This window comes from Mytilus galloprovincialis, chromosome 14 (genome assembly GCF_965363235.1).
Source record: "Mytilus galloprovincialis chromosome 14, xbMytGall1.hap1.1, whole genome shotgun sequence".
NCBI classification, from domain to species: Eukaryota; Metazoa; Mollusca; class Bivalvia; order Mytilida; family Mytilidae; genus Mytilus; species Mytilus galloprovincialis.
The window spans coordinates 56316717-56377664 of NC_134851.1; the positions used below are offsets into that span (position 1 = coordinate 56316717).

The window sequence follows — 60948 nt, forward strand, 5'->3', positions numbered from 1 at the left end:
AGATTGTGAGTTCTTAACTGAAGTTGCCTGCTTATTCAAAGCATTCTCAAATTCATCTAGCACTAGATCCATTTCCTTACGCATGCGTCCAAAATCAATGCACAGTTTCGACGACTGCTTCTCTATTCGATCAATATTCTCCCTCCGATTTTTAATTAATTTCAGCAGTCCTTCCAATCTTTTTCCCAATTGTTGCGTAACTGTTGAAACCATGGCGGAAGACTTGATGTTTTCAATGACTTTATTGAGTAGCGTTACCCCGGTACAATGTGCGTGTTTTTCTTTTACGCACTGTACACAACAGTGAATTTCATGGTTTGGGCAGTAGAGTTCAAACTTTTCATCATGTTCGAAGCATTTATTCAACTCTTCAATCAGTTTTCTCGGCATTTCCTTATAGTGGTGTCTATCTATGAGTTGATGACTTCTTGTGGCCTTCAATGCGTTATGATGGCCGCTGCATTCGTCGCAGAGTCCTTCATCACAAGTCGGACACCATACGACTGCTAATTTTGCTATTTCTCGAAAGTCGCACGGCCCACATATGATTTCTGGTGTTTCTGTTGCTATTATACCCACTAGAATGATTAAAAAATATATATATATTTTAAAAATATTTAGATGAAAAGTGAAAATAACTAAAATATTAAAAAATATTTTTACTTAAGACGGTACTTATCCGTGTATTTGTTTAAAACGAAATATAGAAATATGAGTTTCCTGTATAGAACTTTCACAATTAAGAGATATGGAGTAATTAGATCTACGAATGAGTCAAAGATATTTTTTTGTTTTTTTTTTTATATAAAAAATAAAATTTATGCATAAATGGGGGATGATCCACCCACAAAGTTGTCTCAGTAGATTTAATAAAAATACAACAATATGTACAAAGGGGATTAGTAGCTCTTCTTACCCCATATCTCTTTATTGCCCATGACCGCAGTTATTTCAGGCACCTTTAATTAACTGTTATTTCGTAGAAGTGCATTTTTTTAGGACAATAAATGAAAATTAAAAAAAATCCCACATGCAATATTTTTACAGTGTGTTGTACTACTATTTAAAAGACAAATTATATTAAAATTATAGAAAACTTCATCAGCTCTAACTCAAAATATCGACAATTTTATTAAGGGGGGTCTTGTGCAATGACATTCAGTTTGACAGCTTCCGAAATAAAATTTGGCCAGTAACACACTGTTCACACTAGGGACTTATATGAAAATTAAAGGACGATAACTGTGGTCTCGGACCTTATGGTGAAAGTTCGCCAAGAAACTAATATTTCTATCGTTTGATTTTTAGCTCACCTGGCCCGAAGGGCCAAGTGAGCTATTCCCATCACTTTGCGTCCGGCGTCCGTCGTCGTCGTCCGTCGTCGTCGTCCGTCGTCGTCGTCCGTCGTCGTCCGTCGTCCGTCGTCGTCGTCCGTCGTCCGTCGTCGTCGTCCGTCGTCGTCCGTCGTCCGTCGTCGTTAACTTTTACAAAAATCTTCTCCTCTGAAACTACTGGGCCAAATTTAACCAAACTTGACCAAAATCATCATTGGGGTATCTAGTTTAAAAAATGTGTGGCGTGACCCGGCCAACCAACCAAGATGGCCGCCATGGCTAAAAATAGAACATAGGGGTAAAATGCAGTTTTTGGGTTATAACTCAAAAACCAAAGCATTTAGAGCAAATCTGACATGGGGTAAAATTGGTTATCAGGTCAAGATCTATCTGCCCTGAAATTTTCAGATGAATCGGACAACCCGTTGTTGGGTTGCTGCCCCTGAATTGATAATTTTAAGGAAATTTTGCTGTTTTTGGTTATTATCTTGAATATTATTATAGATAGAGTTTAACTGTTAACAGCAATAATGTTCAGCAAAGTAAGATTTACAAATAAGTCAACGGGACCGAAATGGTCAGTTGACCCCTTTAGGAGTTATTGCCCTTTTTAGTCCATTTTTAACCATTTTTCGTAAATCTTAGTTATCTTTTACAAAAATCTTCTCCTCTGAAACTACTGGGACAAATTAATCCAAACTTGGCCACAATCATCATTGGGGTATCTAGTTTAAAAAATGTGTGGCGTGACCCATCCAACCAACTAAGATGGCCGCCATGGCTAAAAATAGAACATAGGGGTAAAATGCAGTTTTTGGCTTATAACTAAAACACCAGAGCATTTAGAGCAAATCTGACATGGAGTAAAATTGTTCATCAGGTCAAGATCTATCTGCCCTGAAATTTTCAGATGAATCGAACAACCCGTTGTTGGGTTGCTGCCCCTGAATTGATAATTTTAAGGAAATTTTGCTGTTTTTGGTTATTATCTTGAATATTATTATAGATAGAGATAAACTGTAAACAGCAATAATGTTCAGCAAAGTAAGATCTACAAATAAGTCAACATGACCAAAATGGTCAGTTGACCACTTTAGGAGTTATTGCCCTTTATAGTCAATTTTTAACAATTTTTCTTAAATCTTAGTAATCTTTTAGAAAAATCTTCTTCTCTGAAACTACTGGGCCAAATTTAACCAAACTTGGCCATAATCATTATTGGCCTATCTAGTTAAAAAAATGTGTCCGGTGACCCGGCCAACCAACCAAGATGGCCGCCATGGCTAAAAATAGAACATAGGGGTAAAATGCAGTTTTTGGCTTATAACTCAAAAACCAAAGCATTTAGAGCAAATCTTAGTAATCTTTTAGAAAAATCTTCTCCTCTGAAACTACTGGGCCAAATTTAACCAAACTTAGCCATAATTGGGGTATCTAGTTAAAAAAATGTGTCCGGTAACTCGGCCAACAAACCAAGATGGCCGCCATGGCTAAAAATAGAACATGGGGGTAAAATGCAGTTTTTGGCTTATAACTCAAAAAACAAAGCATTTGGCAGGAAGTAAAATTGTTGATCAGGTCACGATCTATCTGCCCTGGAATTTTCAGATGAACTGGATAATCGGTTGTTAGGTTGCTGCCCCTGAATTGGTAATTTTGAGGAAATTTTGCTGTTTTTTTTGTTATCTTGAATATTATTATAGATAGAGATAAACTGTAAACAGCAATACTGTACAGCAAAGTAAGAACTAAAAATAAGTCACTATGACCAAAATAGTCAATTGACCCCCTAAGGAGTTATTGCCCTTCATAGTCAATTTTTAACAATTTTCTTAAAATTTGAAGATTTTCAATAACATTTTCCACAGAAAGTACTGTTATAGATAGAGATAATTGTCAGCAGCAAGAATGTTTAGTAAAGTAAGATCTACAAACACATCACCATCACCAAAACACAATTTTTTCATGAATCCATCTGTGTCCATTGTTTAATATTCACATTGACCAAGGTGAGCGACACAGGCTCTTTAGAGCCTCTAGTTATTCAAATACACGGATAAATATAGGCTTAATTGTTGTTATTTATTAATCGTATGGTATACTTTTGGAGTGGACAGATTGTTTAATTTGTGTTATCTCAACCAGGAAGTAAATACCTCGATACAAGACCAATTTAAAACCGACCCCCTCAACTCACACAACAATATCTATCTTTGAGATTGCATATTTAAAAAAAAAGATGAATTCACTTCGTTTAATTTCAGCTTAGTGGCCTTTTGATAAATTATATATTCATTGAAAGTTTGCTATTACATTTACACTTTGTTCTTCAAAATACGTATATCTTGACAAATTGGTAAAAGTATTAAAATATTGAAAAAATAAAGTTATCATAAAGATAAAAAAAAAAGTGTCTGTGTTATTATCGTGTGAAGCTTACATAATAAATTCAATTTACCTGATTCTTCCATGTTCACCTAAATTCTAGTCATAAAATCAATGAGGCCTTAAAATCCAGGTGATTGTTTAATAGTTTACTTAAGTAAATCGATGGTAGTTGTGTCCCTTTTAAATTTCTAATAAATACTTTTGTTCGTTTGGGGGTCTAGTTGGGTTTTATTAAAAAAATCAAGTAAGTGTTTTAAGTGGAGAATAAAGCTTAAAAAAATAAAACGAATAGAGAATTGTGAGGTAGTAAGATATAAAAAAAAAACAAAAACAACGGTATTTCCTTCCCCATCCAGACCATTATATTGTCTCATATGAAAACTATTAAAGATAAATAAAATCGTCTCAAAGCTTACGGAAACGTCAATTTCTGAGGTAGCTTGAGGGGGCAGCGGGTACTAGATCCGTCTCACGAAGCTACATTTATGGTTAATTCAGACTTTTTAAGCCAACCCCAAGATTGTTTATAACTTATATGTAATTTGTATTGTTTGTTTTTGTAGCAGTTCAATGTTTCTGTTGTTCCTCTTATAGTTGATGTGTTTCCTTCAGGTTTGATTTTTGACCCGGATTTGTTTTAGGATTTATGACTATTGATCAGCGGTACTCTATACTATTGCTTTCATTTATCCTCGGCTATAGATATTTATTATACCACAAAGAGTTGAAGGTGAAACATACAATAAAATACACAATGCAAAATTCGACATGTACACCCTATACAACCCCGATACAGATGAAACCGAATCGAACACACCGTGTAACACTGAGTTCAGACAGTAAGAATATTAATACTTTTAAAGGAAGTCCAATATCTATTCTTCGGATATTTTGCTCCAATATATTCTTTGCCATAATACTCATTAGTTACTAAAAGGTTTTTCAAATATGTGGAATTTTTAAATACAAACATCAAATAACGCACGACGAGTATCAATGATAAAACGTGCTTGATATTTTTTGATATTCAAAACTTAATGTTTCTTGTACCTCATAGTTTTAATAACATACATTTTTGAAAATTTCATAGTTAAAATTAATAAACTTATAAAGATCGTATGTTTGTGTTGTGTCTAGAAACCAAAATATACACGTTTTAAAGTGTCTTTATTTTCATGTTGTGTACGCTTCGTTGTCATTACACCTTTTAATACTGTACGCTTCTTTGACACAATATTGCGTTTGTCAATGAATTTTGCGTGTATGAAATAATGCTTTGAGATGATTATAACCAATATGCATGTTTAAAAATAAATAATTTACCAGCATAACATGCAGACAGCAACCCATAATATCCGTTGTATTGTCGAAACACTCTTGGAGGTATTTTGTACATGTAAAAAAAATCCTTATGTATGCGAAAGTTGAATTGGTAGAAATACATTAACTCGACAGATGCAAATATGACTAAGCATACAGATGCACACGTCCGAATATCTAATTTGATAGCATTTTAGAAAATGTTTACCATACGACAGTCAATGTACGGTTAGGGGTGGGTTAGGTGCCCGCAAACATGTTTAATCCCGCCATATTCTGTATCTGCCTGTCTAAAGCCAGGAGCTTGTAATCAGTGGTTATATATATTTTTGTTGCACCATTTTGTGCAAAAATTAGACTGTTAGTTTTCTCTGATGAATTGCTGTACATTTGTCATTTCGGTGTGATTTTTTGGCTGACTATGCGGTATGGGCTTTGTTCATTATTGAAGGCCGTACGGGGACCTATGTGTCGTCTGGTTTCTTGCGAAGAGTTGTTTCAATACCACATCTTCTTTTTGATGTAGACAGCAATTAAAAACAATTAATGGATTATAGGCTTTTGGCCTGAATCTCAGAGGCGGGTCCAAGGGGGTCATAGATTACAAAAGAGTTACATTAAGGCTAGAGAATATGTGTCCTGATTATCGCTTCGAACGCGTCAACGTCCGGATTCATTTGTATCGGGGTTGTACGGGTTGATGTAGACATAGTACGACAAAAATATACCTAATATATCTACTGTCTTTCTTACTCGTAATAAGTGAGAAACGCACACGATAAACAAACAAGAAACGACGCCGGATTATAATTCCCGTGTTTCACATTCCGTGATGTTTTGCAATTCAATAGCAATGGTACGATTAAATGTGTAAAATTCACCATTTATTTAACATCATTTCGATAAGATCGATTGCTAATTGAAAATAAAAGAGAAAATTAAAGAGGGCATTGGCTTAATTTTAGAATACTGGACAATCAAAAAAGCTGGTTGTTTTCTTATGCTTGTCACTGGACGTTTTGGGGACTTCCATCACATATCAATACGTTACCATAAATAACTTCAATAGATCATATATGATATCAATCAATAAAACTCCACTATTCATACACTTCATTCCACAAATATTCACTTAAATACATTGATGTTGCTCATAGTTGTCTAAATGTTTGTATCATTTCCGTATTTGCAATGATATAATGCAGGCGCGTAGCAACCCGTACGCAAAAACGCAGTTGGGTACACATCGAAAATCTCAAAGTAAAAATATGGTAAATCTAGTAAGAATTTAACTAAGGCAGCAACCATTTGATTTTCTGGGGGGGGGCTATGGTTTTTTTTTCTGGACAAATTTTTTTTTTCGCCTGCGGCGAAAAACAATCTACTTTTTTCGCGACAAGTCGAAAACAATTTTTTTCTTTCAATTTTAGCATTACATATAGTGGCAGCTGAGGGTGAAACAAACAATTTTTTTTTCTCAGAATCAAAAACAAATTATTTTTTTCTCCAAAAACTGGAAACAAACTTTTTTTTCCAAAAAAAACCATAGCCCCCCCCAGAAAATCAAATGGTTGCTGCCTAAAGTAATGAAGTTAATAAAAAAAAAAAATTATACAAATATGTTAATGATCACTTTGTAGCTATATTCCGTTCCGAAAACTAGTCTTCCCTGTTCATTTACGAAATCAGCATCGTGATTCTGTTGCTGATACAAACAATTTAAAATGGCTGAGTCCTCCGGGTGTCAAAACACAATTGTCACGTCTTCTATGCCTCCTTACCCTGACATCTTTTTGAAGATTTCAAAATAACTGATGAAATAAAATATGACATTCTTTTAAGAGACCATGGACATCAATTCATTCTTTTGAAACTGAACATGTATCTACCTTTCGTCGATTATTTGATAGCAGAGTTGAATACAACACTTCTGACAGCAGAGCCACGCTATGTAGCACAAAAGTTAATCCAAAAAAACATTGACCAACTTACTTTAGCTGTTGGGGACATAATCTTTAATGAAATGCAGATGATTCCCATGTTACAAAAGACGAACTTCAAGATCGAAATTCGGAGATGGTAAGCAAAATGCCGGTCTCGACGGCAACGCGGGCAGAACGGTTCTTTAGTACCATGAGAAGAGTGAAGACCTAGTTGAGAAATACAATGAAAACGAATCGTTTATCTGGACTCGGTCTTTTGAACATATACTAAGAAAAAAAATTAAAACAGACACGGCTTTTGGAATCTTTAGTAGAAAAAAAGAAAGGAAATGGGCATTGATTTTTCAGAATTAACTTTGAGAGAAACAAGAATGTGTCCACAGTACACGGATGCCCCACTCGCACTATCATTTTCTATGTTTAGAGGACCGTGAAATTGGAATAAATTCTCTAATTTGGTATTAAAATTAGAATGATCTTATCAAAGGGAACATGTATACTAAGTTTCAAGTTGATTGGACTTCTACTTTATCAAAAACTACCTTGACCAAAAACTTTAACCTGAAATTTGCACTATCATCTTCTATGTTCAGTGAACCGTAAAATTGGGGTCAAAACTATAATTTGGCATTTAAATTAGAAAGATCATATCATAGGGCACATGTATACTAAGTTTCAAGTTGATTGGACTTCAACTTCATCAAAAACTACCTTGACCAAAAACTTTAACCTGAAGCGGGACAGACGGACGAACGAACGAACGAACGAACAGACGGACGGACGAACGGACGCACAGACCAGAAAACATAATGCCCCTCTACTATCGTAGGTGGGGCATAAAAAAAACACTGTTTGTTCACTCATAAAATAAAACATAAAGATATGTGTCTGGTTCGAATTTTATTTATGTATTTTCTCAATAAAAAAAAACATACCATTTAAGTTGCACAGTGTTGGTTTAGAAATTAGTTTATTTTCTAATGTAAAGTGGGTTCAGCATGATTAGGTAATAAATAAAATATACCTAATCAAGCCATTTTAACCCACTACACATAAGAGAAAAAAAAACAAATTGTCAAACCAATAGTACGGGTTTCTTTGTTTTTCTCTGATTATTTATTTCCAAAGTTGACTTGTTTCTCCTGGAAGTAAGATTTCTGTGGTAAGATTTCTGTGAGGTCATTTTAAGTCCTCGGAAATTGCGAGAATGCAGGATTTTGCACCATTTACCCCAGAACTTATGGGGGCCTTAAGCGGCCCCCAAACCCCCGGCCTTATGACTACCTTCTCCGGCATTGCGTACACATCAAAATTGCCTAGCTACGCCCCTGTAATGATGTCATTTTGTTAATCTTATCTCGATAGTTATCCCACTGACATTGAAGAAAACACACCTTATCATCATTTAGGGACAGTTGAAGACTTGGCGGGAAATAATTCTCTCTAGATTGGTTTATACAAATAACATTGACACTTTTTTTCGTATAATAAAAACTACGAAAAAATTTAGACGATAGAGGAAAGTTCTCCAAGCAAAATCATGTCCACGAATTTTGTAGAAACCCAAAATTTAACCTGAAAACTGCATATTATTTAGCCACATTTTACTATCATTCTGTACATTATAAATTATAGACCTATTTTGAACAATAATTAATTAAAATGAGATTCAACGAGTTCTTAATGCAGACAAAATTACATCAAAATTGGAATATTCTTCCAATTATTTATACTTAAGTCTTGCTTTCAGGTTCTAGGATCACACCCTTTCACTAAGTAATAGCACACTTTGATAGTATTCTAAGAATTGCTTAACACAATCATTGTGTTGCTTTCGAAAGAGACACAGTTTTTTTTTATTATTGTTATACATGTTGTTGAAGGAAGAGAATTGTTCGATTGTTTGATGTGGCCTTATGCTGGTCCTCTCCCTTGCAACATACGGGTATCTGTCAAAGCCAAACAGATAAAGGACAGAGAACCAGTCTAGATGTGGCCTGGACTTCAAAAACGGATGACTACATGACGAATTGATGACCAGGATACAATGATAAGATACTTTCCGATGAGACCAGTCGTGTCAACTATGACAACTATCAACCAGAGTCCAAATGGCGTTAATGTAAACAACAATAGGTCACCACATTGACATGGCTTTCAACAATGAGCAAACACCACATTATGAAGTCATCCATAAAAGGCACGGCATGACATAATATGAAGCAATTCAAACGAGAAAACTAATTTATTTTAAAACTATAAACGAAAAGAGTTATGACAGACAATGACCACAATCACTAAATTTCAGAATACATGCTCTTGGCTTGGGACAGACACATACAGGCTATATCAATGTTAGACATGTTTTAATTGCTATATCCTTCCATAACCTTAGTCCATGGTGTAACAGCACAATATAAGAATAGGGTGTAAAAATCAGTGGGAAGTTACATGCCTCAACACATGGGTACGGAGAAGAACACAGTGGCATAAAAACAAAAGACATAAGATCTATAAGAGTACTCGCAGCTATTGAAATCTAGTCCAAAGCCGTTCACAATATTTTGAAGAAAGAAAAAAAGATTACAAAAGACAGATCACGTTTCAAAATTTCAACGACACATAAAGTGGTTACAAATCTTTTGTTTTGAAATAAAAGGATTGACATAATTTCTTTTCTTAAAACAAAGTTCTATATATTACTTTTTCATGAATGGCTACTAAAATTGTATTTGCATTGGCTTTTTATCAATGATTGCAAAACCCGGATTATTAATAGGAAGATATTTCTGATCGTAAAATATCAGGTACTTCTTTGAAATTATATACTTATCTAATTAACTTGATTTGATTTCATATTGTAATTTTCAATAAAATAAAAAATATAATGTTATCAATGCAATGCAAACAAATTAAATATTAATTTAAATGTGTGCATGCTTTATTATTTGATGTAAAATTGAGAATGGAAATGGGGAATGTGTCGAAGAGACAACAACCCGACCATAGAAAAAACAACAGCAGAAGGTCACCAACACATACTTATAACATGTGCATGTACAATTGATTGTTTGTATTTGCCTCAGTTATAAAAAATGTCGTAAATTGCTGAAAATAGCCCATCTTTACCCGCAACTGCAATTGTGTTATTTTTCTCGTCATAAGCTATTGCTTTTGGAATATGAAGTCTATCTTCAGGTTCTAAAACATCAACTCTAATGTTACCCTCGTTTGCAATTACTGTTACCCTTTCTGTGTGCAATGCGCACACAAATATATTACCGTGTTTGTCAACGCATATATTTCTTGTATCTGGTTCCCAATCGAAAGTATGTGTTTTTACTTTCTTTCCTTCAGGATCAAAGACCAAAATTTCAGTGGACTCAAATTCGGTTACGATTATTTTGTCTCTGTAGCAATGAACATTTTCTGATCATTGGTAAATTCATATTTATACGTTTTAAAATTTGTCCGTTCAACCCCACGACAATGATACCGTTATCGGGTACTGCGCTAGCTGCTACTATGTTCCCGTCCGAATTAATTGATAATCCATAACATGCTTGGTTTATTTTTAAAAGTTTCTTTATTGAGTATGTTGATTCGAGTATTTCTAGTAACTTTATATTTTCATTATTAGGAAACGATACAGCAAGAACAGAATCACTAATCAAGCACGCCCCATACGGAATGCCAAGATTTTTAAATCTGGTGCCGAAACTCCCATTACTGTGAAAAAGCATAACACCTTGGTTACTTCCATTATCTGTTATGACCGTTTGTCCAGAGGGCAATGGGACAATGCTCGAAATGTTTGTTTTACTACTATCTAAGGATAAAGAAAGGTGTGCTTGGAATGTTTGCACATACGTTTTGGTTTTCAATTTTGACACTGTAGTTCCCGTGTTCGCTGATGATATTTGTGCTTCTTGGCCGTGTGGTATTTTAAAATCGAATTCTAAAGGTGAACATGATGTATTAACCATTCCGAGTTGAACGTCTTTAGTAAGCAGCGAAGATAATTGTTCGCTACAATTGAAAACAACATTTATTTCTTGTAAACCACTTGAGGTTTTTATAAGCGATTCCAGTTCACCATCTCTTTTAACCAGTGCTTCTTCGATAGTTTTAACCGCTGAGTATACTTGAAAATTATTTCCGTATGCTATCACCTTTTGAAGATCCGAATGCAGGTCCTTGTATACAGACTCGTGCGACCCAATTTTATAAATCGTATTATTTACTATTGAGGATTGAGTGTTCTTGACTGTTATTGCTTGCTCGTTCAGCGCATTCTCAAATTCATCAAGCACGCTTTCAATTTCCTTGCGCATGCGCCGAAATTCAGTGCACAACTCAGATGATTGTTTGTTTATTCGATCAACATTCTTTTTTCGGTTTTCTGTAAGTTTAACTAACCCTTCCATTCTGTTCTCTAACTCTTGATTGATTTCGGTAACCATAGCGGAAGTTTTGATATTTTCAATTACTTTACGGAGTAGTGTTACACCGGTGCATTTTGCATGTTTTTCTTTCACACATTGAACACAGCAATGAGTTTTGTGGTTTGGGCAATACAATTCGTAAATTTCGTCATGTTTCAAACATTTCTTAACCTCTTCAATCATTTGCATAGGCATTTCTTTATAGTGATCAATATTTATAGGTTTGTGATCTCTAGATAATTTTCCAGCAGTATGGTGGACGCTGCAGTCGTGGCATAGTCCTTCTTCGCATGTCGGGCACCATACAACAGCTGTCTTTGGTGTATGTAGATAATCGCACGGACCACATATGAATTCTTTGTCTTCTGTTGTCATTTTACCAACTGTAAAGAAGAAAATATGAAGTTTGTATTTGTTGTAAAGATGAAAGTTATTTCATTTAGTAACTGCGATTACTTTTAAATCGGTTTGTCATTTCATAAACATGATATATTTTATTTACACAAAGTATAATGGATTTGGCTCAAGAAAATCACTACATTTTCCCGCGTTCTGCAGTATGGCGGAAAATACTTTCTGAATAAAAGTGTGTTAAATGCAAATAAAAGAAATAAAAGAAATGTAAGACCCTTTCCTCATCCTCATAAAGGGAGAAAGCTCATTATATGATGACAGTTATTCAAGTTAGTATAAATAAGAAGATGTGAAATGAGTGCCAATGCGACTCTCTCCATCCATTTCAAAATGTATAAAAAGTTAACATTTATAGGTAAAAATAAAGCCTTCAACACGGAGCAGCAAGCTAGAAAGTGTCCAAATATGACTAGTCTAAAACAATTCAAACAAGAAAATCAACGAAAGAATATAAGGAAAAGAAAAATGAGAAACACATACAAATGTATGAACCTAAACAACATACGACAACCACCGAACAACAGGCTCCTGACTTGAGACAGGTGCATATAAATGCAGATGGTTCTAGCGTTATAACATGCGCCAACCTTTACCCTAACATGGAACAGTAGTTTAACATTACAACATAAAAAGACACATTTATAGATTATGAATTGAAATTTCTGAACTCGATCAAAAAGACATTTCAACAAAAACAAGTTTTAACATACACTGAATAATTCATATCTGATATAGTTGAAATTAGAATATTTTCTTACATACACAATGTTGAGTACTTAGACCTTTGTGATGTTGACCTTAAAATCACAAGGGAACTAGGAATCTTCTTCTCATTATATACATGTATGAACAGACCCAGGTAGGACAACCGTTGCAACTTCCATTGAAATTAAATATTTTGGAATAAAACACGTCAAAATTACCTTCTTTTCTTCAAATATTAGAGCCGCGCCTGGAAACAACATAACACGTTGGTGAACATGAAGTTGAAATGTGTGGTATTCGATACAATGGAAAACGACTTCCACAAAAAAAATATAGAGAGTCGGAGAACATTTAGTAAAAGCACCGACCCATTGCAGTATTCTTGTGAGGTCTTTCACGTGCTAGGCATTTTGCAGACTTTGGTCGCCTGACGTAGTCAGCACAAAAAGCATAAAATTCAATATGAAGCTTAAGTTTTTACCTTATACTAACCGGATGGCTGTCTTCATTAGTTATACATGTTACAGATAAGCTCGCAAGAGGTTATAAATCAAACAGATAACCTTTGATAAAACAGGGGTTTTCCATCCTATTACGTTTATTACAGGTGGATTGTCTTGTTTAGTAAATATAATTATGTTATATAGATGTCATTATCAATAAAGCCGATAAACTTTTGATAAAGTACATACTGGTATGTACCTTCTCAACTTGAAAAACAACTTAAAATATATGGATTAGAATAAATAAATTGGTGTTTAACGGCACTTTCCGCACTATTTGATATTACATGGTTGTCAATTTATTGATAGGCGGAGGAAGCCAGGGAACTCGGCGACATGAAAACTGGCAATCCTAGTTAATTAAGATTCCAACGCACCTGGCATGTTCGAGACCTCGGTTTTGACCTGCTAATGATACTAAGACTATTCGACCAGCTTCGCCGGATTTAAACACTACAAACTGCTTCACTAAAAGGTCTAAAACTTTCAAATGTCGGTTACATTGTTATCGACTCCTAGGAGTTGAACGATGGACAGTTAGTGCGTTGAATTTTTCTTGCTACCTGATTGGAAGATATTACGAGACGTGAATAATCAAAGTTTATTGATTGGTTAGGACAATCCAAACCTAGTAAATGTCCTTCAATCCCGTAGAGTATCGGATTTGTCCTCTCTATTCTAGCAATTATATTTTACACAGGTAACTTTTATCTTTCCATTTTCATCAGCTAAGAGTCGAATAGCCTTTTTGAAAGGCAAACGCTTGTGTTTATTGCTTTCGATTAACGATATCTTTTAACAAGCATTAGCCTTTCAAAAAGGGCTAGTCGACTCTTAGCTGATGAAAATGGAAAGTGCTCTCGCTTTGTAGATTAATTCATTTACTAGAATAGCCACGTGCATCAATCAACAAATTTTACCACACACGTGATGTCACACGTTATGAAGTAGTATATATATCGTTTAACGTTGTTGTTTACGAAACTCCAGAAGATTCGACTATTTATAGATAAAAGTTACCTGTGTACCAATATCATGAATATGCATGATTAATGACCAGGCAAAATCTAATTGCTAAAATAGAGAGGACAAATCCGATACTCTACGGGATTGAAGGACATTTACTAGGTCTGGATTGTCCTAACCAATCAATAAACTTTGATTATTCACGTCTCGTATTTTCTTCCAATCAGGTAGCAAGAAAAATTCACGCACTAATTGTCCATCGTTCAATTCTTAATATCTAGGAGTCGATAATAATTCATATCTGGTATAACAGAAATTAGAATATTTTCTTACATACACAATGTTGGGCCAAAACCAGAACACATACTTTACTTATATTGTACTTTACATGTACATCAATTGAGAAGTCCTATTGATAATTCACTTTTTTCTAAATGTGTGGATCCCCATCCCCTCCCCGAAAAAAAATATAATAGGGGATACAGCTAGAATACATTTAGTCGATTTGTGAGTGATATATTTTATTAAAACTAGAGGCTCTAAAGAGCCCGTGTCGCTCACCTTGGTGTTTGTCCATATTAAACAAAGGACACAGATGGATTAAAAAAAAAAATGGTTAAAATTGACTATAAAGGACAATAACTCCTAAAGGGGTCAACTGACCATTTCGATCATGTTGACTTATTTGTAAATCTTACTTTGCTGAACATTATTGCTGATTACAGTCTATCTCTATCTATAATAATATTCAAGGTAATAAGCAAAAACTGAAAAATTTCCTTAAAATTACTAATTCAGGGGCAGCAACCAAACAACGGGTTGTCCGATTCATCTGAAAATTTCAGGGCAGATAGATCTTTACATGATTAACAATTTTACCCCCTCTCAGATATTCCCCTAAATGCTTTGGTTTTGGAGTAATAAGCCAAAAACTGCATTTTACCCCTATGTTCTATTTTTAGCAATGGCGGCCATCTTGGTTAGTTGGCAGGGTCACGCCACACATTTTTTAAACTAAATACCCCAATGATGATTGTGGCCAAGTTTGGATTTATTTGGCCCAGTAGTTTCAGAGGAGAAGATTTTTGTAAAAGATTACTAAAATTTACGAAAAATGGTTAAAAATTGACTATAAAGGGCAATAACTCCTAAAAGGGTCAACTGACCATTTCGGTCATGTTGACTTATTTGTAAATCTTACTTTGCTAAACATTATTGCTGTTTACAGTTTATCTCTATCTATAATAGTATACAAGATAATAACCAAAAACAGTAAAATTTCCTTAAAATTACCAATTTAGGGGCAGCAACCCAACAACGGGTTGTCCGATTCATCTGAAAATTTCAGGGCAGATAGATCTTTACCTGATTAACAATTTTACCCCCATGTCAGATTTGCTCTAAATGCTTTAGTTTTGGAGTTATAAGCCAAAAACTGCATTTTACCCCTAGGTTCTATTTTTAGCCATGGCGGCAATCTTGGTTGGTTGGCCGGGTCACCGGACACATTTTTTAAACTAGATACCCCAATGATAATTGTGGCCAAGTTTGGTTTAATTTGGCCAAGTAATTTCAGAGGTGAAGATTTTTGTAAAAGTTAACGACGACGGACGACGGACGCAAAGTGACCCTTTGGGCCAGGTGAGCTAAAAATGGAAGAAAGGTAATCCTCACACCCCTCAACCCGGTACCCCTATTTTATATCTTCTTATGATGTTACATATTGTACTTTAACGTATATTTGATTTGTAATATTGCATAAGGTACAAAATCGTTGGCTTATGAGTACGTTAATAAACCTTGTAACAACTCTTTGAGGTGCTCGTAGGTGGTCTGATGTAATGATTGTTCCTATCCAATATACGCTTATTTTCCAGTCCCAGTCCACATATTCCCGACCTTCATTCCGGACAGCCTCTAGTACATGACCTACCTGTTGTTTATAATGTTAATTACTTATCGTCATGAACACGCACGATATAAAAAATTATTTGCCACTGGTCAATAAATCAATAAAATACTTGTTCATTTAATGATAAAATGATTATGCTTACTTTCTCCCTAGCCAAAAAAAAAAAAAATGAAACGGCCGAATGTGAAGCCCGTAAAATATGAAAGTTCATTTTGAAATATGATTGCAAATAGTGCATGAATATTAAAAATCCAATAGACACTTTGATATATCATAACAGTAGACATAATAGAATAATATTCTTGTCCGAAACAAAAGCAGGTACAAATTTAAATCACTATACAGATTGTTTAAATCCTAATGCATGTAACGTGTAAAAAGTTTGAAAAAAAAGATAGAATACAAAATCGTGACCCTAACTTCAATTTGTCAATATTATCGATTTCTTAATCAATACACCTTTAGAATTTAAAAGTAAACTATCCGATCAATACACAGTAGTGATTTAAATAGAAAATTAAAATGGACGCCAATTCCTGATGATCAGGTATGTTTACTTTTTCTTACTCCTTCTGGCTAGAAATTAGTATACAATTTTAAAATTTGAGGAATTCCTGGGGAACATTGTTACTGTCGGGAATGTAAACAACAACAAAGTTGACTGAGAGGCTTGAAAATGTCGAAGCATTATCCGGTCTGCGAAAGCAATTTGTATATACTTACATAAACATGTTTTATTATTCGGGTCGTGATTCTCTGTTCCAGCATTTCGACCAGTTCGACCATTTAAAAATGAATTCAATTCAATTCAATTCAAATATTTATTGTCATATAAACTCTGAACAATAAGTTTGTGACAAATAATATAAGCATATTACACAAAATACATTTCACAAAACACGCACAAGTGGATAAATAGGCAAAATTATTAATAAAATTTGCAATGAATATCAAGAAGAAAAAAGATATAATAAAAATTACGTTTAAAAATATATATAAATGAATTTATGAATCTAAATAAATACACACGTTATTGGACAAATAAATTCGTGTAATAATTCCTTTCGGTGGTTTTAACTTTAAAGCGTACATTATAAACTAGAAACGACGTTAAAAGTGATATAACAATTTGAAATTAACGCTGAAGTTGAATTAACAGATCAAAATGAAACGATCACGACAAAGCATTGTGATTTCATAGTTTAAAAAATTTTAGAATATTTTGTAGTATTATGATATTCATTTTTTTAATTATTCTGTAGTTTGAGAGATACACGAAAGACATTCAAACCCATAAGTCGAATATAAATGACTACACCATGTCAAAAAAAAAGACAAACAACAGTGTACACAAAACAAAACCTAGAAAACTAAAGACCTATACGAAAACCCCAACAAAAACCGTGGTAGTGCTCAGGAACTGGAAACAGATGCTACTGCACATGCGGCACCCTACGTGCATGTTGCTCATAAATTACAAACCTGGTGATCAGTCTAATTCGGTTTGTCACATTCGGAGAAAGCTTACTTTCAATACATATATACATCGCGTTCAAATGATTTGATTTTAGCATTTATTCAACTTTATAACGTGTTTTAAAACACCATAAAAGGTTAAGATTAACCCTACAATTTTACTATTTTTTACCAGACCAATATACTGTACCTTTCCCATATGCCCTACGTGGTTTGCATATTGTTGAAGGACATGCTGCGACCTATGACTATAGTTGCTACATGTAACTCTTTGTCATTCGATCTCTTAGACTGGTAAAAAGTTGTCTAATTTGCAATCATAGCTCATCGTTTTATTAGACCACACCAAATATTTTGAAAAAAACGGAGGAGGACTAAGCAACTTTAAACTATCTTTTATGCAGTAACCATATATGTAGCTCAATAAAAGGGTCCTCGTCTGCTATCCTCATTTAACCAGCAAGATGTGTAATAAGAACACGTATTTTGTACTATTCCAAAAAGTCCCTGTGCAAAAGTTTACAAGCTTCCTTGATAGTGTCCCGAGGTTGTCTAACAAAAACGATGTTAAAAGGGTTCTCTTTGAGGTTTTGAAAAAGGGGGGCCTTTATTTCTTTTATTTTTTGTAAGTTTTTAAACTTACAAATTAATACTTACTCTAAATTTCTCATGGTAAATGATTGTACTATTATTTCTTTCTATAATTATCTGTATATGATTTATCTATTCTGTCAGACTTTCATTTCTGTTTTACTTAAATCTTTTTGTTTGACTTGATTCTTTTATCTTCCCAAATTACTCTAACACTCTTGCCCCCCCCCCCCCCCGGGCCCCAACCATTCTCGACCCGGGCCCCAACCATTCTCGATTCTTCAATTGTTTGCTGATTATTCTCTATTCCGTTAACTCCGTCCAGAAAATATTATTCGTTTCGATGGCGATTCCAGAATAACCCGCAATTCTGCTACTAAAGTTCAATTAGCTATATAGTAGCATTTGAGAAAAAAATATACATCATGTATAATAGCCAAAGTGACAGCTGTATTAAGACCACACGGAAAAGAGGTAATATGGTCTAAATATGCTAAATACAAAGGTTTGAACTATTCAAGGTTTTTTTTTTCTCTAAAATACACATTTATTTTCAGCTGATTCCCAAGACAACCAAAATGGCTGACCCAGTAATACAAACAGCAGAACAACAAATCACATGCACAATTTGCTTCGACATTTTTGATGAACCGAAATCTTTGCCATGCCTGCACACGTTTTGCAAGAAATGTATCGGTGATCATATTCTTCACCACTCTGAGTTTGCGCGCAGGATGGGATATCATTGTCCAATTTGCCGAGGATTCGTACTAGCTCCAACGGGGAAGGAATTTTCTCCACATCTATGGGTTGAAAGTTTACCAAACAATCACAACATTGTATCAATGATTTCTGCATATACTACGCCAAGACCTTATTACCTAAACCCATGTGCCGTCCATCCGAACAAAGAACTTGAATTTTACTGTGTTGATCATGAACTTTACATATGCTCGTTATGCTCGTTGCAGCACCGGAAATGTGACGAAGTTCTATCACGTGAAGAAGCGGAAGATCTTCCACGCAAAGTAACTCCTTCAACAGATAGCACTGAGGAGCGTTATATATCCTACCTATTTGATCAGTGCAACGACATAGAACATATAATGGACAGTAGAAAGGGAATTTTAAGCCGAATTGACCAATCAGAGGAGGAAATTAAGAGTCGAATAACTACAACGAGTCGCAAGGCAACCGATCTCATAAAATCACAAGAAGAAAAGGTTATCAGCCAGCTTTCGAAACTTAAATCAAAGGAGGTGCACAAAATTGAATCCGATATTCGCAAATGCCAAAAAGCCAATGAAAAATGTAAAAGATCACTTCAAAGTCTGCAGGAAGCGAGAGATAAGGAAGATGCAGACGACATGACAAATACATTGGAAAACGTGAAAAAAGAATACGAAGCTAACAGCAGAAAAATCAGAGAACTCTCCAGGAAATCGTTTAGAAGCACGATTGACTTCCAAATGAATTCATCAATTGAAAACTTCATTACTGATTTCCAGTCCTTTGGGAGTGTTGACTTTATCCGAGACGATGGAATACCACAGACACCATGTTCTACATCATCAGGCTCTGCTTCTCTGCCTACACCAAGCCAACGTTGTCCAAGACCATCGAAGTCGGCAACAAGCAGACGACGAGATTTTTCACCAAATTCATCTTGCCCATCTTTTGGCGTTGGAGGCGATCGGGATGACCGCCCTCGTACGGTGCAATCCCAACGCATTCGGTCTGCTTCGTCAGTTGATTATGCTGAGGCACGTGGGAATAGCGGTTTTTATATAAATGAGGGGGCACACATTGAAGTATCGCAACACAGTAAACAGCCATCTTGGATTACTGGAATAGCCATATTAGATAACGGCAATGTGGTAGTTGTTGATCATGCCAACGAAACAGTGTCACTTTATGATACAACTTATGTCAAAGTTTCAGAAATTGTTGTGACACCGGCCCCTTACGACACGACGACTATCTCAAATACCGAGTTACTTGTCACACGGCCGGATATCGACACTCTTCTAGCCATCAACGTGTATGGCCAAGGAGAATTAAAATACGGAGCCTCGTTCCAAACAGGTCTAAAAGCCAAATCAATCAGCCATGACAATAGTCATCTAGCCGTTTGCAGCAGCACCAAACTCCAAATCTACGTCAAACACAATGGACGATGGCGAAAGCACGAGGAACATTCATTTGATCGCACTAAATTCACATATGTTGCAATCGACGGCGTAAAGGAACGAATATTCATTACGGACCAAAAATATCCGGAACCTGAACTTCTCTGTCTAACTTACGATGGAGACATCCGTTGGCGGTTTATGCATTCGGATCTAGGATTTCCATCAGGCGTTGCATTATGTAGTGGTCATATTTATGTTGCATCATGGGATCGGGCAACTGTACTCCGAGTAGCATATAATGGTTCCTACGAAGGGACTGGAATACAGCGAGGTATCCAGTTTCCATGGAAACTTACAGTTACATCGAGACACAACAAACTTTTACTATCACAACATAAAAACACGCTAGCCACGGAGGCGAGACGAATCATTCGATTTTTCTCCCTAGATGCAGAAATGTAAATTCTATACTTAAAGTTTATTTATTTGTGTGTTTTTTTTTTCTCTTTTTTAAATAAAAGAGCGCTATTTGTAAATATTGACCATTTTATTTTATTGTTTGCATGTTGGAGCTTCACGTAGAAAAAAGTGCTTAGAACAACATTTTGTCACGGCTAGACTTAAATAATTTTTTTTATAATTTATCATCTTATATATAATAATGAAAGGATTCAATATCACTTACTCCTTGGCCTGAAAGCGAGGGGTATGTCAAATGAAAACTTTAAAAGGGATTGTGACCGTAGTTTTAAATCAAATCCTTATTTTCTTTTAGCTTTTAAATTAAAAGATTTATCTTTGTTGTTAATGGCATTGGTATTTATATGAAATCTGTGGTAAATAATCAATTTTTTATATGGATATAATTGTTTTTTTTGTAGTCTTTGAAGAACATTTAATTAGATTTTCAAAAATTCTTTTATGGCAGCCTTTTGAGTACATTTATTTAGATTTTTAAAAATACTTTTATTGCAGTTTTCGACGCACATTTATTTAGAATTTCGAAAATTCTTTTCGTGTAGAATAGTCAAATGTTTTTTTTTCTTTAAAGACGACAGAATATTTTCCTGATAATTGTTATTTTTCATGTTTACAACCGTATTACCATGGTTATGTCTAGTAAAATTGTAAAGAGTCTATGATATTTGTTTTCATAAAAGATAATGAACATTTTGTTTTGTGTCGAAATGTTACGAATTTTAAAAAAAATAGAGAATTTATCAGATGCTATACATTGTACCAGTCTGCATGAAAACATTTTTTAATGCCTTTTGAAATGTATTGTCTCCAAACTCATAGAACGTAAATGCCAGAAAAAAACAAAACGTACAACTTACAGTAAACCAGACATCTAAGTCTGTGATAAAAACAAATAAAAAATATTGAAAATTTTATTTTGTGTTATAAACATCACGAAATCATAAACAAAAAATACGAAAATAATCTGACATGGTACAAGCATTTGCGATATCGTTCAAGAGTACTTAATTTTTGTCTTTAGAATTTAATGTCTTGAACTTCGGTCCAGGAAGAACATAAGGTGACCTATAGTTGTTAATGTCTGTGTCATTTTGGTCTCTTCTGGACAGTTGTCTCATTGGCAATCATACCACATCTTCTTTTTTTATAAAACATACAATAATATTAACGGTACCAGTTGTGCTGTACCAGAATACTCTTTTCGACTGTTAATGTTAATAAGTGAGACTCGAGACCAAAATATTTGAAAAAATATATCATATACAACTGTTGAAGAGCTATTCAAACTGGCCATACAAGGACCTCATGTATAGCCAAATTGGGGAAAAAAACTTGAATCAGACATCAAAACAAAATATCACAAATATAATGAAATTAAAATTGAGAAAGGAAATGGGGAATGTGTCAAAGCGACAACAACCCGACCATAGAGCAGACAACATGTGAATATGTTTGTATTTCTAAAACGTTAACGCAATAAAGTACTCATTTGAAACATCGTGTGTCTATTCTATACAGTGATTAATATATAAGATATAAGATATCTTTATTCTCACAAAGCCAATGCATGACACCATTACAGAAATAACAACAATAACTATTTACAATATACAAATATAGGTCAGGAACCTGATGTTCATAAATGTCTATGTTTCTCTTTTATTTTTTATATAGATTAGACCGTTGGTTCTCCCGTTTGAATGTTTTTACATTTGTAATTTTTGGGGTCCTTTATAGTCTGCTTTTCGGTGTGAGCTTATGCTCCGAGTCATAGACCGTACTTTGACCTATAATGGTTTACATATGATGGTATTTCTTTTACAAATTGAGACTTGAATGGAGAGTTCGGTTGTTGATGACACTTTGACAAAGGCATGACAAAAAAAAAACCAAAAAAATAATAAAAGACAGACAGCACTAAATAAAACACAAAATGCTGAGCAACATAACCTCACAAAAAATTAGGGGGAGTCGCAGGTGCTACTGCAGGGTGACTGATCCTTCTCCATATGTGATATTAGTCAGGGATTTCAAAAGTATGAAGTAGCTTTTACAAAATGTTAATGTTAGGTTTACATACGAAAATATAAAAACCGTTATACTTTTTAATTTAATTTGATTTAAAACACATATAGGTTCAACAAGTCTTTTTCGTTTGAAAAACGAGCATTCTCAATGTCAAAAGGTCGTCCACAAACTTGCATACCAATCTGAAAAAAAAAAATCAAATATGTAGACAGAAAATAATGGATCCGCAATTTTAGTTCTTCATTTAAATACGTTGAGGGGCCTCGGTAGCAAAGTGGTTTTAAATTTTATATAAATAAGGCATTAGTTTTCTCGCTTGAATTGTTTTGCATTGTCATTTCGGGGCCTTTTATAGCTGACTATGCGGATTGTTGAAGGCCGTACGGTGACCTATAGTTGTTAATCTATGTGTCATTTTGGTCTTTTGTGGGCGGTTGTCTCATTGGCAATCATACCACATCTTCGTTTTTACAATTAGTAGTCAAACTACTTTATCACTAGCATGCAACTCAACACTGAGATTGTGAGTTCGAATTCTGCACGCGGCAGGTGCGCTCGACTCCAGTCTTAATATACTAGGATTGCCGTTTTCCCTACCGATGGTCTGTCGGTTCTCTCCATCTTCATTCGTAAATTGAATTCGACCGTCACAGAACAACAATCAATCAGTCATCAGTATGAATCAGTATGAATACTGTGAACCAATTTATTTTCGCGGATACATTATTTCGCTTTTAGCCCTTTCCAGTCAATTTGGCGGCTATTTAATTTCGCGATTCTCAAATTTACTTGATGTAGTAAAGTAAGAAATAATAAAAGTTTTACATATTCACGACGTTTAATATTCGCGATATTTTCTACTCGCGAAAGTCGCGAATATAAATCGGTCGCGAAAATAAGTTGGTATACAGTATGCTCGACAGTGAAAGGTCGGTTAATACAGCATTTATTTCAAGCGCACATGGTTCCAACAATTACAGGTTATCTTTCTGCCAATTTAAGCACATCATGAAAGCATCAAGATAAATAAAAGCTGCATTTTGATATATCGTGATCAAGTGGAGTAGTAATCTTAAATAAAATCAATACCAAAACATCAAATTGAAGAATTATGTTGTGTTTTTTGTATTGTCACTAGGATTTTTGCTTCTTTGGTTTTTTTCTCATCACTAGATTTTAATAGATGAATACTATTTTCCTGATGAAATTTCTACTTAATTTGGTTATGGTTGTCTGCCAGCGCAAACACATGAAAATACATTTAAAAGTTTGTGTTTATTATATTAACATTAGAACCAGGTTTATTATATTAACATTAGAACCAGGTTCAATCCACCATTTTCTACATTTGAAAATGCCTGTACCAAGTCAGGAACATGACAGTTCTTGTCCATTCGTTTTTGATACGTTTTGTTATTTGATTTTGCCATGTGATTATGGACTTTCCGAATTGATTTTCTTCTAAGTTCAGTATTTTTGTGATTTTACTTTTTATTGCTTAAACAGCAACATGTTCTTTACTAGAGAAAAAAAGAAATTATTATCCCTTTTCCCAGGACAGATTTAAAAATAAACAACAATGAGACATGCACATGTATGCTGCACTCACCTTCACTCCTACCACCTTTGAACCTGATTTCAAACATCCCAGGAAAACACCACATTTACGAATGGAAGTGTCGTAGCCATATAAACCCTGGTTGCTGAACACACCAATACGTGCGTACATTGGAATCCTCTCACAGTTATCAATCACCTGCCATTATAATTGGTAAAACTACTTATGTACAGTTTAACTCTTGTTGGGGATAGTTTTTTTTCTTGTGATAAACATGATAAACAATGTTGTTTTATTTTTTACTTTATTCAAAGTGAAAAAATATGTTGTCATCAGACACATTTTGTTTTTGTATTTTGCAACTCAATTTGTGTTCAGGCGTTTGATGTACTTGTCCTCTGAAACATTCGGTATCATTCTTATTTTGCGTGACATGCGCACTACAATCATTATCATACATGATGTAAAATCCAATTTTAATAGTATTGCAAATGGAAACAACTTAGAGGTAATGCAAAATTGGATCCCAGCTTTTAAAAAATCACTGGAAAAGAGCATGGTTAAATTTTAATGTACGTAGATTAATCTGAACTTTGTAGTAATCAACTTATAGTTTAGTGCAATATTAGTTTTTACCATCAATGTATACATTTGTATTTATACGAAGTCCAAATATTTCGGACATTTTTTTATTTTTTTAGTAAAGTCGGCACCTAGAAAAGAAACGATATATAAGATCATATAACGATTAAGATACTACAAGTTCCTAATTTACTCGGTGAATGTTACTTTCAATCGGATATTTATACGCAGTGTTATCTAGAGGGAGAAAAATCTGGTTCATGTTCTACTTCCAACCATCACATTGCATGTGTTATACTTACCCTTCCTTTTGGTTTCCAGTAGCTCGTATCTGTCGGTGCGCTACAGAATGATCTCGGAATAGCTTCCTGTGTTATATGTTTATACTTACCCTTCCTTTTGGTTTGCAGTAGCTCGTATCTGTCGGTGCGCTACAGAATAATCTCGGAATAGCTTCCGGTGATATATGTTTATACTTACCCTTCCTTTTGGTTTCCAGTAGCTCGTATCTGTCGGTGCGCTACAGAATGATATCGGAATAACTTCCGGTGTAGCTTCAGCTCGAGACGAAGTGTTCGGACATTCAGGCGTAGATGGATGAGTGAAGTACGTGAACTGTAGAAGGGCCTTGACGGTATCAAACTTCCTGCATATCGCTAGGTCTAGTAAGTAAAATGTTATTTATATAAGTTACAATGTGCCAATCACCTATTTAAGAAATGTTGCCCATTTTTTTACATTAAAATAATTGTCTACTAATCCATACTTGTCTTTCAAAATTTTTATTACATTCAGTTCGATATGCCATATTTGAAAATAGTATAGAATCCTTGTTATTTTTTTCCATACATTTTAAAAGAGCAAAGCGACCAATGTTAAAAGTATGAAAAAGAAAGAGAGAATCATTTCCCGCCAAATTTTCAATAGTTTTTATCTTGAGAACAAGCGCACGCGTACGGACCCTTCATTTTTTTTAGCATATTTAGTTCCTATATTGATTTACTATAATTTTATAACAGTCTTTTAAAAATCTGTATATTTTGAAACAGAGAAGCGAAAAAACTTAAACAAACAACAAAGTAACAGCGTAGTGGTATCCTTAAGGTGGTAGACCTTGGTTCAGGGAGATAACTCTTTAAATCAATAATGTGTTTGTTAAAGTCAAGTTTCATCAATATTTTTCAAGCATTTACCTGAAACAGATTGGAAATAATCTATGTCACCTAGAAGCTAAGAATATATTTATGAAAACGGTTGACACAAACGTACTGATGATTTTAAGAGTTATTTCCCTTAACCTAGGTCTACCTCCTTAACATTATATAAATAACACATAGCTGAGAGGGTGATAATGCAGATTGTTACCCTGAGAAAACATTGTAAACCGCGGCGAAGCCATGGTTGACAATGATTTTTCGAGGGGTACCAATCTGCTCTTTCAGCTATGTTTTATTTAATTTATTATACTGAATGTTCTATCATTTATTTCTTTTACAGATTAATTTTATTATAAAAGTATTTTCTATGAAGTCACGAACATAACAACGTTACAGGTATTTTACGCAAAAGTGAAGCAAGATGTTGTTTAATTATTTTATTTTGACAGTCAAATACTAAAATCTGAACCGAAACGTAGAAGTTATGCATTGCATTTAATAACTTGATGTAAACTCAATTCATTGTCCTTTAAATTGTCGATTTTTGATTGGGTTAGACGATAGGGGAACATTAAAAAAATAGTCACCCTTTCAGCCATGTGATAGAGTAAATTAACACATGGCATTTTAGCGTGAAGTATAATATATAAATGTATTCAATAAAATATTGTAATTATATTTGCATGATATAATAATTACATTAGATGTATGTTTCATTATAATACGTTATTCTGATTGGCTAACTACACACCACGTGCTATTCATGAAACAATTGTATTAGACAATAACATTTATCACTCATGATGACACGAGGTCCCACAATAAAGTGCACAGGTAAATTAAATGAAAACTTGATAAAAATCGTGTTTTCATGATTCTAGCTAAAAAAAATGTAATTATAAGTATTGAATGCTTCTTTTTGTAACTTTATAGGGTTGTAAAAGCGTTGACCGTGCGCACATTTTTAGTATGATTCCGCGCTTCATACAAAATGAACTTCGGTCAACGCTTTTACACCCCAATAAATTTACAAAAAGCAGCATTCAATTCTTAAATGGTTGTTATCGTAAGAGGTTTTTTTTCTATTCATGTTTATTATTATTTTTACTTTTTCTATTTTGTTTTGCTTTGTTTGATTTTTGTTTGTAGTGTTGTTCTGTGTTTATCCATGTGTTTTCTATGTTCTGATTGTATCGTTTTTGTTGATAGGTGAACATTTTTACATCTGAATTCATTCAGACGATCAACGATTAGCATCAACACATTTCTACGTAGAATAATAAAGACATCGTTTTTAAATCTTTTTTTTATATATGTTGATTCAATGATATAAAGTTGCTTACACAGGCTTTGTGATAACATTCATCAATGATTGAAGCTTTGCGATGATTTATGTTGTGGACATTACATCGCGTTTAAAATACCATTGAAATATTTGTTTGGATCTCCTGTTTAAAAGACAACAATAAATGCTTTCTATTGAAAAAAAAATTTAGTCACATGAAACAAGTGACTGTAATAGGATCATGTATTTCATTGGTATTTTTCAAAGCGATGCATTTAATAAATTGTAAAACTCACTACTTGTATCGTTTGAAAACGAAACAAACGGTGGAGGTAGTGTACTGACAAATTGTGTTGTCGTAGCAGGTGTTACTGTCGTGGTAAAAACCGGTGGCGCTGTAGTAACAGGAAGTGACGTTGAACTTACAGGAGGTCCATTTGGTATCTGAAGACAGGAGCGCGTCACTACAAAACAATTGTCTGATAATGCCTTTTATAACTATCTAATTCTTATAATATTTATTGATATTAACGAAACAATTATCCGCATAACATGACGATTTAAATTTATAATATGAACCTAAAAACGGCATAAGTTAATACGTACGTTATATATGCTTTATTTTTTTCTGTTCACATTCATAGAACTAGAGCAGAAAATCTCTCTTTTGGTTCATTAAATACACTCTATAACTAAGCCACAGTTGTTGTTCGTTCGTTTGATGTGTTTTGTCATTCGAATTTTGCCATTTGATTACGGACTTTCCGATTGAATTTTCCTCAGAGTTCAGTATTTTTATGATTTTACTTTCTTTTTTTTTCAGATGAGTTTTGTTGTTTTCTTTATACATGTTTGGTTTATGGGCACTCGAACAATTTTGGAATCATCATTTAGTCCTATATAGGGGGTCTCATTGGGGGGTTCCGATCCCGGATCCCGCTTACTGTTTTGTCAGATTCCCGTATCCCGCTTACACTATTTACGTAAGCAATTCTAATTTTTTTGTTAATTCCCGGGTCCCGCTAGACCTCATTTCCCGATTTCACGACACAATAATTTGACTTTCACGTGTCACGCTTACAAAAAATCGGCAATCCCGTGTCACGCTTAGACCCCAATGAGACCCACTATATATCTCAGAAAGAGCTGTGCAGAACAATCTTTACGTGCTTCGTATGATGGTTTTGTCTGTAGTCATCGATTTCATAAATTTGGTATTACATTGTTCTAATCACGTTAAGGACATTTGCAACAATTATAATGTTTTTTTTTTCTATAATCATTAACGCGAATAATTCTGCGCCCTCTAGCGGCATGTAGCCTATCGAGACATTGTTAATGTAGCAATCGGAGATTAAACAGAGATCGGCTGAATATAACGACTGACATTATTCGGGTTATATAATCACGTGATATTTAGACCGTCCATTTTCTTTACTTCTCATTACACAAAAAGTTATGATGACGTTGATCAGTTCTTATGCAATCTTATGATCATTGTTTTCCTTGGTTTGTCTTATAGTGGTTCTTGGTCGAGTTATATTACAGTCTAATTATAAACTATATCTGATGACCATAATCGAAACCAGAGGAAAATGACCTTAGATACAAGTGAGGTAGTAATGGAATCAAGGTTCCGAAAGTAAAGGTATTCTGCATCGCGAAAAGATGGTCCATCAAGACAGGTTATAGTTTAATCGAGTTGCCCTTTATTGGAGGATTAACTGCACATACCCTGATGCCACGTTCGTGGATTGGTTGATACTTTAGGAAGTGTCCATGTCTGTAGTGTTGACGTCGGTGCAAAAGTTGGATTTATTGTACTAGAAACCACAACCTATCAATTAATATATATCATGTTATATTTATTTCTTTCATTATAAAAACAAACCCGTCATATATAGCTTGAACACAGATGAAACGTGTTATGTAAAATAGACCTGAAATACAAATATAAAGTGTTAAACTTGTTTTCAATACGTTATCTGTTAATATAACTTTTCTGTAGTTTTAGGGCAATAAAGATTTGAATTGAAAAATAATAAAGGAACGACTGGAATACTTTTTCTGTCTTTTGTGGTAGCGTAGCGGGTTATATCAAAGTCTGCACCACATTTTTTTTATGTTATTTCGAATAGACAGTCATTCCTTATAATTTAATTTTAAATTCCATTTTAAGCCGGAGTAAATCATGAAAAAACGTTGATGACGCCACGGGCATATGACAATAATGTCTATGAGCTGATAGACAAAAGACTGTCAGACAATCAGAAGACATGTTACATTCAAAATTAAATTATAAAAAAAAGGAATATTTGGCGGCATTACTCGCCTTCTGTTCTTGTAATAAAATAAAAACAATGATAAAAATATAGATTCGAAATGTCTTGCATCTTAAATTCAACAGAAAATGCTCTACAAAATACAGGACTGGTGCAGATCTTTTGCAGAATAGGAGAACATCAATTTTCATTGTTTTTCTGATCTGTTAATTTTACATTCAAACCACAGTTATTGTTATCAACTTTAAGGAAATAAAAGTAAATTTCCGGTTTATCAGACACACCAATGATATTACCAATAAACTTTACCTGAAAAGACCCTACGCTGTTCAGTCCGTTAACTGGGACTAACTTTGAGTTTGCCAACACTACAAAGTAATCTGTGTTATCGCCGAGATTTGGCTCCGAAATCTTCAAGTATACCTATGTTTAAATAAAGAAGATGTCTCTAATGTACTGATGTGAAATATCATTTTGCCGTTTCGGAATCTAATGCATTCTGGGTATTATTTTCAAAAGCGTGCATCAGAACGTTGTTATTGGTCAAAAACGTTCTAAACCATTGTCGTAACGTCATTTTCATTTTTTATATATTACACATGATAATCCTTTAGATTCTAAAAAGTCATTTATACAGTGAAACCTGTTCAAACCGAACCCCTTTGGGAACTGAGATTTTGTTCTGTTTTGGCTGATACATGTTTTCGGTTTATGCAGGTTTCGGTGTTGCCAGGTTTTGCTGCATCATACAACTTATTTTGACCCCTGCATAATGACTGCTGCACATAGGACATATAGAAGGGAACTATGTTATAAATTAAGGCGAATAAATAGCGATGAGATTCTCTCTTGACTAATTTAGTAAATTCCAAAAAGGATCGCACGTGGACAAATGTTTCAATTTAAAGGTTTGAGAGCATGCGCAATCCTCGAAAACCAGTCAAAGAACATACAAAACATAAAACAGTCAAATCAATAGTTTGTCTCAAAATTCCCAGTCTATCAAAACAAAATTACGTCAGAGGCGAACAAAAAAGTTATATTATAAAAACGCACCTTGTAAGTTGTTCCAGTTTGAGTGTTAGTTGGGAGGTTAAAGGTTGTTTCCAAATGTATATCACTTCCTGGTAGCCATCTTGTCGTATCTGTTAGAATGGCAGCTTCGTATACAATGCTGTACGATTAAAGAGAAAAGATCAAACAACAAATATTGGCATAATTTCTTATGAATAACCATGATGTGAAAATCATTACCTCTTGAATAACTTTATTTATTGTTTCGTCTATTCTCTTTAATTTTAATGAAGCAACATGCACATAATTTTTTTTCTTTATATAAAAAGGAAGATGTGATATGATTGCCATTGAGACAACTTTCCACAATAGACCAAATGGCACAGAAATTATAGTAACTGTTTAGCACCATGTTAGTCACTATGCGATATTTCTTTGGCTTATATCAATCTATTCTTTTTTGGTCCTGTATTTTCTATTTTGCATTAGAATTCTCTATTCTGTGAAAATCTAACAGACCCTTAAACAACGCTGTTACTTAAATACCTTTTATTGACTGTATTTTGTAGAACAATCGATACATTGTATTGACGATCCTCATACAACTCTGCTGATTAAATACCTGTTATTGACTGTATTTTGTAGAACAATCGATACATTGTATTGACGATCCTCATACAACTCTGCTGATTAAATACCTGTTATTGACTGTATTTTGAAGAACAATCGATACATTGTATTGACGATCCTCATACAACTCTGCTGATTAAATACCTGTTATTGACTGTATTTTGAAGAACAATCGATACATTGTATTGACGATCTTCATACAACTCTGCTGATTAAATACCTGTTATTGACTGTATTTTGAAGAACAATCGATACATTGTATTGACGATCCTCATACAACTCTGCTGATTAAATACCTGTTATTGACTGTATTTTGAAGAACAATCGATACATTGTATTGACGATCCTCTGATTAAATACCTGTTATTGACTGTATTTTGAAGAACAATCGATACATTGTATTGACGATCCTCATACAACTCTGCTGATTAAATACCTGTTATTGACTGTATTTTGAAGAACAATCGATACATTGTATTGACGATCCTCTGATTAAATACCTGTTATTGACTGTATTTTGTAGAACAATCGATACATTGTATTGACGATCCTCATACAACTCTGCTGATTAAATACCTGTTATTGACTGTATTTTGAAGAACAATCGATACATTGTATTGACGATCCTCATACAACTCTGCTGATTAAATACCTGTTATTGACTGTATTTTGTAGAACAATCGATATATTGTATTGACGATCCTCATACAACTCTGCTGATTAAATACCTGTTATTGACTGTATTTTGAAGAGCAATCGATACATTGTATTGACGATCCTCATACAACTCTGCTGATTAAATACCTGTTATTGACTGTATTTTGAAAAACAATCGATACCTCGTATTGACGATCCTCATACAACTCTGCTGTTTAAATACCTGTTATTGACTGTATTTTGTAGAACAATCGATATATTGTATTGACGATCCTACAACTCTGCTGATTAAATACCTGTTATTGACTGTATTTTGAAGAACAATCGATATATTGTATTGACGATCCTCATACAACTCTGCTGATTAAATACCTGTTATATATTGACTGTATTTTGAAGAACAATCGATACATTGTATTGACGATCCTCATACAACTCTGCTGATTAAATACCTGTTATTGACTGTATTTTGAAGAACAATCGATACATTGTATTGACGATCCTCATACAACTCTGCTGATTAAATACCTGTTATTGACTGTATTTTGAGAACAATCGATACATTGTATTGACGATCCTCATACAACTCTGCTGATTAAATACCTGTTATTGACTGTATTTTGTAGAACAATCGATACATTGCATTGACGATCCTCATACAACTCTGCTGATTAAATACCTGTTATTGACTGTATTTTGAAGAACAATCGATACATTGTATTGACGATCCTCATACAACTCTGCTGATTAAATACCTGTTATTGACTGTATTTTGAAGAACAATCGATACATTGTATTGACGATCCTCATACAACTCTGCTGATTAAATACCTGTTATTGACTGTATTTTGAAGAACAATCGATACATTGTATTGACGATCCTCATACAACTCTACTGATTAAATACCTGTTATTGACTGTATTTTGAAGAAGAATCGATACATTGTATTGACGAAATGGTGAAGCATATCCTCTGTTTGATAGTGTTATACCAACACATACTGGAGTATTTACATTAACGTTGTCTGGAATTGTCACCTAAAACATAGAAATTAAAACATCATTATAACTATCGTCATCGTTTACCTCATCATCATCGTCGTTGTCCTCATCCTCCTCCTCGAAATCATCAATCATCATAGTCATTGTCGTCATCATAATCATCGTCATAGTCATCATGGTAATCGAAGTCATCATCGTTGTCGTCATCCTCAATATCGGTGTAGTCGGACGGTCATCATCATCATCAATCATTGCGTCGTCATACACGTCGTCGTTTATCATCGTTGTAATCATGATCGTTATTGTTGTAGCCAAAAATGCTCAAATTTATGTTAAACAGTCAATTAATCAAAGAGGTCACGCCTCCGAATATCTATATCATACGTGGAAGGTCATACTTACTGATTCAAGTGCCAGTCGGTACCCCATGACGTCAGACAGTGTTTTAAAACAACCATATTTTTTGTAGTTTTTTATAGTCTCATCCGGGTCATTTATATTAAGATAGGTTAAGTGCAGACTTTTGAACAACTTCTCTGAGTCGATACATAAATTTCTGCAACAGATAAAAAAAACTGTTACCAGCAGATAAAGTAGCTTGATTTTACTTGTTCAAATTTGCAGACAAGGTTCTATTCATAGAACAAAATATTTAGCAACAAATAATTGATAAATGGAACAATTATCATCTAAAAAATGAATGAAAAGTTACGAGATATTTGGTTTAACTCAAATACATTTTAATCTTTGGAAATCAAATCATTCATTAATAAGTAAAATCAAAAATAAAAATTTGCTACCGCAAAAATTATCATAGATTGTCCAAACATAAATATCGAATGCTCGAAATTTGTACCTAGGTGGTTTTGTAGTGTCCCCTGGGTGACAGGTTTTCCCACCAATGACACTGGTTTCCGTATCGTTCGTCAAATAAGACAAGGCACCAGTATCGGTAGAGAGATCCGGAAAGGCATGTTTAAGATCATTGGCGTCACCTTCTAACAGACATTCGTGGAAGTGACCTGTCGTTAAAATAAATAATGAGACAGATGTGAAAAAGAAACTTTTATGTGATGTTCAAAAGAGGATGTTTGTCCTTGCTTCTGATTGTAAGGATTGATTGATTGGTTTATGATTTATTGTTGTTTACCGCAACTTGACGTTCAGCACTATTATGATATTTCTTGGCGGTCAAATGGTATTGGTGTAGAATGCAGGATTACCCAGTGAGAACCACCACCCTTCGGAAGGAAAACGTACAATCCAAAACAATTAAGATTTGAGCCAGGCACACCTGCCATGTGCGGGGTTCGAACTCACAACCTCACTGAGTGTTGACAGGCTAGTAATATAGTAGTACTTCTTAGACCGACTGAGTTAGCTTTGTTCTTGTTTCTGATAGTAACGACACTAACATTCTAATAATTATTTTTATTTTTTACAAAACTTTGAAGATTATAAGACCTCCAATACCTTTAAAGAAACATGTTGATGAGAATAGAGGAGCATTTTTGTATTCGTAAAAAATGTATCATAAAGCATAGGATGTATGCATTTAAGAATTAAATGCTTCTTTTTATAACTTCATTGGGGTGTAAAAGTGTTGACCGAAGTACAGTTTGTATGAAGCGCGGAAGCGCTTCATTCTAAAAATGTGGGCACGGTCAAGGCTTTTACAACCCTATGGAGTTACAAAAAGAAGCATTCAATACTTATATTTACATTTTTTTAGCTACGATCATGAAAACAGGAATTTTATCAATTTTTTATTTAATTCACCTGTGTACTTTATTGTGGGACCTCGTGTTATCGTGAATAAGTTTTATTGTGTAATGCAATTGCTTAAGGATTAACACGTGATGTGCAGTTAGCCAATCAGGATAATGTATTATAATGAAACATACATCTAATGTAATTATTAACAAATAATATGGATATCAAAATGATAAAATATTATCAGTAGTAGATGAAACAACATCCTATGTAATATTTTGAAACTTTTCTTTTTAAAAATAAACGACGTCTACATAATATTCAACCTCGTTATTATCTTTTGATGAAAGCCTAACGAAGTTAAACAGAATACACTCAGTCTAGTATCTGAGGGTTGACAAAATATTGTTGAAAAGTTGAAATAATTTCATGTACCTATCCTCTCTATTGTCATCTTTCCTGTCTTGTAGTCTGGGTGAGCAACTTGCACTGGCCTGGAAAAGTTATGAAAATTGTGGCACTTTGTTTTTGTATAACTTTCGGAACAGATTATGCATTTCCTATCATGATTGTCTTGAAAGAGGGTTGCTGCTCACAAGGATTCTATTAAACCAAGAGTTCCAAAATCATCTCTTCGTAAATTTTACGGACGCCATCACGAGTTGGTTGACCGCAGAGGCGGATTTAGGGGGCCCAGGGGACCGGGTCACACCTTTTTGGGAAAAAAATTGTTTGCTTATATAGGGAATCACTAAAGTGTGACTGGAGCGGGTCCCCTATTAGGCAGTCAGTGGGCCCCCACTTATGAAAATTTCTGGATCCGCCACTGGATCGTTATGGAATAACCGTTTCACAATGATATCGGATATGTTCCTTACGTCGTAACTACAATCCCCTTCTCTATAATGAATAAGACCTACCGAATTAGACTATTTACAAGATTTGTTACCACATAAGCAACACGACGGGTGCCACATGTGGAGCAGGATCTGCTTACCCTTCCGGAGCACCTAAGATCACCCCTAGTTTTTGGTGGGGTTCGTGTTTTTTATTCTTTAGTTTTCTATGTTGTGTCATGTGTACTATTGTTTGTCTGTTTGTCTTCTTTCATTTTTATCCACGGCGTTCTCAGTTTATTTTCGATTGATGAGTTTGGCTGTCCCTTTGGTATCTTTCGTCTCTCTTTTATGCCATGTACGAAATCACTCATGGCGAAGCATTCTATATTCAATGAAACTACCGGTATATTGTTTGTAATATATACTAAGTTTTAGTTCCTTTCAAACTTGCGATTTCATTCCAGAAAAAACACCTTGTGTATGTGGTCGTGTTCTTGAATCTCTAGTTTCTTTATGGTGGCTTGTTGGTCTCCTCTGCCTTTTCTGTGCTTTCACCTTTGTTTAAGCATACTTTGATGTGTTATTTGTTTTTATTTGAAAGATTGTTTTTTTCTCCTACCTTTTTTCTACAATCTAATTCAAGATTAAGACAAAATTATTAAAAAAACGATATTTCTTAATTGTAAAAAGCCCCCTTTTTAAAATTCAATGTCTTCTTCCTCTTTATTTTTTGCGGAAAGAAAGGGTTTATACTTCCTTTCTAAAAATAAAACCGCCCATCCGGCAAAAACGCATGGAGGATGATTGGTTTGTGCCGTGAATTATTTTAAATGTTATAATTGTGAAATTATTTCGCATTGATATGTGAATGAAAATATCGATTAAAATGACAAAAGACAAGTTTTCAATATTAAAGCAGAATGAACAAATGACCAGTATAATCCAGTATGAACTGGAAATAATTACAATTAAAACCTATTGAGAGATTCCAATTTAAAAAAAAACACAGTAATCATCAAACGCCTATACTTAATCAGTATGTCAAAATAAGTAGTAGTCATCCCAAACCTTTTCTGTACTTTATATCAGTTTCCTTTGAAATGCAATATTTTTATCCGTAGAACATTTTTAATTTCGGATAAATAACCGTATATGACATTTGTAAATTATTTGTATTGTATTGTAGTCTTTATAAATGCATTATATGTTCATATTTCAAGTTATCTTTTATCGCCTGTGTATAATTAAATACGTCATGTTGCTATTATTTGTGGTTAAAATGGGTTGTCGTCCATGAAAGAGAGCATCGAACTTCCTAGTTAAAAGACAAGACAGCTGCGCATGGACAAATAAACTCATCATAGATACCAGGATTAAATATAGTATATACGCCAGATGCGCGTTTCGTCTACAAACGACTCATCAGTGACGCTCGAATCCAAAAAAGTTAAAAAAAAAAAAAAAAAAAAAAAAAAAAAAAGGCCACATAAAGTACGAAGTTGACGAGCATTGAGATCAAAAAATCCTAAAAGTTTTGCCAAATACAGCTAAGGTAATCTATGCCTTAGGTAGAAAAGCCATAGTATTTCAAAAAATTCAAAAATTTGTAAACAGTTAATTGATAGATATAATAATATCAATGATAATTCATGTCAGCACAAAAAGTGCTGACTACTGGGCTTGTGATACCCTCTGAGAAATAAATCTCCACCAGCAGTGGCATCGTCCCAGTAAATAGAGATTCAGATGGCAATGACCAAGTGGTTGTAAATAAACTCATCATAGATACCAGGATTAAATTTAGTATATACGCCAGACGCGCGTTTCGTCTACAAAAGACTCATCAGTGACGCTCGAATCCAAAAAAAGTTTAAAAGGCCAAATAAAGTACGAAGTTGACGAGCATTGAGAACAAAAATTCCTAAAAGTTTTGCCAAATACAGCTAAGGTAATCTATGCCTGAGGTAGAAAAGCCGTAGTATTTCAAAAAATTCTAAAATTTGTAAACAGTAAATTTATAAATATAAAAATATCAATGACAATTCATGTCAGCACAAAAAGTGCTGACTACTCGGCTTGTGATACCCTCAGGGAAATAAATCTCCACCAGCAGTGGCATCGACCAAGTGGTTGTAAATAAACGCATCATAGATACCAGGATTAAATTAAGTATATACGCCAGACGTGCGTTTCGAGCAAGTACGGTTCACGTGATATCAAAGATTGAAACGAAGAATCAGACTATTATCTTATCGGCTGTATTAAAAAGTAAAATAACAAAAATGCCTTATCCCAAGGAAAATTCGAAACGTAAGGTCCATTATCAAATTGTTCCTATAAATACACACAGAAAGAAATGATATGTGTATTTGCAGCTCTCGAAACTTGCGGTTATTTAAATATTAAAATTATCAATTAGTGACATCGTTGGTTGTTTCCAACGTCGATTAATTGCACTATTGATCAAATACATTTTTGATTACTTATATCTTAGGTTACATAATTGACTATGTATATATATTGTTGATGACTTAAATCGGTGATTACTTTCATCATTTGTGTATAACATCATCAGTTAATTACTTATCAAGTACTTATAAGTGATGGTTACCCACATTGTTGATTTTTTACACTGTGATTACTTACATTGTTGGTAATTTAAGTTAGTCATTTCTTATTTTGTTGATTAATTACATCGTCGATGATAAACATTGTAGAGTACATACATTGGTGATTACTTAAAATTGTAATTACTTACATTGTTGATTACTTCTATGTGTATTAACTTATATCACTGATTACTCTTAATTGTATGTATTGATAAAAACTTACATTAATTGTCGATTAGCTATATTGATGACTACTTATATTGGTGATACCATACATTTTTGACAACTAACACTGCGATTAATTACATTCATTTGGTGATTATTAACAGTGATGAGTAGCTATATTGGTGATTACTTTCATTTTTGACAACTAACACTGTGATTACTTACATTGGTGATTATTAACAGTGTTAATTTCTTACATTGGTGATTACTTACATTGGTGATGTTTTCATCGTCATAATTGTATCTTTAATTACTTACAGCGTCAATGGTTTGCGTCTCATTGTTTACATTTGAAAATACCTATATCGTCGAGTGTTTGATTTCGTACATGTATCATACTTTCATAATTGATTTCTTACATTTCTGACAAATCTGATTTCGTCTGAAACCGTCTTAACAGTTCTTAAAAGTACGCAAGCATAATCTGTCTTGTTTATCTTTACATGACTGAACAGACTTAACACGGTATATCGTACTCGCGTCTGAAAGTCTGAAAAAGTGTTGACGTTTTTCTCTAGCGGTAAATCCAGTCTATAAAGACTTGATCAGACCAAAATGACCGTTTCAGACTGAAACTTTGCTTCTAGTGCTATATACATTTTATTACTTACATTGTTGATGGAAGTTCTGTGAGTAGCGTATCAATTATAGCTGTATCTTGTTTCGTACTATTTGTTCCAGGTGTGTACCATAAACCTGGTAAGAATTCAAAATGTAAGGTGTCGTTTAATAAAGGTGTTCAGTGAAATTTGCAGTACTGTAAAAGTGGTCGAGTTCTTCTTATAGATAATTACGAAAACCAAAATATTAACTTACAACCTATTACAGCACAAAACACCAATCAAATTTCTGTTGTCTTGAATACAAATTCATTTAAACTTTTGTTGGTTTTTAATATGCATAATACCACTCTAGTATGTGTTAACAACCTAGAAAGCAAAACTCACAAATTGATTTATTAATGTTTGCACGCACTGGTTTATTCCTTCAAATACTACAAACAACATTACTTCTAGATCATGTAGATTACTATTAATATACCTGCCACAGTCTGTGCAAACCTTTTTCTTAAATTACCACTGAGAATTCAAATACGATGCTATATATCATACCATATTCCCCGTGGAAACCTGCTTGAACAGCCACCACAACACCATCATAACGGGCAATTACAGGTGCTAGCTGTTTGATATGTTCCTTGACTTGACCTATTGTTGGTTCTGACTGAGGATTGTATTGTGTATCCAAACTCTTGGTTAATAGACAACAAAATAAACATTGAAACGATATGACACTACTTGTATGTTCACTGTCTCGATATTAATATTTGATATTTATTTTTTTTTTCTTTTCATTTTTTACACATTGATTGTCAATTAGTTAAACACGCATTAATATAATGTTTCAATAGTGTAAAACAATTTGTTGAATTGGCTTTGTTAAGATGTACAAAATTTGATAATTAAAAAAACAAGGGTATTGTGGTGCGTCTTATAGATTCTGCAACAGAGGTAAAGTTATACTTTAGTTAATATATCAAAGTATATATCACAATAACCTTTGTCTCTCGTATATTTTTAGTTCGGATAAATCATTTTGTTGTTTACTTTACAGAAATACATTTAAGGAATGACTGTAATATTTTTTCTGTCTATGAAGAAATAACATAAAAAATTTGGTGCACACTGAATAACGCGCGTAGCGGGTTATTATAAGTTATCTACGTTCATATCCGTAGATATGGATATTTTAACACCCTGAAGTACCCCAGTACATCATGAGGCGTAGCCGAAGGGTGTACAGGGTACTGAAGGGTGTTAAAATATCCATATCTACGGATATGAACATAGATAACGAATTTATCCCCGGTCTTAGTCCGAATCGGGCGAGTTTTACGGAAATTCGGGTACAAAGTGTAACGTGAAAACAACGTTTTTTCATTATCTAAAAAAGTTTTATTGAAATTCGGAAATTTTACATATTTTTTACGGGGTGTAGGATAGTACCTATGGTAGAACCATACAGGTAGTCAAATATAAGAAGTTTTTAATACGGAGACAGAGAAACTGGATTAAGTCGAATTTGGCGCTCAATGTTGTACACGTGAGAGTTACGTCATAGATGGTGTGACGTCAACTTGTGTCATTTGCATAGCAAGGTCAGTAGTCCCATTCCTTATAAATGTCATAAATGTGGCAGTCAAGTGATGCATTTAATGGAATGAGTCACTCAGTGTAATTGATCGGCATAATAGGACAAAATCGTTAATGAATTAAATATCTAATTACAAACATCATGGATAATCTACAGAATTAAATATTTTACAAGGAGCAAGCATGGAACTTAGGAAAACTTGCGTGAAGTTCCCCGGGATAATGGTTAGCAACGTCCGGGGATATGGGTTAGCAACACCCAGAGGCTATGGGTTTTGTAACGACGTGCGTTAACCAATCAAAATCCTAGATATATACTAAGCCGGGGATAATTAACAGTGTGCACCACATTTTTTAATGTTATTTCGAATAGACAGAAAAAATATTACAGTCATTTCTTATAATTTAATTCTAAATTCCATTTTAAACCGTAGAACATGAAAAAACGTTGATGACGTCACGGTCACATGACTAAATTATGTCTATCGGCTCATAACAAAATAACGTCAGCCAATCAGAAGACGCGTTACATCCCAAATTAAATTATTTTAACATAACAACAAATAACTCACATTTTGGTACATAAATCTGAGAACAAGACTCCACCCGGCATCTTTAGCTGCTTTGAAATCTTGTTCAAGTTTCTGTAAAAAATCTTGTGTGATAGGAGCTCCATCAGCGAACTCGTTTAAACTGTACATCCTCAACATCAGACTGGAACCTTGGTTATCTCGAAGACATGCTAGATGATCTTTCTACAATGACAAGTTGCGAGAAAAAAAATCTTAGTTAAAAACCAAACAGCTCTCATATGATACAATTAACAAAAGAATTATTATGTGTAAATATTTTTGTTTTTTTAAACAGCATGATGATGAATTAGAGCATGTAATAGAACAGATGGTTTTTTTTCTAACAACATAATGTGTAACTGAAATGCTTGATTTTGAAACAACGTTACATTAAAAGTTTTATCTATATATTACGTTATTACGATGCCAGCCCTCCTGAAAATGCGTTTAATTTGACACTGGACGTTAAACAGACATACATCCATCCATCATATATATAAAATATATATGTATTCCAGAGTTTAAAGAAAAATAACATCAAGGTTAAAAATATTTTATTTTTGAAGCAGTTGTGAACATTTTGTGACTGTTCTAATCCTTGGTGACGATTGAGTTTTATTTGAGTGGAACATGTAGTTAGATGCATTATAATATGTTAGATGGTATATATGGAACACATACCAAATTAGGCAATGCATACAAGCAGATTTGCCACGGTTTGCAATATGACTGCAACATGGATACGAAACCCCCCCCCCCCCAAAAAAAAAAAAGTTTAACATATTTTCATACCGTCAAAGGATGGAAAAATCTGGCTGAGGTCAATGATTCCTGATAAAAACCTCGCGCAGGGTTCAATAGGTCACTACGTAATTGATCGTTATCTTCGTGGTAGTTTGTGCTGAAATACAAACAAATGCATGTAGCGAATGCATATAGAAAAATTTAACCAAAAACTAGACCATGAATATGTGTTTAAACGGTCTTTTTAACACTTTTGACATTCTAAAGGTTTTGTCTAGGTCTTACCTGATGACGTTTCCATGGCGACCTGACATACTTGTCGTATGCATGGACATTTCAATGAAATGTTGCTTTTTTGGTGGTTTTTTTATTATTGAAGACATACAGGAGATTGACCAACTTAAAGGAAATGAATCTTGCCTACGGTTTTGACGACAACTTTATAACTGTATTGTGAGCTTCTAAGCCACACGGATTGTATGATCATATCTATTTAAGCAGGAACATATATTTTAAGTAATATACATGTTTTCGTAAAATTAGGAATTGAAATATACCAACTTATATTCAACATCCGGCACGGATGCAAAGATTTGAAATAAAATGGTTCCAATATCATGACATTTTCTCATTATTTGTTATTCCAAACACCCTTCGATTCGCCAATGAACATGGACTAGGTCGATCCATTATTCTTTTATTAATTTTTGTGATAATGACATGCAGAAAATCTACTTAAGTTGATTTATTTTTCAGTCATCTTAAAATCTAGTTTCATATTTTGAAATATATCATAAAATTTATGAAACTTTACTGCACACACAAGAAGTTTTCAAAATGTGATTTGTAGTAAATGAAAGATTTTTTTGGACATATTGTCTGGTTTGAAATGCTTTAAGAGGACATTGCCCCTAGTACCACTTTGCCGTAATATTTATATTACCTTGTTCTAACAATCAAAACTTATAAATACTTACACTTTCTGTGTACCGCATGACTGTTGTTGGGCTTGAACGACTAAAATTATAATAAAAAAGGTACTATTCAAAAGGGGGAGGTTTGAGATCTTCGAGTCTGGAAACATATATTTGTAATGTATCTAAAACTGGTCACATTTTATGTTCCCTTTGTAAGTCAGAAGTTGTCGTTTGTTTTTATATTTTGATAATTGGGTTTCGTTGATATTTTTTTGATATTTTCTGTTAAAATCTTATGCACAACCTGTACAAATTCGAAACTGTTTAAAATATATTGTATAGACACCTGTCTGTTGTTTACTTGGCTTCATTCTAGTCAAAAATACTTGTAAGGCTTATAATATGGTATGCCAGACGCTCGTTTCGTTTTCATAATGCTAAACAGTGGCGCTCTTATTGAAACAGTTAGAAGGCCAAATCAAATACAAAGTTGTAGTTTTTAAAACCGATTATTTCGAAAATTTGTGCAAAATACGGATAAGGAAATCATTTTCATATTACATGCATTTCTACACCATCTGAAGCTCGATCTGAAGACGTTAATATAGATACAATATATTTGCCTACCTGTTAAAAGAACTTGGATAAGCACTAAACACCGGTTACAAAACCACTGAAATGAACAATGAGACACTATTTAAGTCTTCTCTTTTAAATAACAACCCATCAAAAATATCAGGCTTTTAATTTGGTACGCCAGACACGCGCGTTCCGTCTATAGAAAACCCCGAAAGTGGCAATCGAATCAAAACAGCAAATTTTAAAGTTGGAGAGCATTTAAAACGAGCGAGAAATTCCGAAATAAACTGCCAAATAAAACTGAATAGTGCATTACTGATATAAACAAACAAAGGAATTGTGTTAAAAAAACCCAAGAGTTAATATTAATTTGTACATGTTGTTACAAAATTGATCTTACAAATTTTGATAAAACTGTCATTGACTTACCATTATTATATGTCTCTTGTAAACGGTCTTATCTATTATATATGTATTACACTATACTGAAGTTCAAGAAGTACATTTCTGCAAAATCAGGACATTTAACATTCAGGTGTAATACCGCCATTGTTTTCCCTTTTAGTCTTTGTTAAGCTTGCACTTTTCAACAAAATTGTGCAGAATTTATCTTTGTTTCAGATAAAGAAATACTTGGCATGAGTAAAGTTTTATCCTGTCTATAGTACTATAGACAAAATGTCACATATTTGATTTTTTCTAAGGGGTCCGTAAGTGGCCGTTTGCAAGGCCATTTGTTTATTTGTTTTTGTCCTGAATATCCCTGATATATTTTCTACTAGATTTAAAAGGAAGCAGCAATTAAAGACCATTGAAAGCAAATATCTATATTAAAGACAGTTGCATATCTTATGAGCGTATCTTGGAGAATATTCTGTTTCAAGTCACGACGGTGTAGTTTGTTTCAGAAGGGATGTGTTAATATTTATTGAAAATAGAAAGAAAAATCTTTATAATGAATCAAATAAAATCTAGTTGTGTATATTCTTGAAAACATTAAAAAAAAAATATCATAAAGGAAATATTCCAATATAGAACGTGACATCGTATATAATTACCCAGACATAGATTTTTTTAGTTTTTTTGCCAGCCAGTTTTTGCACTTCTGAATGGTATATGCTCCCTACTTGGGCATATTTGTATAAATTCAGGCAAACCCGACTTTATATAAAAATAAGGAGATGTGGTATGGTAGCCAATCGGAGACAACTATCCATTAAAGTTAAAATCAAGTGGATATAAGCATTGTGTTCTTATTTCTTATGCTTGGTGAAGGAGTAGCAAAGCAAAGTTTAAAGCCAGTGACTAAATCAATGACCTACCTTAATGATTTTTATGTTCACTTTAAAAAAAATATATGTAAAAATATTGAGGTAACAAAATTCCTGACTCAAATATAGAACTGTTTGGCTCTGAAAAGGTCAGCAATTCTTACTCTAAGGGGGGAAGGGGGTGGATCGCTCCAGCGATTCCCTATATAATCAATCTTTTTTTTTCCACAAAGGGGGGGGGGATCCCCCTATGCCACCAAAACAACATTCACCACTTGTGCCAACTAAATTAAACCATAGATTTATTTTAAAATACAATAAGTTTTCCAGTATACTTTAGGTTCAATTCTAATCTATATATGATTGATTGATTGTTGGGTGTTATCATCTTGACTGCCTGGAGAGAATTGTGACCAGTTTGGCAAAACACTGATAATCCTGGCCAAATGAGATGGGTGTTAGACACACTAGCTGGAACTCTCAACTTAAGTATTGTTGGGATAGTCATACTGTAAACGCACTTCTTAGACCAATCATTACTTGACTGATAGGTGCAATAGAACAAGAAAACAATTACGAAAAAAATGTTATTTTTTAGAATCTAATGCGTTCTGAGAAATATTTTCAAAAGTATATATCAAAGGATCATGATTGGTTAAAAACATCCTAAACATTTGAAATTCCACCAATAATAGGATGTTATTTTCATTTTGGGGTATGGGCAATGCAACTACCCATAGTGCTTTAGATAATGAAATGGTCAATTGATTTATCCTTATTTCCCAATATTACAAAACTAGACACTTTAAATCAACCATTTAACAAAATAGTTGTTTGTGTGCAATGAGTCACTACAGGTATCTTCTGTGTTAGCATAAATCAAACTCTTCTTTTTTAGTTTTTACAGAAATAATCTGTAGACATATGGTAGGCACTTAAAGTTAACCATCGAGAGACGTTAACCACCGAGAGTCGGTTTTTAGACCCGCCCAGTGCACCTAAGCACGCCTACTTTTGGAGCTCTTTAGTATGAAGATAAGAAAAATATACGAAATTACGGAACTGTGTACCATGTTTCATCCTTGTTGTTGGTGTTTATTGCGCATGCGCACAAAGCACGGTGATAGTTACGGTTACTGACTCAGGAACCTTGTATATTATATACCGTTTAATAAACTGGATCCCTGTTGTGTTCACTTATCGATACACTACGATGGAATTACGGACCAGTTTAACATAAACATGGTAAATAGATAGACAGCTGATAATCATAATTGATTAAGAAATAACCTGGAAGAAGAAATGAGTTAACTATTGATTATAACAGAGACGAAAATGTCATCGTGTTTGTTCTGCTAAAAAAAGCAGGAACATTGGAGTTTATGGTTAGATTTTAAATATTTCTTGTCTCCAAACTGGGTAAATTTGATATAGACTAATTAATCGTCAAAACTTATCCCCTCCCCGACATCAAAGGAAGTTAAATGTATTATCCCAAAATTAGACCAAATTATTATGATATAAGGACGTCTTGACAGGCTATTATTTTATTTTGTTTTGTTGGTTTTTTTTTTTTGCTTTGACGTCTTCCTCCTGTATGAAAAAAAACATAATAGACCCCCCCCCCTTTTCCCCCATAATATAGTTTTTTAAGAAGTCATAATTATTTGGACTACCCTGAATATATTTCAGACAGACTCTTCTCTAAAAAAATGTAAACATGATTTGAGAGAAATCTTTGGAATAGTTTTCTAAATGATTTAATCATTATGTCATGTATATAATTAACATTAACATAGTTATAAACTGAGACTACTAGTATAACACATAGTGTTATAGTAGTTTCAGCTATAAACTTTCCATTGTATTGACCAATATGACTAACTCATATGCTCTTTCCCATAAATGTCACAATATCAATATATTACAGTAAAACTGATAGTTTGATGACATTGTTTAAGACTATTGACCTCAGGTCAGCCTAAACTGAGTTTAAAACTGTAATTTATTCATTAAAACAGTTCAAGACATGTACCTTCTGAAATGTGATTGATAATATTTCTTTTGTAGGTTATCAAGATTTAGTGTTTCCATACAAGTGATAAAGATTGAACAACAAAAACATCTCAAACTTTACAGGACAGAGTAGACTTTTTTCACTGTGCTTAGTTTTGTCTTTATGTCTAAATTATGATACCTTTAAAAAAACCAATAAAATATGGAATAACATTTATTTCTATCTTATAAAGTGGAGTGAAGAAATAAGGGGTCATTGAAAACATAAGAATATATTGCTATCATATATTGCAATATTGCAGATCAGCAGCCCATACATTTGCTATAGCACATAAATATGGGACCAATAATTTCAAGTTGCCTTTTAAAAAAGACCTTATTAATGTTATGCGAGATACCACCAAAGACCACTAGGTGTTGATCAAATGATATTGTAAATAAGAGGGTTGTCCAAAATATTTCCAACAGCTGTTTGATATACACTACCTTAATCAAACCACAATGGTAAAAAAACAGTTTTGGTCAGTCTTAAAAGAAGCAAATATAATTTATAAAAAGTGCAAGCTGTTGATAAAAACTACAAATAACTGCCAGTCCTAAATGTGGGTGGAGATTACCATTTAGCACAAATGAGTTTCTGGACTAAAGAAAGTAATTTCGGCACAAACCGATTATACCCTTTCAAAAACTATGTGTAGTCTCTTTTATAAAAGTGGCAGATTATCTTTCTATCTAGAGTATCTATGACAACTAACTGCTGCTCCTAGTGACGTTAGTCTTTGGTTTTTGAAAAGATTGGATATATTGTCACAATTCTTTTCTAAGGTACCGGTCTGATAAACAGGAAGTAGCCAGATTAGCTACTAAATATATGCACACTGAAATATAGTCCCTTAAAATTCCCATGGCTGTGTACATGTTCAGATACGAACTATGAAAATTTTGTTTATATCTTTAGAGAAGTAAAATCAAGTATGTATGTCTTTAGTTTTGTCAAATTGCTGTCTTGTTTTGTCCTGTTATTAGGTAACAGTACTGATACAATACTGTAAAAATACGGAGATGTGGTATGATTGCCAATGAGACGCCTACATGTATCCACTGAAGTTCAAATAAAGTGGATGTAAGCAGTTATATGCAACCATACAGCCTTCAACAATGAGAAAAATCATATAAAATAGACCCTTGTAAATAGGTGTTGATCAAATGATATTGTAAATAAGAGGGTTGTATATTTCATGACGGTATAATACTAAACCCCTAACAGGAGGGATTGTGCCTGATATTCATATGATGAAGACATAATCTTTCAATCAGTTTAATTAAGGTCTGGTTCTGGCATGTCAATAACTGCTAGTAGTCTGTTGTTATTTATGTATTATTGTCATTTTGTTTATTTTCTTTTGTTTCATATTCTGACATCGGACTCGGACTTCTCTTAAACTGAGTTTTACTGTGCGTATTGTTTCGGGTTTGTTTTTTCTACATTGGCTACAGGTATAGGGGAGGGTTGAGATCTCAAAAAACATGTTTAATCCCGCCGCAATTTTGCGCCTGTCCCAAGCTAGGAGCCTCTGACCTTTGTTAGTCTTTTATGATTTATAATTTTAGTTTCTTGTGTATAATTCGGAGCTTAGTATGACGTCCATTATCACTGAACTAGTATACATATTTGTTTAGGGGCCAGCTGACGGACACCTCCGTGTGCGGGAGTTTCTCGCTACATTGAAGATCTATCGGTGGCCTTCGGCTGATGTCTGCTCTATGGTCGGGTTGTTGTCTCCTTGACACATTCCCCATTTCCATACTCAATTTTATAGTATGATTTACATCTGCAATAATCACGAAACAATCAGAGACAAGTTTGGGTCTAAATCTGTATGTCCCACATAATCAAATTGACCGAAGATAGAGGCGAAAGATACTAAAGGCTTATTCAAACACATAAGTCAATAATAAACTGACAAAACCACGGCAAAAAAAAGAGAAAGATTAAAAAACCAACAACAGAATGCAAAACACAACAAAGAACATCACAGACTGAACAAAACGAACCTCGCCAAAAAAACTGGTGTGACCAAATGACTAATTTATCTCAGCCTTACATTATTTAGCAGACCCTTTATTATACCAAACCAAACAAAGTTCTTTATGGTACAATGTTTTTGATCCATCGGTCTGTCAGTCCTGTTCTCGTTATTGCAACTCCTCAGAAACCACATAACAGAGTTTTATAAATTTTTGTAGATAATGAGGAAATTATGAAATTATCAATTCATTGATTTTCTATATACTCCTACAACAGTTTGTCATAAAATCTGTCTAAAGACCACAACAAAGTTTCATGAATTTTTTAGATAGTTAGGACATGCTATGTAAATGTGCATATTGGCAGAAAATCATGATTAGTTTTTTTATGCCCCACCTACGATAGTAAATGGGCATTAGTTTTCCGGTCTATGCGTCTGCTCCTTCGTCCGTTTTCTCGCTTCAGGTTAAATGTTTTGGTCAAGGTAGTTTTTGTTGAAGGTCAGGTCCAATAAACTTGAAACTTAGTACATATGTTTCCAATAATATGTTTTTTTCTAAGCTTAATGCCAAAGAAGGTTTTTTCCCCCCTATTTCACGGTCCACTGAACAAAGAAAATGATAGGGCAAGTGGGGAACGGTGTACGATGGACACATTCTTGTTTTTGTCGAGCTTGCGACTTTTGTCCCAGAAAGCTCGACATAGGAATGGTGATCCGGCGGCGGCGGCGACAGCGTTAGTTCACTTCTTAAAAGCTTTATATTTTAGACGGCGAACGACCTGGATGCTCCATACTTTAAATACAGATGCCTTAAGTTTGGAAGTTTCCGTCTGTCACATGTCCATTGTCCTTGAACTCATTTTCATGGTTCAGTGACTACTTGAAAAAAAAGTTAAGAGTTTTTGTAATTTCTCTCATATTATGGGTAACTATGTTTAGTATTTGCGTACCTTGGTCAGCATGCCCATCAGACAGTTTTCACTTGACCTCGCCATCATTTCATGGATCAGTGAAAAGGGTTAAGTTTTTGGTGGTCAAGTCTATATCTCAGATACCATATGAAATATGTCTTGTATATTTGGTGTATGGAAGGATTGTAAGGTGTACATGTCCAACTGGCAGGTGTCATCTGATCTTGACCTCATTTCCTTGGTTCAATGGTCAAAGTTCAGCTTTTGAGTTTTGTTCGTTTTTTCTAATACTATATGCAATAGGTCAACTTTATTTGGTGTCTGGAAATATCTTATGATGTCAGTCTCGCAAGTCTCATTTGACCTTGACCTCATTTTCGAGGTTCATTGTTCAGTGTTTAGTTTTTGTGCCAAGTGTCATCTGACCTTGACCTGATTTGTATTGAATGATTGTAAGGTGTAAATGTATTCCTCATTTTGGTCATATGACCTTGATCTCATTTTCTTTGGTCATGTTATTAATAAGTTTATGTGATAATTGTAGTAAAACTTTATATTTAGGTCTATCAACATAAATAAGGCGAAAAATTTCAACGTGTGTACTCTTGTTAGGAATTAGGAACCATGCCTTCTGAACTTAGAATTTCGGCCTAAATATACTTCTGCATATCTTCTGAAATTACACAACAGAATTTCATGCGTGTTTGAACTAAATAATCTGTTGAAAATGTGTTTGCCTATTGACAATGTCGGGCTGTAAAGTATGTGAGCGTGCTCACAAAGGTTCTTTGATTACACACAGTCAATGCATTGTCTGTGCTTCCCAGATACAGTCTGTATGCATTTTCTTTGTTGTAAATTAAATTAAGTTTATGTATTGTACGTCGTTCTTAGTCTTTATACATTGTTTATATGCTTTGACTATGAGTCTAAGATACTTCTATTGTCGGTATATCTTAGATTTAGTCGGTTAACACTGTCTATGGATCAGAGACACAGTATGTATGCATTGTAAGTTGTTCCAAGTTGAAATAAAAGTCTGTATGTTTTGCCTGTTACTGCAAGATAAAGTGTGTGCACTGCCTGTGGCTCTTATATACAGTCTGTATGCATTTTCTGTATGCTTTATCTATGGGTCTAATTTTTATATACAGTCTGTATACAAACTGTATCTCTGACCCATATACAGTGTCCAAAAAAACTCTGTTTTAAGATCTCTAACCCATATACAGTGTGAAAATGATCTTTGGTTCTAAGATACATTTTGTTTGATTGGCTGAATGCTTAGTATATATTGGTTTCGATATATGGTCTGTATGTATTGTATGGATCTTATATATTTGTATTTTTTTTCCATCTGATGAGTAAGCCTTTTTCAACTGATTTTTATAGTTCGTTCTTATGTTGTACTGTTACACCAAAGTCCCAGGTTATTGGAGGTTTGGAATCCCGCTAACATGTTTAACCCCGCCACATTCTCTATGTATGTGCCTTTCACAAGTTAGGAGACTATAATTCAGTGGTTGTCGTTTGTTTATATGTTACATATTTGTTTTTCGTTCATTTTTTGTATATAAATTAGGTCGTTAGTTTTTTCGTTTAAATTGTTTCACATTGTCATTTCGGGACTTGTTATAGGTGACTATGCGGTATGGGCTGTGATCATTGTTGAAGGCCGTACGGTGACCTATAGTTGTTAATTTCTGTGCCATTTTGGTCTCTTGTGGAGAGTTGTCAGTAGTGTTTGTGGGACAGAATGAACCCATAAAGGTGGACGTCGGACGCTGACGCTATATTTGGACCTGGGTGTGAATGCCGACGCCATATTTGGGCCTTAACGCGGACGCCATGGTCGACCATGAAATCGGGACGCGAATTTGAGGTTGGACCGTATGATTCGGACATCGAGACACCGACGCCATATTTGAGCTTAGACGCTATACCTTAATGTTATACCAGTAACGAATTATAAAATTCGTAATAACGATTTAAATTCGTGATTTCGAATTCAAATTATATTTGTGGGAGGTCCTATGGGCGTCCGTAGCTTTCCGACTTATTTGAACCACTTAATTAATATCCTATGGTCCTGTTTAACATGACATCTCAAATAATTAGATTAAGAGATAAAGCACATCTGGTGATTAAAAATAAGTATCTTTATACACTTTCTTTCAATAACATGTTTACAGGTGTACACTTTTTTATTTGGTTCTAATTAACGGACACCAATTATAAAAATATAGTCTGTGACATTAAATAATTATCTTTATCTTTTAGATAAGCATGACAACCGTAAACATTGAGTAGTATTGCATTCCAACTCATTTTAACCACATATAATTACTATCATATGATTAGGATTTCAACCCAAATGATTAACTAAAACCACGTCTGGTCATTTAAAATTGTTTCTCATTTAACATAATCTTAACTACATTGTATATATTTGAAAATTCCACGGTCGTAGTTGGTTTTTATCTTCAAAAATTACACGGATAATATATTTAATCAATCAATATTTATATACAAGGAGTTTGGATTGGGTTTACAGAATAGAGAATAATGGACGAAAAAATAAATAAAGAATGATATGGGCGAGCAAAATAAAGAATAAAGAAATATGACCAAAATAAATATAAAGAATAGTGAAATAGGGACTGGTAAAATATATCGAATAGAGAAATATACGGCTGCTTAAATATAAGGAATTAAGAATTATGGGATGTTAAACTATAAACAAAATATAAAGGAATACAAACAAATACGACTGTTACAGTATATAATTGCAGTAGCATTTTTTGTTTGTTTGTGCACGTGCAAGAATTATGTCCGTGCAGAGAAACAAGAACCGGTTTAAACCGGTATAAATGAGATGATTCTGGCTCTGTAGGTGGCCGGTTCTTAGCATACGGTCCAATCAAACAAGTTTTATGTCTATATAGTCCTTAACATAAAATTATGATGAAGATTACTAAATGCTTAAGGAAGAAAGATGATCAGGAGGATTCATTAATTATACAGAAACACACAAAATTGTATTGACTATAATAATTATTTCAACCGTATAGAAGATAAATTAGTCTACTGTACTTATATAGTTATACACAACACATTTTAGCCTATTGCAAGGCAAAATTTATGTTCCTATCCAATATACCCTTTATCCCGCGGGGTGGCCTCTTTTACAAGACCTATACCTATTGTATTTATGGTAACGTGTTCTAAACATTCATGAATTATTTGCCACTGGACGTTAAGCAATCAATTACTATTTTTGTTTATTTCCTTAAATACGGCTTTGAGTATAACAAAGCTGTAAGAGAGATACTAAAGGTTTCACTGGAATTAACACTATGGACGAGTTTTGTTTATTTATTAATAGCGAAAACTCGCTTTCATCCATCGTTTGAAAATAACGTACGTGGCAATTTCAAAGTGCGCCTTGCAAAACGCTATACGTTGGATGGATCGTGGGAATGTTCATTGAAGGTGTCGTTCATACCGGAATTAGAAGCCTAAACGAGACGTATGTACTTCTGTTCCAATTTCGTGCACCAGTCGTACGTTAGGGAAAATCTCTCCATATTCTCCAGTCGATACGATTAAATGAAGATATTACGGACGTGACGTTTGGGAAACCAGTCTATTTCACGGTAACCAGGAATGAATTGTATCACATCGAATTGGTTTTGAGATACGATCATCTTCAAATATGTCGTCTAAAAGATGACCATGTATTTCTCTTGCTATATTTTCGAAGGAAGTGAAGTAAATCTATAAGAGGAAACTACTCACTGTCATTTAGGAAATTACGAGTATGTTTAATTGCAATATTTGCTGTTAAGTGTATGTGTGGCCGCACGATCTTCAAAGACATATAAGAAGTAAGCATTCTTCCGATGAGCCACTATACCACCCAGGTGTTACCCAGCAGCAGCAAAAGCAGCAACAGCAGCAGCAGAAAAAGAAGCAGCAGCAGCAAAAGCAGCAGCAGAAGGCTTTCGTGTTTAGACACCCTTCTACCATGATTGTGTCCGGTCCAACCTCCTGCGATAAAACTTATTTTATGTTATTTGTTTCAACACATAAAAAAACTGTGAAGTCCTAGTCCAGACAGGATCGTTTGGTTGTATAAAAGGTGGCAACCTATTTACGAGGAAATACAACGAACATGCAGTGCTTCCACGCGTTGAATTCATTCGTGGAATTCCTTTTGATCTCGAAAGGGACGATTTTTTCGATCCCAACATTCAAAACATGATCCTATTAGATGACCTCATGTCGATATCGGACAAAGACTCCAGAATAAATTATTTGTTTACGGAAGGGTGTCACCATAGGAATTTATCGGTCGTCGTTTTTAATCAGAATTTATACTTTGGCAAAGACCCCACCCAGAGACGAAACTGTCATTATCTCATTCTCTTTAATAACCCCATTGATCGACAGCCCATCGTGACTCTTGGCCGACAGATGTATCCTTCTCGAGGGGACTTCTTTCTCCAGAAATTTGAAGAGGCAAAGAGGACACCTTTCGTGTACTTTCTTGTTGACCTAAAAGCTAGAACCCCAGAAGCCTCCAGATTGCACACAGAGGTCTTGCAGGTCGGTCAAGGAGAGACACCAGACGGACAGAGGGATGACGACCGTCTCTCGAATACTTTTGAAGACGATAGTTCGGTCTCATCAGACGAAGATATTGCCGACGAGACAACACATAGTTCGTCAGAGGATGCTGAAACACGGAACGATCTCATCGCCTGTCAGGATTGTGGAGTACTTAGTGTTTGCTCACCTACGTGGATTAGAAGCCCAACGTCAGCAAGGTTGTGGGAATAAAAACGGCATTGCCCTTAACGATGACCGGGAAAGATGTAGAGGATGTTTTGAGTGGATTGCCCGTGACCGTTTGCTGTGCAGAAGACTTGCCTAGATATGTGAGCGACAGGCGTAGAAGGTTTGTGGTCAATACGGACAACTGTGATCAAAAGGGGGGTCATTGGGTTGCATTTCATTTCCCCGCATCGGGTCCATCAGAATTTTTCGACTCCTTAGAACGATTACCGGAAAAGTACCAACGCTATTTCAGAAATGTACTCATCGTCAATGGACCGAAATACTGTGTGGTTTGCAATCAAATCCAACCCAATGATTCAGATACATGTGGCCTGTATTGCATTTATTACGTCAAATTGAGATGTCGGGACTCGAGATGAAGGACATTATCAACAACTTTTCATCCACTGACACGATTCAGAATGACAGTAAACTCATAGCTCTATTTGGTTAAATGAAAAATAATGATACAAAAAAAAAGAATGAAAAAAGAAAAAAAAAAACAGAAGAAAATAAAAAAAAATCTTAAAACACCTACATGGATGTATAGCAGGTTTCAAGTCTTGAAAAACACTTTCTAGGGTCACTAAAAGTATCCGCCCTGGAGGGTAGCCTGGTAAATAATTAAGATATAGCGTCCAGGATTTAAGCCCAAATATGGTGTCGGCGTCTCGATGTCCGAGTAACATGGTCCAACCCGAAGTTTGCGTCTTGATTTCAGGGTCGACTATGGCGTCCGCTTTAAGGCCCAAATATGGCGTCGGCGTCTGCGCCAACTTTCGAATATGGCGTCAGCGTCCGACGTCCACCTTAATGGGGGTCATTCTGTCCCACAAACACTACTGTTGTCTCATTGGCAATCATACAACATCTACTTTTTTATATTATATATATATTATCTATACGTATATATTTTCTATATACGAATTTTACATGTTTAGATGAAGCAATGAAAATTCAGAAGATATGTGGTAATATTGCCAATGGGAAACTTATCCACCAAAGACAAACGAATGTGAATCAGCCATGAGTTACACATATGTATTCATGTAAAATGCTATTCAAACCCATTCCTGACTAGATGTGACGAAAAACGAAAACTAACAGCCCGATTAATGCTGAAACGATAAACGTAAAATCAATATCAAAAACAGCAACCAATAACAATATAGTGCTTCTATATATCGTCTACCAACAGTATTAATCTATACCTACCGTCGGTGGTTAACATGCAATATAATGCTCCTATATACCGTCTATTATCAGTATTTTTCTAAACCTACAGTCGGTAGTTAACATGCGATATAGTGCTCCTATATACCGTCTACCAACAGTATTTATCTATACCTACCGTCGGTGGTTAACATGCAATACAGTACTCCTATTTACCGTATATAAACAGTATTTGTCTATACCTACCGTCGGTGGTTAACATACAATATAGTGCTCCTATATACCGTCTATCAACAGTATTTGTCTATACCTACTGTCGGTAGTTAACATACAATATAGTGCTCCTATAAACCTTCTATCAACAGTATTTGTCTAATACCTACTGTCGGTAGTTAACATACAATATAGTGCTCCTATATACCGTCTATCAACAGTATGTGTCTATACCTACCGTCAGTAGTTAACATACAATATAGAGCTCCTATATACCGTCTATCAACAGTATTTGTCTATACCTACTGTCGGTAGTTAACATACAGTATAATGCTCCTATAAATCGTATATCAACAGTATTTGTCTGTACCTACCGTCGGTGGTTAACATACAATACAGTGCTCCAGTACACGGTCTATTGACAATTGTCTATACCTACCGTCGGTGATTAACATGCAATATAGTGTTCCTATATACCGTCTATCAACATAATTTATCTATACCTACCGTCGGTGATTAACATGCAATAAAATGCTCCTATATACCGTCTATTATTTTATTTTTTCTAAACCTACCGTCGGTAGTTAACATGCGATATAGTGCTCCTATATACCGTCTATCAACAGTATTTGTCTATACCTACTGTCGGTAGTTAACATACAATATAGTGCTCCTTTATACCATCTATCAACAGTATATGTCTATACCTACCGTCGGTGGTTAACATACAATATAATGCTCCCATATACCGTCTATCAACAGTATTTGTCTATACCTACTGTCGGTAGTTAACATACAATATAGTGCTTCTATATACCATCTATCAACAGTATTTGTCTATACCTACCGTCGGTGGTTAACATACAATATAGTGCTCCTACAATGTATATACCGTCTATCAACAGTATTTGTCTATACCTACCGTCGGTGGTTAACATACAATATAGTGCTCATATATACCGTCTATCAAGAGTTTTAGTCTATACCTACTGTCGGTAGTTAACATACAATATAGTGCTCCTATATACCGTCTATCACCAGTATTTGTCTATACCTATCGTCGGTGGTTAACATGCAATATAGTCCTCCTATATACTGTCTATCAACAGTATTTAGTCTATACCTACCGTCGGTGGTTAACATGACATATAGTACTCCTAAATACCGTATATCCACAGTACCTGTTTATACCTACCATCGGTGGTTAACAAGCAATTATGATACAGTATTCCTATATACCGTATATCAAAAGTATTTGTTTATACCTACCGACGATGGTTAACGTAAAATATAGTGCTGTCTATTAAAATTATGTGTCTATACATACTGTCGGTGGTTAACATACAATAAAGTGCTCCTATAAACCGTCTATCATAATCTTTCAGTCAGTTTAATTGAAGTCTGGAGCTGGCATGTCAGTTAACTGATAGTAGTCTGTTGTTGTTTATGTATTATTGTCATTTTGTTTATTTTCTTTGGTTACATCTTCTGACATCAGACTCGGACTTCTCTTGATCTGAATTTTAATGTGCGTATTGTTATACGTTTACTTTTCTACATTGGTTAGAGGTATAGGGGGAGGGTTGAGATCTCACAAACATGTTTAACCCCGCAGCATTTTTGCGCCTGTCACAAGTCAGGAGCCTCTGGCCTTTGTTAGTCTTGTATTATTTTAATTTTAGTTTCTTGTGTATAATTTGGAAATTAGTATGGCGTTCATTATCACTGTACTAAAATTGAGAAAGGAAATGGTGAATATGTCAAAGCGACAACCACCCGACCATAGAGCAAACAACAGCCGAAGGCAACCAATGGGTCTTCAATGTAGCGAGAATTCCCGCACCCGTAGGTGTCCTTCAGCTGGCCCCTAAAATATGCATAATAGTACAGTGATAATGGACGTCATACTAAACTCCGAATTATACACAAGAAACTAAAATTTAAAATCATACAAGACTAACAAAGGCCAGAGGCTCCTGACTTGGGACAGGCGCAAAATTGCGGCGGGGTTAAACATGTTTATGAGATCTCAACCCTCCCCCTATACCTCTAAATAGTATATATTTGTTTAGGGGCCAGCTGAAGGACGCCTCCGGGTGCGGGAATTTCTCGCTACATTGAAGACCTGTTGGTGACCCTCTGCTGTTGTTTTTTATTTGGTCGGGTTGTTGTCTCTTTGACACATTCCCCATTTCCATTCTCAATTTTATCAACAGTTTTTCATTTATACCTACCGTCGATGGTCAATATAACGTATTATATGGTCCGTATATAGTGCTCATATATACCGTCTGTCAAAAGTATCTGAATTTACCTACCGTCGGTGGTTAACATACAATATAGTGCTCCCATATACCGTCTATCAACAGTATTTGTCTATACCTACTGTCGGTAGTTAACATACAATATAGTGCTCCTACATGTGTATATACCGTCTATCAACAGTATTTGTCTATACCTACCGTCGGTGGTTAACATACAATATAGTGCTCCTATATACCGTCTATCAAGAGTTTTAGTCTATACCTACTGTTGGTAGTTAACATACAATATAGTGCTCCTATATACCGTCTATCAAGAGTTTTAGTCTATACCTACTGTTGGTAGTTAACATACCATATAGTGCTCCTATATACCGTCTATCAACAGTATTTGTCTATACCTACCGTCGGTGGTTAACATGCAATATAGTCCTCCTATATACTGTCTATCAACAGTATTTGTCTATACCTACCGTCGGTAGTTAACTTGCCATACAGTACTCCTATATATCGTCTATCAACAGTATTTGTCTGTACCTACCGTCGGTGGTTAACATGCCATACAGTACTCCTATATACCGTATATCAACAGTATTTGTCTGTACCTACCGTCGGTGGTTAACATGCCATACAGTACTCCTATATACCGTATATAAACAGTATTTGGCTATACCTACCGTCGGTAGTTAACATACAATATAGTGCTCCTACATACCGTCTATCAACAGTATTTGTCTATACCTACTGTCGGTAGTTAACATACAATATAGTGCTCCTATATACCGTCTATCAACAGTACCTGTCTATACCTACCGTCGGTGGTTAACATGCAATACAGTGCACCTATCAGACATGGGGTAATTGAAATATGTAATTGTAATTGACTGTAATTAATTACAATTGATCATGTAATTGAATGTAATGTGTAATTGAGCATTTTTTCAATTACATGTAATTGAATGTAATTAATTACATAGCCAAAATTGCCTGTAATTGACAATTACTTTTCAATTACAAGTCAATTACATTTGAAATTTTGGATCAAAAGATTAAATCTTGTGTTTTCTCAAAAAATTATTAAAAGCAATAATCTTAACAAATGTTGTAAGCTGACAAAGAAAAGCCCTCACAGTATACTTTCTGTATTAACACAACCATGGTAGATTCTTCATTTTGTATTGAATGATAAAAAAAAAGTAGACACATGCCATAATTTTAAAAGAAACCACTAGGAAGTCACTGTCTTGACCTTAATTAGTAGATTTAGATAGATATTTTAAGACATTGATTTAACATAATTAACTTTATTCAAGGACTTAAATAACCAATAAATATAACCTCTGGCTATTTGTTTTATTACAAACTATATAATGACTGTTTTTATAACAGTTATGTTAAACAGATATAAGGCTAATTAGAGAGAGATAAATATACCCCTAGGGCCTATAGGTACATGTTTAAATTCTTGAAGGGATAATGCATATGACAAAATCTCACTTGCAAAATTTGTTCACTATATATATGAATGTTGAAAGAAAACATTTTATCAGATTTAAAAATGAGCTCCAAGAGTGTACTGGAACATTTTACTGTTCCTGATGACTTCCAAAATGGAAATACTTTCAAAGGAAAATGTATGCATTGTGGCACCCTCATTAGTGGAAGTTATAAAGTTACATCCAACTTTGTTACACATATGAAGGTAATACTATATAAGAATTTTAAAAATTAATAAATTCATAATGCTTCTTTTTCATTTCTAACCAGATTTCATTTATCTTATATCCTCTAATAGCTTACATTTAAATTTGGAAAATATTTTGTTTATTAAATTAATTAGTTGTGATTAAAACTAAAGTTTATTTTTGTTTTAAGAAGTCAGATTTCTAAATCACTTATTTAAGATAAATAATTTGAATAAGCTGGGATAAAAATGAAAATCATATAAAAAAATAAAAAATAGTGCTCTTTTTTTGTATCATTTACAATCAAATAAATTTAAATAAATGTAAAATTTCAATAGGTAAATTAAAACAATTTAATATTTTCAAGATATTAAATAAGGCCTTTTGTAATTTTCAGAGAAAACACAGAGATTTGTACATTCTGCATTCTGAGAATAAAGAAATTCAACCAACATTGACACAATGCATAAAAAAAAGTGTAAAATATTCACCGTCTGATCCAAAACAGTTAGAAATGACAAATGCTCTTATAATGTTCATAGCTGGGGATCTTTTACCACTCTCTATTGTCGAAAGTGAAGAATTTAAAAACTTGATGGAAAAAGTCTAGCTAAGTTAGCAGTGCAATATTTAGCTATTCCAGCCACATCTGCACCAGTTGAACGCTTATTTAGCACTGCTGGAAAAACATTTAGGCCGGAAAGGTGCAGACTGGCTGATGGAACATTTGAAAAGCTGATGATGGTCAAATGTAATGGGAAAATGCTTAAATAAGTTATATGACACAATACAAAAATGTATATACTAGTTGAACACTGTCTAATTGTTATAACTATAGAGCAATGTATAATACTTATGTACATATCATAGAATAAATGCATGTTTTCAATGTTTTATCTTAATTTTCCTTTCAAATGTAATTGAAGTAATTAATTACATTTGCCAAGTAATTGGAATGTAATTAATTACATTGGTAAAAAAAGTCAAATGTAATGTGTAATTTAATTGAAGATTTTGTAATTGTAATTGAATGTAATTAATTACTTTCAAATGTAATTGACCCCATGTCTGGCACCTATATACCGTATATCAACAGTATTTGTCTATACCTATCGTCGGTGGTTAACATGCAATATAGTCCTCCTATATACTGTCTATCAACAGTATTTAGTCTATACCTACCGTCGGTGGTTAACATTACATATAGTACTCCTATATACCGCATATCAACAGAACCTGGTTATACCTACCATCGGTGGTTAACAAGCAATACAGTACTCCTATATACCGTATATCAAAAGTATTTGTCTATACCTACCGTCGGTGGTTTACGTAAAATATAGTGCTGTCTATTAAAATTATGTGTCTATGCATACTGTCGGTGGTTAACATAC

At 34.2% G+C, this 60948-nt stretch overlaps 2 protein-coding genes and 2 long non-coding RNA genes across 4 annotated transcripts; 2 read left to right on the plus strand and 2 right to left on the minus strand.

The window, feature by feature from the left end:
- Nucleotides 1–9211: 9211 nt before the first annotated feature.
- Nucleotides 9212–13076, minus strand: LOC143058423 (uncharacterized). The gene is made up of 2 exons (XR_012973054.1): nucleotides 13031–13076; nucleotides 9212–11813 (listed from the first exon to the last, which is right to left on the minus strand). It is a non-coding gene; the product is annotated as an uncharacterized LOC143058423 (long non-coding RNA).
- Nucleotides 13077–16378: 3302 nt separating this feature from the next.
- Nucleotides 16379–20665, plus strand: LOC143059769 (uncharacterized). The gene is made up of 2 exons (XM_076233330.1): nucleotides 16379–16477; nucleotides 18555–20665. The coding sequence occupies exon 2, from the start codon at nucleotides 18576–18578 to the stop codon at nucleotides 20589–20591; it is 2016 nt and encodes a 671-aa protein (XP_076089445.1). The 5' UTR covers nucleotides 16379–16477; nucleotides 18555–18575; the 3' UTR covers nucleotides 20592–20665.
- Nucleotides 20666–22705: 2040 nt separating this feature from the next.
- LOC143059841 (uncharacterized) lies at nucleotides 22706–43631 on the minus strand. Its single transcript, XM_076233410.1, has 18 exons — nucleotides 43585–43631; nucleotides 43204–43249; nucleotides 42637–42676; nucleotides 41708–41816; nucleotides 40916–41098; nucleotides 39303–39441; nucleotides 38802–38886; nucleotides 34953–35011; nucleotides 33661–33826; nucleotides 33207–33360; nucleotides 32710–32840; nucleotides 30558–30675; nucleotides 29811–29924; nucleotides 28954–29056; nucleotides 27516–27683; nucleotides 25258–25439; nucleotides 24247–24393; nucleotides 22706–22819 (listed from the first exon to the last, which is right to left on the minus strand). Exons 1-18 carry the CDS (start codon nucleotides 43585–43587, stop codon nucleotides 22730–22732), a joined length of 2037 nt encoding a protein of 678 aa, XP_076089525.1. The 5' UTR covers nucleotides 43588–43631; the 3' UTR covers nucleotides 22706–22729.
- A 15154-nt stretch (nucleotides 43632–58785) lies between these two features.
- Nucleotides 58786–60447, plus strand: LOC143058631 (uncharacterized). The gene is made up of 2 exons (XR_012973159.1): nucleotides 58786–59571; nucleotides 59952–60447. It is a non-coding gene; the product is annotated as an uncharacterized LOC143058631 (long non-coding RNA).
- Nucleotides 60448–60948: the final 501 nt, after the last annotated feature.

What these genes read in the sequence shown, in the direction of transcription:
- LOC143059769 (XM_076233330.1), top strand. Translation starts at nt 18,576, where the DNA reads ATGGCTGACCCAGTAATACAAACAGCAGAACAACAAATCACATGCACA.
- LOC143059841 (XM_076233410.1), bottom strand. An exon ending in TCATGCGGTACACAGAAAGT is followed by an intron (nt 41,817 to 42,636) that starts GTAAGTATTTAT and finishes TTTGTATTTCAG; the next exon opens with CACAAACTACCACGAAGATA. An exon ending in ACAGAACTTCCATCAACAAT is followed by an intron (nt 35,012 to 38,801) that starts GTAAGTAATAAA and finishes TAACTTTTCCAG; the next exon opens with GCCAGTGCAAGTTGCTCACC.